This window comes from Akebia trifoliata, chromosome 14 (assembly GCF_017979445.1).
Source record: "Akebia trifoliata isolate Shusen 1 chromosome 14, ASM1797944v1, whole genome shotgun sequence".
Classification (NCBI taxonomy): Eukaryota; Viridiplantae; Streptophyta; class Magnoliopsida; order Ranunculales; family Lardizabalaceae; genus Akebia; species Akebia trifoliata.
Window position 1 is genome coordinate 22,333,602 of NC_141388.1, and position 72,089 is coordinate 22,405,690.

At 36.0% G+C, this 72,089-nt stretch overlaps 1 protein-coding gene and 1 long non-coding RNA gene across 2 annotated transcripts in view; one reads left to right on the plus strand and one right to left on the minus strand.

Annotated features, from left to right (window-relative positions):
• The first annotated feature begins 11,974 nt into the window (after positions 1-11,974).
• LOC147386560 (phospholipid-transporting ATPase 1-like) lies at positions 11,975-54,852 on the plus strand. Its single transcript, XM_086422657.1, is given in 11 exon segments — positions 11,975-12,275; positions 12,455-14,579; positions 24,443-24,788; positions 26,322-27,013; positions 27,016-27,131; positions 27,220-27,244; positions 27,247-27,342; positions 33,341-33,560; positions 39,477-39,935; positions 40,019-40,209; positions 54,357-54,852. Coding segments are annotated over 10 exon segments (3,942 nt in total). The 5' UTR covers positions 11,975-12,275; positions 12,455-12,832; the 3' UTR covers positions 54,407-54,852.
• A 17,216-nt stretch (positions 54,853-72,068) lies between these two features.
• LOC147386561 (uncharacterized) overlaps positions 72,069-72,089 on the minus strand; it is a 13,957-nt gene continuing 13,936 nt past the window's right edge. The window contains exon 2 of the long non-coding RNA XR_015171839.1: positions 72,069-72,089. This exon is cut by the window's right edge and continues 195 nt beyond it. This is a non-coding gene — a long non-coding RNA (uncharacterized LOC147386561).

A 72,089-nucleotide genomic window follows, 5' to 3' on the forward strand; every position in this document is an offset into this window, starting at 1 on the left:
TTTTAATTTGAGTTTTACTTTTAATTGTTTGAATTTGAATTGTTTGATTTTTCTAATTTGAGTTTTATTTTTAGTTAGATTGGATTTTAAAGTGGGTTTCGATTTTTATTACTTTTTCCTAAGGATCGGATTTCTAAGTCGAGTTTGAATGTTGAAGGGTATTTTCGTCATTTTATCAATTTTTGTCAATTTTGGTGAATTTTGGCGTGAAGTTTCTTTCGGTCCCAATGTAATTATTTTTAAGCCTCGAAGTCGCATTTTCCTAGTGTAACGAAGTCTTTAAGTTATCCAAATGTGTAGCGAACCTAAACGTACGTGCTTACTAAATTTGGGTGGAAAGTTTAGCGATCCTAAGCATGCGTAATTCTATGTCACGTGGCCAAAAGGAAAAAAACTAATGAAATTAGAAAACAGAGAGAATTGGAGGAGATTTTTCACAAGCTTTCGAATTATTTTGTGCTCATCATTAGGAATCTACAGTAACTGGGTGACGGATCGCCAAGTCAGGCGGATGCAAAAATGGGGTGTCTACAATATCATACATTTGCTCTCGTTATTACTGAGTACTGAGCTCATATTTGATCAACAGAATACACAACTGCAATAGACATATGGTCTGTGGGTTGTGTCCTTGCTAAGTTACTTCTTGGACTAATTGCATACTTTTTTACCTAGTAATGGGTAAGATAAGGAATGAATACTGATTTATTCTTTTTCCTTGTTTTTTTTTTCTTTTCTCGGCCTTGCCAAATTTTGACACTCTCTTTCCAGAAGAGAGTTGAGTAGTAAAGCCTCTCTTTCTCAACATCCTGTGAGGTAAAGGAAAAAAACTATTCCAACCAATTTAAAGCATCGATTGTGAATAGATAAAATGTCACAAAAGAAAAAAAAAATCTCTAATAATATTATTAGCACTGCAATTACTACAACATCAGTCACCGAAACTATGCTACCATCCTATAAGCTTTTAGGGACTATTAATGTCCACCTCTCTTCATGATGTTGTAAGAAGGGCATTTGTACTGCTTTATACCTTTGTAGGTGTTATCTTCACGCACTTTCCATTAAACCTCATGTCATAGATTTCACAGCCAATCCAAAACTTGTCGGCATTGTAATTACCACCACAACTTTTGAATTGTTCATCTTCATCTTCCCCATAACCCTCATCAGCCAATTTTGAATTTTTTTTTTACCAGATCATCACTAGATCTCAGCCAACACAAAGGAAAGTTAAGTTAAAAGTAGAAGCACAACGATGTGATATTACTTTTAACACCAATTCTTGAAATTCAAAGCACCATCCCAAGATTTGAAAACAGTAAGAAGAAAAATGATAAAGAATTAACGAGATTCAACGCATACTATTAAATTTCAACATATCTCAATGAAATAATACCATTTCCACAAGGCTTGAATCTAAATTTACATAATTTCTTTTTTTGGATATATTTTAGTGGAAATTACCATTCATTTTGTAAAATATTCTGGTGAGCAGTAAATTTTCAACTACATGGAAGTGAGTCCAAGTTAAAGTATACAAAATAGTCTAAAATGAGGGTACATTACTTGTATCAAATAGGTTGAATTAAAAGGATTCAGGTAATACACAATTTGAATATGACACATCACTGCAGCATCACATAGAAAAAATTCATATGAGTATCATACCAGACAAGACACGAACTATACACAACTTAGTAATCTAAGATCTTGTCTTGATAAAAGATAACAATACAAAATAAAACAAAAAAACAAAAAAAAAGGCTTAGACCTCAGTTGGTTTGACACATTGCAAAACAACTTTGAGGTCGTGGGTTCAAGTTCAGCTTACCTATCAAAAAAGAAGAAGATAACAATACAATGTGATAAACCACACAACTACCATATGGTACCACATCGATGCCAATAAATCCAGACCACCCAATTGTGAAACAATCCAAACTGCCCAACCTATTTATATCAGTAACAAATGGAATACGTGCATTTTTTGGATTGTAGCTCACCACGCCACATTATAATAATGAGCTGTGCTAGAGTGACCTCAAGATTGTTCCTCATATTGCACTTCCATGTCGTGGAAGTGTGTAGGAACCATTATATGGAGGAAAAAGAGAACCAGAAAAAATAATATGTTGCACCAATATGTCTAAATCAGACTAATAAAAAAAAGTCCAAATCAGAAAACAGGCATCATGGCTAAATCTGTGATATATACATGAAGACCATGATGCAATACTTATATCATATGTGAAAAAAAAATGCTAGTAAGGGAGAAGACAATAGAAAAAAGAAAAGTGTAAACATGAAATAAGAGAAGAAATGCTTATATACTAGAAAGTAAAATAAAACTGGACTACAAATGGGTATTGGTTCTTGGTGAATCCCACACTAACAAAGTGCAAAAAAAAAAAAAAAAAACACAATGAGGAGTAGATAGGAATCCAATTTCAGTTAGAAAATTTCAAAGAATTGAAGTAAAAGAGACCAAATAAGAAATCAAAAGCAGAACTTAATCTACAGTACTGTACATAGTGTTTACTACTTTACACTATGAGATGGTTGGCAGCACTTAGCAGCATAGAAGGCTCTTTCTCCAAAGAAATAAAATTAAAATCACTCAAATCTTGAATATCATCATTATCTTAAATACTTTAAGGGATGAAGTACCTGTCCAAGTGTCTAACTCACTGGAGAGGGAGGGAGTTTCAATGAGAGCGGGAGAGAATGAGTTTTAGTGATAACATAACTCTCAATTCTTGAGCAGGAGACGAGACTTGTCTGAAGAGAAAGAAAAATTATGAAGAGAGAAGAAAAGGAGCCATTCGAACAAAGAGGGAGGGAGGGTCCAACGAGGAGACGAGAGAGAGAGGGTCAAGAACATAACTCTCTGTTCTTTTGCCTTATTTTGTTTATCAGGGAGGTAACACTAAATCCTTAAAAATTTAAGGATAGCGCTGTAAATATCCGATAATTTGTAACTTAAACGCAAAATCAATCTGCATCGTCGATCTTCGTCTTATCCAATGACCTTAATTTGTTTGCTAAAGCGTCTGGTGAATAGTAGGGCGCCGAACGCCTCCCATATATATATATAAGGTTAAGGTGTTGTACACACAAGGGGCTCTCAAATTTTTAGCCAACCTCTTATTTATTTCATCTCCCTCACCACCATACTCTCCATTCTAGACACCATCAACATCTCATGTTCTCTCATTTTTTCTCTAATTTTCTTTTTCAAACAAAAAATAGAGAAGAAGAAGAAGAAAAAGAAAAAGAACCACTTTGCACGCTCTCCCTTCTTCTTTTTATTTTTTTTCCATTTTCAGGCCTCTCTTTCACGTCCTCTAACTCTCTCCATGGACCTCTTTTTCACGTTCTCTCCCTGCTTAAACTCCATCACAGACCTTTTTCTCATTTTCTCTCTCTGTCCAGACCCCATCTTAGACGTCTCTTTCACATCCTCAAACTCTATTACAAACCTTTCTCTCATGTTCTCTCTTTGTCCAGACCCAATCTTAGACCTCTCTTTCACATCTTCAAACTCCATCACAAACCTCTTTCTCATGTTTCCTCTCTTCCCATACCCTATCTTAGACATCTCTTTCACGTTCTCACCCCCTCACTCAATAGACCTCTCTAACCCGCTCTTCTCATACATCACTTTAATTTTTTTTTTATCTTCTTTCAATCCACATTATCCTCTCACCCATCTTCATCCCCAACAACACTCTTCTTTTTTTTAATCTTTTTTCAAACTTCTAAAATTATTGCCTAATTGAGTTTTGTTATTTGTCTTGTCCTTTTCGCACGGTACTTAGGAAGACTTCTTTAGGTGGGTTTAGGAATACTTTTAGAAAAGAAAGAAATTTGATACTCAAAAACCCAAATACCCCTTGTGTGGCATTTCCTTTGAATTTTTTCCTTTATTTTCTTTTTATTTGAATTTTATTCTCCATTATGATAGTTTGTCATTTTTTCCTATGTTTTTCCTTTTTTTCTCTTATTTTTTTTTCCATTTCTTTCATCAAGGAGAATATATATATTTCTTTTAACGTAGTCATGCTTAAAGTAACTTCTCAAGTTGCCTATGTACCTTGGTTTTTGGGATCAGACCAAAATGTTGTTCAAGTAATACATTCTCTTCCTTAGGTTGGGTGATCGGGCTAAGAAAGAAAAAAAGACAATTCTTTATTATATTATTATTTTTTTTAAAGGTTGCAAAGGGTTGAGAAATGAGATATCGAGCTGGGTAACAAGGAAATTGGTTCAACCGAATATAGCCTCCTTAAACATAGTACTACTTGATCTGGTCAAGGTTTGTTGTTTTGGTAATTTAATTCCATCATAGTCTTGAAGTCTGACAGTTTTTTTAGACAATATTTTTTTGATGATCTAGGATAGGTGCTCGATTCTTTTTGAATACCAAATCCACAACTTATAAGTTGTGAACTTTGACCTTCTTGTCAAGCGCACGAATGACTCTTTTATGATAAGCTTGCATGTGGTACAGAGTTATAAGTCATTTTTATTCGATCAAGTTCAGTTCTTCATACCTGTGATAGACCTAGTCTACTTCTAACAACTAACTTTCCATCAAACCTTGATAGAAAAAATTTCCATTTTAACTAGTAAGACAGTTTTCATACCATATACCAGAGAGTAAGGAGTGGCTCCTGTGAAAGACCATATTTGTAATGACCTGAAAATCCTAAAATGTATCTCGAGGAAAGAATTTTAGATCCGTGCATTGATTTAAAAGTTATCAAATCCTCGAGTTTCGCGTTAGATATTTTACAATAGGTAAATGACACCTTAGAGACGTAATTTGAGGAAACCGATCATATCATTAGATTCGTGTTGAAAAATCACCCGAAATAGAGTATAAGTTTGTCCAATTCGGCATTTGGGAAAAATAATTCCCAAAATGACAAGTATGTCCCAACTTAAGTGATATAAATATCTAAATTCTATTAGAAAAATCAGATTTTTCTTATTCTCCTCTCTAAACAAATCTCAACCATTTTCCTTCAATATTTGAAACTCAGATCTACGCCAAACGAGAACGATCCGATCTTAGGCGCAAGAAGGAAAGTTATTCCTCTCGCCGAGGGTTACGTGTGGACGCAAAGAAATCCGATTTTCGCCGGAAGAAAATTTTGGAGATTGGCCGGAGGCGATTTTAAAGTCCATTCAACCGTTGAAAATAGCTTGATGTAGGTTGCCTTCCCTTCTACCTTCTAGTTATGCAATAATTTCATAGAAAATCCATGTGATTGTTGATAAATCGATCGTTTCATTAAGTTTATACATATTTGAACGATTTGAATTATGTTTGCATGCTTATTTATGATTGATTTTAGTTCATTTGATGTAATATAATCATTTTATAGTTAATATGATATTTGGATCGATTTTGGTCGAATTTCGACGAAAAATCAGCAATTCGGAAAAGTATCCGAATGTTGAGTTTGGTTCTAATTTGTTTTGTGTTGCTTCCATATAGTATGTATACCCATTTCCTACATTTATTTCATTAAAAATAATTAAGTATTACTTTAAGTTCTTTAATAAATAAATAAATAGTTCGTTTTCAATTTCGACTTTGAAAAATTATTTTTCAACACTTAGTTAAATTTGCATAGATTTTCAGCTTTTATGTCTTATGGTTTTATCTTTATTTTCGAGTCTCTCGACTCAACCAAAACCATCGAATGAAATTGGTTGATGCTTTATACATTTCGAATTACTTTAAAAGTAAAATTACTTTAATAGATATGTAGGAAATTAGATGATAGATTGATCGATTTAATTGATGGATGGATAGAGAGAACGTATGTTCTCGACTGATTGATGGGACAGTGCCTCCAGTTCTACGTAGTGGCCATGCCACGTAAAACGTGATAGATAGATAGAGGGATGAGATGGTTGATGGATGAATATGACAGATAACTGTCACTGGAGGGCACTACCAGATTTTGTTTGTATTTTCGATTAAAAGAAATGATATATTATGTACAAAATAAATTATTTTGTTTACCAGTAAAGGTTTGTAGAAAACCCATAAAGAGTGACGCGTTGCTGTGTATCCAGAAGCGACGAGTCAATCTAGGATAACACTAGATGTCATATGCTCTTCGGTAGTATGGGATACCTTAGAGCATATTAGAGCTTATGAAATCCGGGAATTTCTCCTACTTATTTTCTGGGGAACGTTGTGTGTAAAGGCGGTCTCTGTATAGTGTAGAGCTAGGCGGGGTTCACATGCATTGCCTCTTGATAGGCTTCGACGCGAGGGGTCTCCTGGGCTAGTTAGTGATCATTATTAGTCTATAGTCATCAAACGGTCGACCTCACCGTTAGTTGAACTCAGTATTGGGTTCTTGGTCAACAACCAGTCTGAGCTGGATAAATGATCATCCAACCATGGTATGCTAGACCGGCCACAAAATCAGATTATAACGATGGGATTCCACATCGAAGGTTAAGTTTGGAATATCGTATTGCCATAGCCGAGGCGGTTATATCGTCGTGTTCCTCTGCTCTCTTATCGATTACACCGCCGTGTTCTTATTATGTATCTTTTCTTATTTTGTGATGTTTGATAGATGTTTTTATTTGAAAGATGCATAGGTTACTTTAAATGATAGAAATGATAGGTTGAAATTATTTAACTGTTTATTGAATATGCTTAGACATTTATCGTATGTTACATTATGAAAAACTTACATTATTTAACTGTTCAACTGATTACTCGTGCATGTATGACTCGTTGTTAGAACGGCGTTCATCCTGCTGAGTAACATTTCCCTATTACTCACCTTATCCTTCCCCTTTCAGATTATTCAACTTTTGAAGAACCGTTCTTTGAGGAGTCTTTTGAGGAGGTCCTTGAGGAGGATCAGATTGATGTCTTGCCGCCGCCATGTATTTGAGGACTAGTAGAGGATCCTAGCGGTTTTTGGTTGTAGATAAGAAACATGTTAGTTTAGAAATTTTTGTAACTTGATGAATTATGAGATTAAAGATCTTGACTTATATCAGTGTTTGTCGATTTCTTCTGCTTACTCTAGACTCTCGTATAGATGTTAGTTAAATGTTTATTCCGTTGCGTATATTTTCTTTTCATAAGTATTATTATTTATGAATGTTCTGTCAGATTGTGTGATTGATTACCTTACACCTCGAGATTCTAACTGATGAATCATAGGGATTCGTGTTGGGATTTCAGGGCGTGACAATATTGATATACGATATGCTCAGAGTGCAAACGATAATTTTTCTAACCAATCTTGGTATGATTGACACATTTTCCTAATGATTATCTTGAAATTCTTATTGGTTGCTTCAATTGTTCCATTAGTTTTAGGACGGTAAGAAGATGATTTATGATTCCTGATCTTGAACTTCGAACATAAAGTAATAACCTCAACTTTGAAGTGTGACCTATTATCAAAGATCAATTCAAAAGGTACCCCTTATCAATTGATAATATTTGTTTGGATGAACTTTACAACTTTGGATGTAGTGAAGACAACAGAAGAGGCGATTCGACCCATTTAGCGAAGTGGTCAATGTCCACTAGAATGTACTCATGCCTATTTGATGCCTTAGGTATAACTTTACCAATTACATCAATTCCCTAGACAGAAAATGACCAAGGTGAAGTCAGATCAACTAGCTAGGATGAGGGCATGCATATGAGATTGGCATGTATTTGACATTTATGGCAAGTCTTGACCATATGATGACAGTCTGTTTTCATCATTGGGCAGTAATACTCTTGTCTCATAATTCTTTTAGCTAACATCTCCTCACTAATATGAGGTTCATAGTCTCTTGAATGTAGTTCAACCATTATTTGTTCAATTTGATTTTTATGGACACATGATAAATGGATTTTATCATAAGATCTCTTGTATAAGTTTCTTGCGCACATGATGAACTTAGATGTGAATTTCTATAAGGTTTGTCGCTCTTTCCTCTATGCTTCCTCTCGAAACTCTTAGTTTTCCAAAACTTTTTAGATGTCTGTATACCATGACTTTTTGTTAGGGAGTCGGAAAGCGATGTTGACCTGATGGCAATACGTTGGTTTGTATTTGACTTCAATAGTAATAAGCCTTAATTTCATACCTGGATGTAGATGAATCATTGATGAGAGGGTGGCCAAGGCATCAACAAATCTATTATCTTCATTTGATAGATATTGGGATAGAATGACTCTGCATTTTCTTACTAAGTTTAGCAGATATTCATGATAAGAATTCAATTTCTTGTCCCTAGTTTTTCATTCTTCCAATTCAATGTTAGATTTTTGAATACCTCAATTTATATGATGTCCAGATTCAAAACGACTTCAAGTCTAGCGATGCATGCTTCATATTCAGATGTGTTATTCGTATTTGAGAAAGATAACTAAATAACAATTGGTATGTGACATCCTCCAAGTGAGAACATAACTGACCTTATTTCATACCCATTCTGATTTATGGTTCCATCAAAGTATAATTGTCATACTTGGTTTTGTGATTTTTTTCCAATATTCGAGATATTCTTATTTAGGAATTGATCAACATGCCTTATTCCCTTCTACTACTGGGTGATCAGTCAAGTATTCTGTCACAACTCTTTTCTTAATAGATTTCTATGTGACATGAGTGGTATCAAACTCAAATAATAACAATAGTCATTGTGTAGTTCTTCCTATCAGTGCCGGCTTCTCGAAGAGTTATTTAAGAGGATCTATCCGAGATAATCAGATAACTGAGTAAGAGAGCATGTAGTGTTGAAGCCTTTGAGTAACCTATACTAATGCTAAGCAGGTCTTCTCAAGTGAATAATACTTTTGTTCATACTCTAATATCTTTTTATTAATGTAGTAGACGACTCTTTCTTTATAACTTTTTTTATCGTATTGTGCTAACATGCATCCCATAGATACCTCTATGATTAATAGGTAAAGAAGAAGCGATTCACCTGGGGTAGGTGGAACCAAGATAGGTGGATTTGTGTGATACTCCTTAACTTGATTAAATTTTTTTTGGCACTACTCATTCCAAACCATTAGCTCATTCTTCTTGAGAAGCTTGAATATAAGCTCGTAGACATTGGTGAGTTAAGCGATGAATCTGCTGACATATTGAATTCTACCCAATAACCCTCGAATCTACTTTTTTATCTTAGGAGGTGCCATTTCTTGCATAGCTTTAATTTTTTCAGGATCTACTTCAATCCCTCTTTGACTTACCCCGAATCCTAATAGTTTTCTTGAAGTAACTCCGAACACGCATTTCTACGGGTTGAGACGTAATTGATACTTTTGAATCATTGTAAGAAATTTTTCTAGTGCAACTGCATGTCGCTCTTTGGATTTTACTATCATGTCGTCTACAAAGACCTCGACCTCTTTATGTATCATGTTATGTAATAAAGTTGTTGTTGATCTCTAATAAGTAGCTCGAATATTCTTCAAATCGAAAAGCATAACCTTGTAACATAATGTTTCCCATTACGCAATGAACAATGTTTTGTGCATATCGCGATGATCCATATTTATTTGATTATATCTCGAAAATCCATCCATAAACGAGAGCATAACATGTCCTGTTGTATTGTCAATTAAAACATCTATATGGGGTAAAGGAAAACTATCTTTTGGGCTTGCTTTGTTCAAATCCCCGAAGTCCATACACATTCTCACCTTTCCATCTTTCTTAGGAATTGAGACTACATTAACGACCTATTTAGGATACTCTACCACTTCCAAAAACTCGACATTAATCTGCTTCGTGAATTCTTCCTTAATTTTTAGTGTCTATTCTAATTTCATATGTTTGAGTTTCTACTTTATTGGTCGAGTATCGGGATAACGAAATTCGATGTTGAACAATATCCATGTTTACTCTTGGAATGTCCTCATAAGATTATACAAACACGTCTTTGAATTTTTTAAGTAAATTTACTGTCTCATCATGTTCTTTGGGAGATAAAGCGACACCAATCCGAATCTCTTGAGGATTTTTTTTGGTTTCGAGATTAACCATCTCTGTTTTTTCCATTACAGGTTGAGTCTGATGTTCATCTTCTTGCCCGATCAATTTGATTAATTTAGAGAGGGGTTCTTTGTCAGGAGACTTTCCTTCTGAAGTCATATTATTAGTTAAATCGTTATTGTACTATGGGTAAACAGAAATTTCTTCTATTTCATCAAAATAGATAAGGTGATAGGACTTATTGCAGACTTGACAGACTCAGCAGAACTAACAGGATTAGACTCGACGTAAAGTAAAGAACTCATGACATGGAAATTAGAGAGAGACCCAACATCAGACTTGATTACAGAATGTGGATTTGGAATACCACACCCGATTGACCAAACTAGCACACTGCTATCTTTAAGAAACATCTGGTCGACTTCTTCTTCTTCAGATGCTTGTTAATCGTCAACTTCTTCTTCTTCAGATGCTTCATCTTCTTCCCTTTCATGCCAATTCATCCTAAAGAAGATCTCAAATCCCAGTAGACGGGTACCTGTGGTATGATCGATGAAGGGCTCTGGGAAACCACAGTAAAAGAAACCTTCCCCTACATTCATGAAATACCCATTGAGAGTCTTTGTAGGGCTTCATACTGATTATATCTACGATGTGCCATTGTCTTCTTGCATTCTTCTTATCTTGCTTTGCCTTCCAATATTGAGCCTAGTCTTCCTTGGTAGATTTGTACCTTAGTCCAAATGTACAAACAATCTCTCGAACAATGGGTGCAATTTTAATCTCTTGTTGTCTGCGACCTAAGCTCATGCCCAAGAAAAGTCTCATATTCTTTAACATATTATTCATGCAATAAGTATTCTCCATAGAAAAAAAAATTCTTTTGTAGACTCGTCATACTGAATTGAGTAAATATTCTCAAATTCAAAATCGCTGAGCTGTACCCCCTGATGTTTTGGCTGAATTTCAAACAATGACTTTTTTTATTATTATTTCTGTATTATTTACAACCCTCACAATTTCACCATCCCCATGAAGGGTAATCACTAACCCATTCTTGATAAAATTTAACCTTCTAATGCAATGTAGAAGAATATCGTTGATTTTGTGTTACCATGGTCTTCCCAACAATAGATTGAAAGAAGACTGGATGTTTAGGATTTGAAATTCAATAAGGAAGTCTGCTATGCTTATGGATAGTCGAAGATGCAAGATTCCCAATATATTCCTCTTGGTATTGTCATAGGCCCTAACCACCCTAATTGATTGGTATGAAATCTTTTGTTTTGAACCCAAAACAAGTAGTGATCTTTGGAGGATAGATGTTCAGTGCGCTTGCTAGTAGTTTGTTGCTTACTAACTATGAAAAATAACCATTTTTTTATAACCTCTATTTTAACGTACTAGTTGCACTTCATACAGGTAATGTCAACATTTAGGGTATATTGACCTTCTCAGGACTGTCTTCTTTGCTTGTGTAAATTGTACAAATGCTTGTTATACGATCGATTATTTCTTACAAAAATTGTTAAATCAATAATAATTTATACGAGCATGGTTGAAGAAGAGGAAGAACGAAAAATAAAAAAAATAGAGGAATTCAACATTCTTATTTTAATTTTGAGTGCAAAGGGAAATTTTTAAGTGATGTAATGCAATTGGTAGTGGGTGGTGTGCAACTAGTCGGTCCCTAAATAAAAATAGTTTTCATCTAATTCTAATAACATTTTAGAAAAAAATTCCTTTCTAAACATATTACCAAATACTTTTTTACATTTTTTTTTCTTTTTCAGATTAAAAAAATAGGAGTACTGTTTTTTAAGCAGGCTAAGGGACTTGAACTATTACCGATAAAAACTATTATTTTTATAAAGGGTTCCATCACAGTTTCTTAGAATTGTAGGGATCTCATTTAGAAAACCTCGAAAATAGTGGTTTAATTCTATAAAAAGCTTGCGAGTCCGTCACACCGCCAAGATTCGTGCTCCACCACTCGTCCTCTCCTGTCTCTCTTTCTCTTCATTCTGTCAATTCGAGTCGTTCGACGATCGGATTAACTTATTGCACAAAAACAACCGTTCACGTGTTCTGTTTCATACCCTAGCTCCACCATATATGAACCTGCAAACACGTAAATCCCGATTCCAGACGAAGAACTCATGTAAAGAACCTGCACTAGAGATCAGATCTGTGCTACTGAGCGTCTAATTCAGCGCATTAAGGGATCTGTACAGGTTTACTTTCGCCAACTTCAAGAATATAGGCATTTGATGGCTAAAGGTGGGTGAATCCAGATCGCATTTCTTTATTTATTTATTTTTTCCTGTTTTTGGGTGGATCATTTACTTGATCTTTGATATTCTGTTGGATTCATATTGAGCTGTTGATCTCAGCGGAAATGTGAGATATTTCATGTAAATCAATGTGAAAACTGCTTGATAATTTCTGAATTTGCACAGATTTCGGTACGCGTGGGTTTTGGTTACAATATGCGATCAATCTGTGCTTCGATATCTATGAGATTTAGCAAAATTTCACTTTTTACGAGAATTCTCAGAAACAGCAATTTTGATTGAAGTAATTTTAAGGATCTATTAGATTTTCTCAAGGTTTTGTGCTTCATCCGCAACAAGAAAATAAATTGAAGAAGAGATGGAATATTAAAATTGGAATAACATGTTTCGCCCTTCAGCATAATGGGATAGGGCATCATTTTCCGCCAAATCAATCTCAAATTCGTCCAATAAATTTGTTTGTTCAAGAACTGAAGAGGAAGAACTTTGCACATAATCTTTAGAAATCTAATAATATCCAAATGTGTCGCCGGAGGATTATTTATGACTTCTGGGCAGCCCTTGCTATCTCCTCCTGCTTTGAATGTTGTAGGCTCCTTTAGCCATCTCTGTCCTACTGCTTTGTTCTCATCTTCAAATTTTGATGATCCTCAAAGGTGTTCCTTTTATGTGAAGGACGATAATAAAATTGCCTCTAAACCCCTTGGAAACTCTAATTCTCTATCTAAGAAGACGAAGCGGTTTCAGTCTGCCGAGTCCCAAGTCTTTCATCGGTTTCTAGTGGAATGCCCCACTCCGGAAGAAGGAAGACGACGGTTTGTATCCTGGGGTGGTGGTACAATGGATCAACAAAGTGATTATTCCACGACAACAACAACCACCTTCGAAGTGGTTTCTTCTTCTTCTTCTTTGGTACAAGAAAAGCCGAACAAATCTCAGCGGATTCGTCGCAAAAGTGTGCAATTTGAAGATGTTTTTTCTTCAGAAGAGAACCCTAGATTGATTTATGTTAATGATCCGAGAAGGACGAATGACAAGTATGAATTCACGGGGAATGAGATCCGTACAAGCAAGTATACTGTTATCAGTTTCTTGCCGAAGAATCTATTCATACAGTTTCATCGAGTTGCTTATTTGTATTTCCTTGCTATTGCTGTCCTCAACCAACTTCCCCCTCTTGCTGTTTTTGGTAGAACCGTATCCCTTTTTCCTCTCTTGTTTGTGCTTTGTGTCACTGCTATTAAAGATGGTTATGAAGATTGGCGAAGACACAGATCAGATCGTAAAGAGAATAACCGACAAGTCCCAGTGTTACAATCTGGTCAATTCCGAATGAAGAAATGGAAGAAGATTCGAGCTGGTGAAGTTTTGAGAATTTGTGCTAATGAGACAATTCCATGTGACATGGTTTTACTTGGGACAAGTGATCCAAGCGGTATAGCATACATTCAAACCATGAATCTAGATGGTGAGTCGAACTTGAAGACGAGGTATGCTCGGCAAGAAACAGCTTCATCAGTTTTTGATGGGAGTAACAACATTTCCGGGCTTATCAGATGTGAGCAGCCTAACAGAAATATTTATGAGTTTACAGCCAACATGGAATTTGATGGCCATAAATTTCCGCTCAGCCAATCAAACATCATTTTGCGTGGTTGCCAACTGAAGAATACAGAATGGGTAATTGGTGTTGTTGTGTATGCCGGGCAAGAGACAAAAGCAATGTTGAATAGTGCAGCTTCTCCATCCAAAAGGAGCAAACTAGAATGCTACATGAATAGGGAAACCCTTTGGCTGTCAGTTTTTCTTTTTGTCATGTGTGCTGTCGTGGCGCTTGGAATGGGTCTTTGGCTCAAACGCCACAAGGATCAGCTCGATACTCTGCCTTATTACAGAAAAAGATACTTCACATATGGGTGGAATAATGGGAAGATATACAAATATTATGGGTTTGTTATGGAAATATTTTTCTCATTTCTGAGTTCGATTATAGTGTTTCAGATAATGATACCAATATCTTTGTATATTACAATGGAGTTGGTCCGGTTGGGACAATCGTACTTCATGATCGAAGATAAACAGATGTATGACAGTAGTACTGACTCAAGGTTCCAATGCAGATCATTGAATATAAATGAGGACTTAGGTCAGATACGTTATGTTTTCTCTGATAAGACAGGGACACTAACTGAGAACAAAATGAAGTTTCAAAGAGCCACTGTGTACGGGAAGAATTATGGGAACTCCTCGCATATCATTGACCATCCATTGCAGGAGGCAAACATTGCAGGTACAGACCATCACTTATCATCATCTTTGTTTGGTTTTTTAATCAGCATGGTTTTGTCTGTTATGAACATTGTTTATGGTCTAATGTTAGGCCAAGTAATAAGAACAGTCCATCAATTTCAGAAGATGGACTGTTCTGGACCCATTTTATATTTTTGTAGGATACTTTTTCTTGTTTATGAAAATGTCGATCCATTGTATCTTATTTACTGTTGCTATTTTTTTTTCCCGTTTTTAAGCTTCTGTGGGTGGTCTCCTTGGCCTTCCTCTTCCTTTTTAACAAATTTTTTGCACTTTACCCTATCAAAAAAGTTTCTTATTTTCAACTATTGTCCTCTGTATTCTCTCCACATGGATTTTTCCTGCACCTGTAAGAACCTGCTAGAAACATCCATACATTTCCAAAATCACATCCTAACATACATCACAAACTTCTACTTATAAATATGAAGTTCATACAATCCCAACAAAAATAATATTTACATCAAGAAGACATGGATATTCCCATGGGTTGATTGCTTACCAAAATCAATCTTCTCGACTCTCCCCTTGAGGATCCACAGAACCAAAATCTTGGGTTCTTACCCAAGTCACTTCGCAAAATGTTTATGCCAGTATGAAGTTTACTATGAACTACATAGCCTAGTAAGTTCATTACTGCATTAAAGATTAAACCAAAGCAGTGGAAATGAGGCTAAACCATACAAAGTGATATGAAAACAAGATCATATCTCAGAAAATACTGGTTATAAAAATGTATATTTACTATTTAGCCCCACACTCTTACAATAGATAACTTGAATATTTTAAAAAATTTGCAGTAAATTCCAAGTAAATTCAAAACATGTTAGAATACTGAATTTGAGTTCGTAGTCAAATCATGATTATAATCTATCATGTTCCAATTGAAGTTCATATTAGAGTCCAAGTCATAGAGCCAAAATAATTAAACACACATGTAGATATCCCGACTAACATATAGCTAAGAGAGCGGCATTCAATACTGAGTGCCATCCTTACTGTCTGGATCCGATTGAAACAGTAATGGCACAACCAGCAGTGTCTGAAGTTTGTAACCATGTGGCCATATTTTATTTATTTTTGATAGATAATTGAAAGGAAAACAGGAAGGAAGAGGGGAGGTCGAGATGACTCGCCCCAAAAAGACAAAAAAAAAAAAAAAACCAAATAAACAAATAACAAGCTAAACGGAAAAGAGATTACAAACACAGTCTCACCGGACCTAAAAATCCTCAAAGAACACCCCTTTGAACTCCTTGAAGACTTTTCACCAATAAAAAAACAAACAAAGAATCGAAATAACCAACTCATGATTTAAGTGTCTCACATTCTTTCAAAAGTTTTCCCGTTTCTAGTTTTCCAAATGCCCACCACAAACAGCATTAAACTCCATAACAACCTCGTGGAATAGTGGAAGCCTGTCCCAACATGAAGTCATTCCCCAAGGAGATCTCTAATTGTGCCCGGAATACACCAATCCACTCCAAGCAAAGAAAGGAAATGAGTCCACATCTTAATGGCTACCTCGCAGTGAAGCAATGCATGGTTAGATATTTCTTCGTCATTCATGCACATACAACAGACATTTGGACCACAAAAACCACTTTTCCTCAACAGATCTAGCGTTTAGATTCTTTCCCACACAACGGACCAAACAAAAATGCTACCTTGGAAGGCACATTAGGACCCCAAACCACAATGTAAGGAAAAGACGGATCTCCACTTCTAGTGAGATCTTTGTAGAAGTCTATAATCGAGAACATGCCTTTACTATTTTGGACCCATAACCTCACGTCTTCCACCAAACGGCTTCTTGACACCATGTCTAGGTGACCCATCAACTCCATGATCTTCGGTACCTCCCAATCGTTCAACGACCTCTTAAATCCCAAATCCCAACCTATGGTCTCCTGATCTAACATTCGGAAGCTAGCAACCAAAAGGTATCTTTTCCTTCAAATTTCGTACAACCTTGGAAATCTATCCCTCAATGGGCCTCCCTCGCACCAAGCATCCTCTCAAAACCTAACCTTGCCCTCCTTCCCTACCTTGAAAGTAATTCTTCTTTTAAATTGGGGAAGAATCTTCAAAATACCCTTCCACACCCCACACCCAAAAGGATATTTAGCATCACTAGCATCACCACTCTCCCAATCCAAAGGGTCCTCACCAAACTTTGCTACAATCACTTTACGTCATAATCCTTTCCTTTCTACGCCAAACCTCCAAAGCCACTTCCCTAACAAAGCCTCATTAAGAGTTCCCAACTTCCTAAAATTGAGACCCCCACTGCTCTTTATCGTGCACACATTCTTCCAATTGACCAAGTGCAATTTGCTTTTACCTCCCTTATCATGCCACAAGAAATCTATAAATAATTTATCTAGCCTCAATTCCATACTTCTAGGGATCGAAAATAGGGACAAGTAGTACACTAGGAACTTCTATTTGGCTTACTAGGAGTTCAATCTTCTAGGAACTTCTAACACCGGCTCCCAAATGCTTTCTCTTGTAATGAGCCCCCAAGGGAAGACCCAAATAAGAGGAAGGGAGGACACCTACTTGACACCCTAGCGATGCTGCGAGAAAATTCACATTAACCACTTGTCCTACTGGATAACCTTACTCTTCCGGAGATTAACTAGCAAATTGGACACAGCTTCAAAGCAACACAATAACCCTCCAAGGAATCTCACCTGATTAATATCCACATCCAAAAAAATCAACGTATCATTTGCAAATTGTAACTGGGTAACCACAGGACCACTAGTACTCAGACAAAACCCTCTCAAATCTCCATTCTCTATTGCTTTCACAATCATTCTACCCAAGGCCTCTACCACCACTAGAAACAAAAAGGGAGACATCATATCTCTTGGCGTATACCTCGAGAACTCCCAAAAAAATCTTTCGGAGAACCATTGATGAGGATAGAAAATGAAGGGGTAGAAACACACCTCATTACCTAGTATATCCACTTATGACCAAGTCCCATCTGACTTAGCAAGTACCTCAAACAACTCCAGCTTACATGGTCGTAGGCTTTCTCCAAGTCTATCTTACAAACTAACCCTGAAATCCCGACATTTGGGATTTTAATCTCGAGTCCGGTCACTCGTTGGCTATCAGGAACCCATCCAAGATTTGTCTCCTGCTCACAAAGGCCCCTTGGCTTAACCCAATGATCCCGGATGTCACCTCTGTCATCCTAGTTGCAAGTAACTTAGAAATGATTTTGTAAGTGGCGCCCACCAAACTAATTGGTCTGAGAGTCAAGATATCTTCCACAGTCGCCTTCTTCGGAGTAAGATTGACAAAAGAACAATTCAGCCCAATATCTAGTACCCCATTACTGAAAAGGTCTAACAAAACTTCCATCAACCTTGCCTTGATTGTTGCCCAACACGTCTTGAAGAATCCCATAGTAAATCCTTCTGGTCCAAGCGCCTTATCTGAGCACAAGCTTGAAATAGAAACCAGAACCTCCTCTACCTCAAACGGTCTCTCTAGCCACATCTTTTGTTCACCAGAAATACTATCAAAAAGCAACCCATCAAGCTTAGGTCTCATTGAATGTGGTTCTGAGTACAAGCCAACATAAAAGTCAACCACCCCTTTCCTAACCTCCTCCTCCCCTTCTACCCACCTTCCTCTAATTCTAATCTTTGAGATGTAATTACCTCTCTTGTGAGCATTGGCCATGCGATGGAAAGATTTAGTATTTGCTATCCCCTTCCTTAAGCCAATGAATTTTCGATTTCTGCCTCCAACACACGTCTTCCATATTCACCTTGTTCTTCTACTCTTTCTGAATTCCCCTCCCCCCTTTGGTTTTAGCCCCTGAAGACAAGGGACCCAATTCCTTCCTCCTATCCAACTTTTCAATCTCCAACAAGAGTTCCTTCATTTTCACTTCCACCCTCCCAAAAACCTTCTTATTCCATGCCTTCAGATTTTCTCTAAGGGATTTTAACTTCAAACAAAACCTCATCCTTGGTTTCTCTTTGAAACTCAAGCATGCCCACGAATTCTTGATTAACTTCGGAAATTTCTCTTGCATCAATCACATATTTTCAAATCTGAACAGGGACGGATGCCTAACAATCGGCCCTACTTGCAAAATAATCGGGCAATGGTCTGAAGTTGGATTGGGCACCGAATCTTGAGATACCCCTGAAAAGTATTCATCCCAACGTGACGAAACTAAGAACCTATCAAGCTTGTTCAGGATCGAAGACTCTTGGTTATTGGGCCAAGTGAATTACTTACCATTCAAGGGAAAGTCAACCAACTCATTAGTTTGGACAAGCTCTCCAAACGTCCTCATTTTAACCAACACGCTAATCCCCCCGAACTTTTCAAAAAAAAAAAAATCAGATTACGTTGAAGAACCCCCTCGAGACACCAGGGTTACCCCAGTATGAATTCACATCATTCAACTCTTCCCAGAATTGAGTTCTATCTGCATCTTTAGAAGGACCATCAACTTGGGCTAGTGAGCATGGAACCCTATACTCTTCTCCTTTCGTCAAACTCGGACCCTCTGTGTTTGCCTTAGGTTTGACCCTCCTAAACCTTTTTACACATGTCTTATTTCTCTCAAGTTTATACTGAAAATTCTTGGTCACGCATGTCTCATAACTATTAGAGGCACCACTACACTCTAAACTGATCACTTTTTCTATTTCTTTGCGCTTTTTAGTCCCTTTGCCTAGGCCTAGAAAATTGCCATTTGTCCTCTTCTTCGAGATACAGCTTGCCGGCACTCTTACATTCGTAGCCTACGCAGGCTTTAATTTGAAATTAGGGAGAAAATCTAATTCTGCCAAACTACCTGGCAGAATCACATCCTTACAACCTTCTGAACTCCCTCCACTCCAAAGACGACCTCCAAACCACAATCAGTTACCGGACCATCTGAAGAATACTCATTAGAACCTGACCCAGACCATACCTTCTCTCCCAAAAAGACCCTTTTCAGCCTTGCATCTTCCACCCCAGCAACTACTTTAGCTTTCCTGTTGATGTCGGTCACCACACATAACTCTGAGGGGGATTCATCGATGACGATGCTTATCTTGTGCCGAAAGCCTCCTACCTCCACCGTTAGACCTCCTGGCATCCCCTATCAATAGTATCTGACTTTTAGCCTTGCGGAGGAAGCATCCACCATTTTCGAGGTCTCCTCATCAACCTCCACCAGGCCCCCCAATTGGTCCTCAATAAGACTAAAACCCTGTGAGCCCCAGATATTAAAAGGCAGTCCCCACACTCTGACCCAGGTTCCCTCGCTGGTCCAAGCATCCTCTAATTTATTTACATCCATGTACCACTTAGACAAGTTCACCTCAACCCCTTCTAACGACACTTTTTTGAGGCGAATGATCGAAGAAGCGATGGATCTATTCTCAGCTAGAAAAAGTCTACCAGAAGAACCCCAAGAATAAGGCTTTAGACGTACCTCTCTGCTCCATCTTCCTACAACAAGTTTCAACCTAATCTCCTCCTTCAGGAGAGACCAGTCTACTTCGTTCAAATCAACTTTGCATATCACCCCACACCTCCACACTCCAAAACAATTTTCCATTATAGATCCTCTAAGAGTCTTAGTCAAGGAACTACTCTTTTTCTCCCCTAAGACTTGTTCTTGCTGCTTTTTCATCGGCTTGACAATGGCTCTCTTCCCTTTTGCCAAGGTTTGAGCCCACAAGACACCTTTGTCTGGATCAACGGTTTTGACTATCGCCTCCATCGACTCTTTTGGTTCACAGAGAACATTCAACTTAAAGCTTAAAGCTTAAAACCAGCCAACCCTTGCCCAAGTAGCCCTTAGGAAAAATCAGGACCTAAGTCTTAACCTTCTCCCTGAACAACTGCAACTTCAAGAACATACCTTTGTTGTTTTGTTTCTCAGTTACAACCAGAGTTCTACCTTCCGAAGCATGTTTATCCACTAGATCCTTGGCAACACCTCCAATTGCAGACAACACCTTACTAAGCCACAAACCCTCCTTGAACAACAAGACCCTAGATTCCACAAATCTGCCTTTCTCCACGATCTCCATGCCTCTGTTCCTCTTCACCCAGCACTGACTAAAGGAAAACACCTCAGCCTCGACTTGCACCCGGTGAATCATTTTCACCGATTTTGCATTTGCCCCAGATGGGTAGTTTCACACCTAATGGACGTAGTACCCATTCTTATGATATCCTTTTCAAAGTTCATATCAAATTCCAAACTGTACATACATAACTCGTATCTAAGTCATCATTAGACGACAATTCCCAAAATCTAAGGTTTTGATAGAATTTCCTGAAAACTGAATTCAAAAGTTCTAATGTAATAAAAAATGTTCATAATTGATGCAGGATGATGAGGGGAGTTAAGAAAATAGAATTTGATTTAGGCAAAATAGGGGATTTAAGGAAATCCGGTTGGGGATTAGGTTAAGGATTTGGGTGAGAATAAGAGAGATAAGAAAATGAAATTTGATTTTGGAAAAATAGGGGATTTAGGAAACTCTGATTGGGGATTGAGTTAAGGATTTGGTTTAGGATAGGGTAAACCCAAAAGGTAAGATGAAAATTTTATTTCAAGAGAAAAGGGTTAAAGGTTTGTAGGTTTCAAGAATCAAGAATTAAGAAAGGGATTTCAAGAATCAAGAATCCAGAAAGGGGTTTCAAGATTCAAGAATCTAAGACTCAAGAAGTTAAGAATCAAGAATTCAAGAATTCTTGAAAAATTAAGAAAACAACAGTTTATGGGTGGGGTTCTAGAAAGGATTAGAGGGTTCTTGATGGTTTCTTAATTTCTCACAAATAAAAAGAGAAGATAGATGTAAGAAGATTAAAGAAAAGGAAAAAAAATGATATTTACTTTAGAATCACCCCAATGATTTTCATGGCATCAACCATGTTAAATGCACCAACATTCAAAGAAAACAGAAATTTCTTGTTTATTCCATTCATTCTCCATAAATAAATCCTAATACAATCCATAAATAAAGAAAATCAACTAAGAGTCCTAATAAAACTAAAATACCTAATTTTCGTAACTTTCTCTCTCCTAATTTTCAAACCCTAACAAACTTAAATAAAAGATAAAGTAAAGTTACTAAACTGCCTCTAAATTTTATATTAAGATCATGAGCAAATAAAATATGAAAATAAACCCAAAAAACATAAAATTAAATCCCAAAAAAAAAAATCTAAATAAAAATAAAAATTTACTCTTTAAGATTTGATGTCCCCATCGATTCTCCTCGATTGGGAAGATTTCACCATTGACGAAATAAAATTGTAGTAATTATCATCATCGGCTGCATTCTGCATTACTAATCATATAAAAAATGCTTAATTTACAAATCTTTTCGTGTAAAAGATCTAAAAGGACATCCATAGCCCAAAAATTCGAACATAGATCAAATTTGGGAAATCAAAACAGAGCCCACTCATGAAATCTTAAAATAAATTGCAAATAAAGCCATTCAAACTAAGCCATAGTGTAAACTGAGTTGAAATCTTTGCAACAATGTCATTTCATTCATACCATAGAAATAAAGGAGAAAGACCTTCAAAACTGATCCCATTTCAATTACAACTTTAGCATTTTACCATAGCTGAAATTTTAAACGAAAATCAAGCAATTCTCAAATTCTAAAATCCGTACTAAATCAACAACGGTTTGTTAGTTACGCTAAACTTGAACTAAACTACTCTCACTTCCTCATCAATGGTTTATAGGATTATTTTTTCTTCTTTGTTGGCTTTTTGATGTAGGATGAATTATACTAGTCTAATATGATAATGTGAGATCAAAAAAATTAATTGTTAAAATAATAAGTAAAGATATTATGATCTAAAACTACCACAAATTTAAAAACACTTAACAAATAATCAATAAATAGTTCTAGGTCCAGTGTAATCCTACAATGTTACTCCCCAGTATTTAATTAAGGGATCCTAAAGGAAGTTAGAACTTCCGACTATCCTAGAGTATTAATCTAGTACCAAGGGGAAGCTTATTGAACCTAATCAAGGGTTTCAAAGATGGTCAAGTACCGAAGATGTAATCAATATGTATAAATTTTGGTTTAAGGTCCATTTTGGTTTCTTTAAGAAGAAATTCCAACAGTATTTGCAATTTGAATAAGATGAATAAGGCATAGGATTGATGTTAGGGTAAGTTTTGAAAGGTTTAGTAGGGTTGGACAAGGGTTTTGGCAAGGTAAAAATCAAAATAAAGTAGGATGAGGATTGATCTAGGGTTAGAGTTTTGGTTTCTCAAAGTTCAGTTGGTTTCTTGGGACAAAAGTGAGGTTCGACTTAGGGTATCGGGGCAAACTTGATAGGTTTTAACTCAATGAAAACAGAAAAAAAGAAGAAAATAAAACACCCTTACTTGTGTAACAAGAGGTGGATAGAGAAACTAGATAATGCCTTGGTCTTACACCAAGAATGGTCTCACACCATGATCCAAATTTGGAGAAAATTGAGAAAATCTCTTTTATTTATTCATATGATTCATCATTAAAGAAAATTTACAACAAAGAGTTCTTTTATAATAACTCAATTCTAATCCTATAATAGCTCAAATCCTAATCTTATAATAAGTCAACCACTAATCTAATTAAAATAATATAAAAAGAACCAAAATATCTCTATTGGGCACAAATATGTTTTAATAATAAAAGAAGTGGTCCACTTAATTAAGTGATGACTCACCTACTAATAAAAGAAAAAAAGACATAAATAAAGTCCACTAAATGTAAAAAAGCCCAATACTAATAAAACACGAAAAAAACTCTACTAAACACCAAACTAACTAAACTAGACACTAATGCAACCAAAAGTCATCCATCCAAAGTGCTAATGATCTCCTCCTCTGGTAAGCTCTAGCCTTCTAACTTAAACTTTCCCTTCACGTGCCACAAATTACTAGATTACCATTTGGAAGATCTGTTGTGGCACAAGTTAATATTTGCACGGTAGTGCTCCCATATTGGAATTTCCGGATGTTGGCATGCCAAACACCTTTGGCCAACTTGACACAACACCCATGCCACTTGTCAAAGTAGTAGTGCATATTATATATATATGGGAAGCGTTCGGAGGCCCTAAAGACAGCCAAATATTTTTCAAAATAGGGGAAGTTTCGGAATGGGTGATTTTTGGTGAGGATGATCTCTGTGGTGAAGAAATCATCCTCACCAAAATCAGCACATTCCGAAACTTCTAATCCATACATTGAAAAAATGTTTGGCTCTCTTTAGGGCCTCCGATCACTGCCCTATCTATTTATCTATATATATATAGATATAGATAAATAGATAGATAGATATTTCTTTTTGCTAGGTCAGTTATGCTATTGGTACACATCAAAATAAGATGAAATGTAGATACCTAATCGTTTCTACTATCTTTATTATAAGCAATTTATAGTTTTTAAAAAAAATTTATCAATATTTTTAGGATCTTATTTTAAAATTAAAAGACAATTATTTCAATTAAGATTTTGTTGTTCACCAAATATTACCTGCAATTTCATTCTTTAGGTCAGAATTTACTGTTCACCAGAATATATTGCAAAATGAATAGTTTTCCATACAAAATATATGCAATAAGAAACTATCAGTTGAATTTCCTGTTGAGTTCCACGGGAGTAGAAATATTTCTTTATATTTCATGGAAAGAATTCAAAATTTAATACCACACTATGCTCGATAGGTCTCCTCAATATGTTAGGCTTGTAAAAGTTCTCCTTTATTGTAAGTGCATACATGTTCCTTAATCAACAGCGTCAAATTTTTATTCTGAGCCATTAATTTGTGTGACTGTTTGCAGCAGATGTCACTGGAAGAAAAAGGTGGAAGCTTAAATCTGAAACCACTGTTGATAATGAACTTGTGGCATTGTTGCATAAAGACTTAGTTGGAGATGAAAGGATTGCTGCGCACGAGTTTTTCCTTACATTGGCAGCTTGTAATACTGTGATCCCAATTCTTACCCGAAGTTCATCTTCTAGTTCAACAGTGAGTGAATTGCATGAAGATGTAGAAGAATCTATCGATTATCAGGGTGAATCTCCTGATGAGCAAGCTCTTGTTGCTGCCGCGTCTGCCTATGGATACACCCTTATTGAGCGCACATCTGGGCACATTGTGATTGATATCAATGGTGAGAAACTAAGGTAGAATGCTGTCTCAACTTCCAATTTTGTATACATTCAGTACATATCTGTTCCACTTTTTATGACATTTCATTTTCAACTGTAGAAGTTGATTGTTGGAACTTGGAACCATGCAACCCATGAGATGGATGTGTAGTTGGTGGAGCCAATGCAATGCTTTTCCATTTTTCTTGCTTGTAGATTCATTTTCCAATTAAAGTTCCCATCTGTTTTTTTTTTTTATTTTATTGGTAAAACTGCTTTATTGAGAGGGGGCGGTCGAGAAGACCTAAAACCCTAGAGGAGAAACAGCAAAAAGCAAACAAAGAGGAAAAAACAATCAAGAACTCCCCAAGTGATTACAAACCGAATCCCACCTCACCAAGAGGTCTTAAAAAAATCCCTTTTACTTCAATAAACACCGAACTCCAATGAAACAAAATGATGGGGACATCAACGTTCATGGGCCTAACCTATTTGGGTAATTTTAGGATTTTATTTTATTTTAATTATTGGGCTTTAGTTATAGGCTTATTTTAATTTTTTTAGCCTTATTTATTCTAGAAATTCATTACTAGGTCAGTTTAGGAATGTGATTTAAGTCTAAGTACTATTCACGTTACTTTTTATTTAGACTTATTTTGCGTGGTAAAAACTTATCGTATTAAGGTGAATTTGGCGTCGTTTGAAGAGTTATTTAGTTACTTATTTAACAAACCCAAGATTTTGCGATTCCGATGAGTTTTAGGAAAGTTATGGTCAAAATATTGGTAGGGTATCAGTTCTACACGGGATTTGCACTCAAGGTCAAAAGTGTCAAATTTTTTTTTTTATAATTTTAGAATTAGGGTATGAGTCTAGCCTATATATATGACTATTGTAATTGATGTCAAAGATAGTTGATGAATGAATAAAAAAACAGAATTGTTTTCTTGTTTTGAATATTGGTGCATTCAATGTGGTTGATGCCATGAAAATCATTAGGGTGATTCCAAGGTAAATATATCATTTTCTTTAATCTTTTTATTATCTTTTTCCTCAATCCATCTTTTCTACAATTTTATTTATTTATTTGTGAGAGATCAAGAAATCATCAAGAATCCATGAAGAACCCTTTAATCCTTTCAAGAAATCAATCCATAAACTATGTTTTCTTAATTTTTCAAGATATCTTGAATTCTTTATCTTTGATTCTTGAATTTTGATTTCTTGGAAATCATTTTCCTCTCCTTTCCCCATTCTCTTAACCTTTAATCCCTACCTCATAAACCCTTATCCAACCCCAATCAAAATACCATAATTTACAAAACTTTGCATTTTGCATCTCAATGGTCAATTGGGATTTTGGAAACTTTGTTCCTATTGTTGCCCAAATCCTTAACCCAATTCCAAATCCCAAATCAGATCCCCTAACCCCCTTATTTTTATCTTCTTCCCTCGTCATCCTGCATAAGAGAAGGCCCAAAATGTCGATAATAATCTCATGCAATTCTTGTTCGTTGTCCTCGGAGTTCCTTTCTATTTATGCCTAACTTTATTTTATACTCAATTCAGGTTGGATGTATTGGGTTTGCACGAGTTTGATAGTGTGCGTAAAAGAATGTCGGTTGTTATTCGATTTCCTAACAATGCTGTAAAGGTTCTGGTGAAAGGTGCTGATAGTTCAATGTTCAATATTTTGGCAAAGGACACTGAAATATCTGATAACAGAGAGCAGCCTATGACTGTTGATATAAGACATCCAACACAGACTCATTTAATTGAATATTCATCCCAAGGTTTACGCACACTCGTTGTTGCCTCAAGGGACCTTACAGATACAGAACTTGAGGAGTGGCAGTGTAGTTATGAAGAGGCTAGCACTTCATTAATTGACAGATCAACAAAGTTGCGCCATACTGCATCTCTCATTGAATGTAACTTAAATCTCCTTGGGGCTACTGGAATTGAAGACAAACTGCAGGATGGTGTGCCAGAAACCATTGAGTCCCTTCGGCAAGCAGGAATCAATGTCTGGGTTCTTACTGGAGATAAACAGGAGACTGCAATTTCAATTGGTCTTTCATGCAAACTCCTGACCATGGATATGCAGCAGATTGTTATTAATGGCAATACTGAATATGAATGCAGGAATCTTTTGGCTGATGCTAAGGCCAAATATGGTGTGAAATCATCAGATTCCCGGAATAAGAATTTGAAACGGAAAAAGAATGTTGAGAATGATTATCTTAAGATTCCTGTTGACACTCCAATGTGTCTCAATGGTCTGCAGGGAAAGTTCCAAGTGTTACAAATGCTCCATTGGCACTTATAATTGACGGAAACAGTCTCGTTTACATCTTGGAGAAAGATCTGGAGCCAGAGGCATGATTTATTCCCTTAAATTTTACAATTTGATATGTTTGATACTTAATTACACCACCTGACATGGTAACTATTTTGTTTTCTACAGCTTTTTGACCTGGCAACTTCCTGTAGGTTGTGCTTTGCTGTCGTGTTGCTCCTCTTCAAAAAGCTGGGATTGTTGATCTAATTAAGAGCCGAACAAATGACATGACACTAGCAATAGGTGATGGTGAGTTGATTATTCTGATAGTTTCTTTGCTCTATATACTTTTATGCGACTGCTTTTATGGATTCCATTTTATTACTTGCTTTTATGTACTTGTTTGTGTTGCCATATCTATATGGGATTAGGTGTTGGCTAGCCTGACATTAGTTTCTGCACATTGTGGTTGCAACCATATTTTGCTGAAATAGTTAATTGTCACACCTCGATTTTTATACTAAGATGTTCTTCGGTAATTCGTAAGTAAACTCAAATTGTTCTTCTTATACAATGCGGAAGCAAATAAAATTTTATTCATCATTATGAAAATTTTTACATCGAAACACAACAATAAAGTCAATACAGCCATCTACTTCAATTACATGTAGGTTCTAAGAAAATAATAGTGAAACATAAACACCGAACAACATAGCCTGGTTCTTGATGGTAATCCTCATTTTTCCTTATTGTCTGTTGACATGAAAAGTTAGTGGGCGGTGAAGCCCAACAAGGAAACATATATTCCAACATCTCTAACAATAATTCTAATCAAGGAAGAATTTATCGTAGCCAAGTCATGCAACTGTGAATTATTATTGTTTCCTATAGTCAATTTGATTGGCTTGCGGTTCCATTATCTTGGTTTTCATCTTTTAAAAATGGGCCAGGGCCATTATGTCCTTCCTTCTGTCCTCGGACTTCAAGACCACAAATGTTGAGCATACGACAATGCCACCCGTTTTCATTTCATGGAAAGGTGATGGTGCGTTCTGCTCCTTATCTAGAGAGGGACACAGGAATCGTTCCTATTGGGTCGTGATTGGCAGCTGGTATTGATGAGAAAAGGCAGGTCACTTGAACAAAATGGGGCCTATCACTTATCCTCTTTGTAGGATTGGCGACAAATCTGAATGGGAAGAGTGACACATGACTAACTCGACCTATCTTGAGTATTACCTACCCTCAAAGTATTTTTCAGACAGTGTTGTGACTCGACCATAACTCTCTTGGGTCTCGGAATACCCTCATGGGATTTTGCTGACTAGAGACTCAACCTATATTTCAACTAATTGGCCTCAAGGTATTTTGCTTGTCCTGATGCTCACACTCTTGTGTTTCGGAATACTCTCAAGGGATTTTGCTGATCTTAGAGACTCAACTATCTTGGAACTCATTACCCTCAAAGTATGTTGGCAGTCTTAATTACTCAACCTCTCTTGGGTCCTGAACCCTCAAGAGATATTCTACAAATAATTCAATGGTTTTCTTGCGACTTCTTTTAACTTGGTCCAACACCATTTGACCTTCCTGTTTATAAATTAATTCTTACCTCCCGTTGTCTCATTTCTCATACATTGAGACAGAGTTTGAGATTACATAAGCTATATAGTGAATGAATGAATAAACTGTCTACCAAGTATAAGCATGTATAGCCAATTAATCCACACACAACATCTGTTAGTCAAGAAAACAATTTCCAATATGTCAAGAATTACACAACTGACATTTATAAGGGCAGATCCTTAGGCCATTTCTATTCTGTTCCAAAGTAATGGGAATCGGGTCTCAATCCCTTCTGGAGAGTGATAGTTTTTGAAGACTAGATGACTGAAGTCTGAGTTTACTCGAATTTGACACTGGCGGCTCAAGATATTGTTGCCGCAAGTTTGGGTTATGAATCTGGATTTTATTGAAGTAGTTCTCGGGTTGCAACCTTTGGGTCAAATTCTGTACCAAGCCATAGAAAATTGAGTCTCAATTCCTTTTAGAAAGTTGTAGATCTTGAAAAGATCTTCAATTTGGATATATGGCACAGAAAGTTTCATGATCATATGAATGAGATATTGTCCTCACAAATTGGGGGTTCTTGTCTGGAATTTATGGAAGTAGTTTTCACGTCAGCAACCTTTGGGTCAAGTTTTGTACCTAACTACTGGGAATTGGGTATCAATTTCTTCTGGAAAGTTTGAGTCTCTTGAAGAGGTCTTCAATTTGGATATACAGCTTAGGTAGTTTCATGATCATGTGAATGAATTATTATCCTCACAAATTGGGGGTTTGAATCTGGAAGTTATGGAGGTAGTTTCCAGGTCAGCAACCTTTGGATCAGATTTTGTACCAAACTGCAGGGAATTGGGTATTGATTCCTTCTGGAAAGTTAAGGTTCTTGAGGAGATCTTCAATTTAAATTTATGGCTCAGGTAGTTTCATGTTCAGATGAATGAGTTATTGTCCTTGCAAGTTGCAGGTTTGAATCTGGAATGTATGGAAATGGTTTTCGGGTCAGCAACCTTTGGGTCAAATTCTGTATCAAAGGGAATTGGGTTTTGCTTAATCACTTGTGGAAATTTGTAGATCTCAAAGAGATCTTCAATTTAGACATATGGCTTAGGCAGTTTCATGATTGGATGAATGAGTTATTGTCCTCGGAAGTTGGGGGTTCGAGTCTGGAAATTTTCTGGGCATAAGATGGTATTTCGGGCAGTCATCTTGTAGGACGTTTTTGGACATGAAATATCCAATTCTGGATTCTGTGTTCTTCTGGAAAATTGTAGATCTCAAAGAGACCTTCAATTGAGAATTGAGGTTCATGCAATTTCATGATCGGATGAATGAGTTATTAGGCTCACAAGTTGGTGGCTCGAATCTGAAAATTTCTGGTGATAAGGTGACAGTTTGGTAGTCATCTTCTAGGAAGTTTTTGAACATGAAATATTCAATTTTAACTACAATTCAATTATAAAGTTCTTTTAGATAAACTATGTTTAGGGGTTAGGATATACTTGCTTTTTTTCTTCGTTTCTTCTTTCTTCACTTCAAACAAGATGGTTTGAGTTGGAGAGAGGCAGCACTACCACCAAGTTGGAAAGAGAGGGGAGAGATGGGTGTTAAAATCGAAGAGAAGAGATTGAGAGAGGGATGGCCAAAATGATGGAGGATGGGGGTGGGGTATTTATAGATTTTTAGGACTTGGATTCATGGATCTACATTGGTTACTTTGGTTTACTAATTTTTCTTCTAACCTAGATTCATTAGGCAAATGCATTCACCTAGGGTAAACGCACATTAATCACCACTAAATGCATTGTTTGGGACATCCCTCCCCCTTGGTGACTTAATTTTTGTGGGTCCCACATGGCCCACCCATACATGGTTCGGCCTCCCTCTTCATAGTTTGGTTTGGTTCAACCACTCTAAATGGGTTTGGGTTGGATTGGTCATCCTAAATGGTTTTTGGATTGGGTCTGCCACCCTAAATAGTGTTGGATTTTTTTCTTCCAATTGGGCCCATGATATACTTCTTTAAATAAAAAGGCCTAATCACATTATTACTAATTTATATTAATATTTAATCAAATAATTTACTAGAATAACAAATCTTTGCTCTCTCTCTCTCTCTATATATATATATACACACATAACAAAACATATATTAGGATCACATTATTACAAATTTATATTAATATTTAATCAAATAATTTAACAGAATTACAAATCTTTGCTCTCTCTCTCTATATATACACACACATAACAAAACATATATTAGGTAACACCCACAAAAGTATTCTTAACTAAAATCATATACATACATACATCTATATAATAAAACACAACTGGGTTGCTACAGTTTGTATTTTTGGAGTTGGGGATAAATGTCTCCTTAGCTACAGTTTTGTAGTTGGACAAATGTCCCATCAGCCTACATTGCACTTTTTTCTTTCCTCTTCACTATCTCTAATTTTATTATATCTTTTCTTTATCCCATTTTATTATTATTTTTAACCTCTTAACCTCAATTTTTTTTTAATAACAACAGTAGGGCCCATTTTATTTCATTTACTCTTCATCTCCTCTCTATATTTTCTCTTACTCCTTTAATCCACTTAATTGTTTTTCATCTTTTAACTTTTTAATCTAATTTTTTTTTAAATACCCTTTCCTACTTTATTTTTTCCATTTTTACCCCCCTTAACCAGACTTTAGGGCCCACAATGCTACATTTATAGTTTTATGGGGTCTACTTTATTTCTTTTACTCTTCACTCCTTCTAACTTTACTATATTTCCTCTTTATCCCTTTTAACCTACTTTATTGTTTTTCATCTTTTACTCTTTTAATCTCAAAATTCTTTCATACTACCCTACAATTCTAATTTTTTCAATTTTACCCCCTTAACCCTTCCATCAAACTATAGTTTTGTGGGATCCACTTTACTTCTTTTACACTTCACCCCCTATAACCTTCCTATATTTTCTCTTTTACCCTTTTAACCCACCTTAATTTTTTGATTTTTTACCTCCTTTAACCTTAAATTTTTTTAACAATGCCCCTTCAACTTTATTTTTTTACATTTTTGCCCCCTTCGCCCGAGAGAGGATGTTCGTGCCATAGGCACAGGCAAATTCTAGTGTATACATATAGGGTCCCGTTCAAGTGCCAACGTTTTAGCCAACCCATTTTGTCCTATAGGGGTTAGAAGTTTCACCAAAAATCAGCCCATTCCAAAACTTCTAACCCCATGTTTATGAGGTGAAGAATCATGGATCGTTGATTTTTTGTAAACCACTTTTGATGGGGTTAAAAGTTTTGGAATGGGCTGATTTTTGGTGAGGATGATCTCGCCATCATAGAGATCATCTTCACCAAAAATCAGCCCATTCCGAAACTTCTAACCCATGTAGGACAAAACGTGTTGGCCAATTAGTTGGCACCCGAACAGCTTCCATATATATATGTATGTATGTATGGGGCAGGATCAACAGACCACTAAAAACCCCATGCTTTTTGTTCTTATATGGGTTAGAAGTTTCGGAATGGGCTGATTTTTGATGAGGAAGATCTCTATGGTGTAAACCACTTTTGATGGGGTTACAAACTGGGACTTTGGCTTTAGAAGAACTTTTAATGATTGGGAGGTGGATATCTTAGGGAGATTAGTTTGCTTGGTGGAGAATAGTTATATAAGAGATTCTTCGGAGGATCAGAGATTGTGGAGCGGCATGAGGGATGGGAAATCCTCGGTGAAATCTCTATATACTAGTATTGTTCCTAGGTTTGTTTCGTTGTTTCCCCATTCCTTAGTGTGGGGTGGCAAAATTCCACCTAAGATTTCGGTCTTTCTTTGGTTGGTAGCTTTGGGAAGACTCTCAACTATGGACCAGCTAATCATAAGAGGGTTTATTTCTCCGAATCAATGTGGGATGTGTAGATTTCAGGCAGAAACGGTGGACCATTTATTCATTCATTGTAGAGTGGCCCACCACATTTGGTCGCATTTTTTATCCCTTTTCGGTTTAGTGGGTTGCCTTCCTTGCTCGGTTAAGTTGATTTTGGAGTTTTGGCTAGCTTGGGGAAATTCTTTTGTGGCTTCAAAACGGATTCTGTGGTTTTTGATTCCCTTTGCGATTTGTTGGGGCATTTGGTTAGATCGTAATGGCCGCATTTTTGAAGGGAAAGTTTCTTCTTTGGATCTTTTGGTTTTATCGATCTTGGAGTTTCTTTTCACTTGGAGTTAATTGTATGAGGAATTTAAAGGGGTCTTCTTTGAGGATTTTGTGGCGAGATGGGATAGAGTTTGTTCCTTGCCGTGATAGTTATTTGTTCTCTTTTTGTTCTTGGGTTTTTACTTGTTTGTATTGGGTGGGTTTCCTCGACCCCCTTTGTTTTCTTTTGCTTTTCAATAAATTTATCTTTAACGATAAAAAAAAAATGGTGTTAGAAGTTTCAGAATGGGCTGATTTTGGTGAGGATGATCTCTATGGTGAAGAGATCATCTTCACCAAGAATTAGTCCATTCCGAAACGTCTGACCCATATAGGACAAAAAGCATGGTTTGTTTTTTTGTTGGCCGGCGATCCTTTCCTATATTTACATATATATATATATATATATATTATAATTATATTGGGTTATGACATGAAGCTTTTACTTTAATCACTAAGTTGCTTTGTTTTGACCAGTGGGTTTTCCATAGCAAATAGCATGTCCATTCTTGCTTTTGGCTTACTAAAGCCATTTTATACAGGGGCTAATGATGTTTCAATGATCCAAATGGCGGATGTTGGTGTTGGAATTTGTGGTCAAGAAGGACGTCAAGCAGTGATGGCATCGGATTTTGCAATGGGACAGTTCCGATTTTTGAAAAGATTACTCCTTGTGCATGGACACTGGAATTATCAGCGTATTGGTTACTTGATTTTGTACAACTTCTACCGTAACGCCGTGTTTGTTTTGATGCTGTTCTGGTATGTTATTTTCCTGTGGTATTTGTAACGTTTCATTCCTTTTCCTTGCTCATGTTAACTTAGTCATAGGAGTAGGTTGGCATTTAATTATGTTTTAGTCTCTTTTGCCTCTGAGATCATTGAACTTAGAGAAGGTGCCACCTTGGGGTGGAGGTAAAGTTTGTGTGTGGTAATACCAAAGACAGGGATCAAAACCTTGCTATCATGTTTATCTACCAAAAAGAAGATTTATTGAACTTAGAAACCATGAGAAATGCACAGACAAATCCTTTCTGTGGTAGTATGTTATGATATAACACAGTAGGGAAGGACAATGGAATTGAGTTCTGAATACAAAATTATATAATAAAATCAACATATTCTGATACACACTTGTGTTAAATGAATAATAACCATAGTAATGCAGAACCACCATGCCGGATTTCAGGGCATGTAAATATGATGAATCTTATCTTTAGATGGGATAGCTTGATCGGCATTTGGTCTTTTTTTTTTAATTGAGTTGGCTCTACTTTTTTTAATAAGTATAATTTTATTGCAACCAGAAAGAAGGTTCAACAGGCAGTTGCAATGACCTACCTAAGAGAAAAAACAGAAAAAGAGGACCTAATACACACATCGAATCCCATCTAAATACAAAGTCCTCAAAAAATACACCATTGAACTTTGGACATAGTTTGCACCAAAAAATAGCAACCCAAAAACATTTAGCCTTAGCTCCTGGCTTGAAGATTCTGCATCTTGGAAAACTCTCCTATTCCTTTCTAGCCACCACCCCCAGCACACTGTAAATGGAAAAAGTCTCCAATTTTCTTCCTCCCGGAGAACAAGGAAGGATCCCAACTCTGGAAGAGAGACAAAACCGAACTTTGGACCACCCAAAAGACCTTAAAAAGAACGGAAATGAGATCATAAGGATAAGAAAAGATCGCAATGAAGCATAATGTGGTCCACGGACTTCCCATTTAATTTGCAAAGGAAGCAAAAATTTGGAGACATGAAAACCTGACTGATTGGGTGATCAATGGTAGGTAAACTGTCAAGAGCAGCTAACCAAATAAAGAAGTGCACTTTTGGGGGAGCCTTTGATCCCCAAATGAATGCAGATGGAAAATGGTCAAGGGCACTAGGAAAGACAGACAAAACTGAGGCGAAAGAACTAACAAAGAAAATAATAGACAACAAAATTGAGTGCATTGAGGGCCTTGGTCTAAAGCTGGCTAGGAGGATGGGTTAAAATCTATAAAAAAACTGGCCCTATGGCTTAGTGTTCTCCAATAGACAAATTATGAATAAAAATATCCAAAAAAATATATGGCAAAGTTATAATAAGGTATATGGTTGATGTATAAATTGTAGGAGATGGATTGGAAATGTGGTGTCCGCTTTCAAAGGTGGCTGTCTAAAAGTCTAATCATCCAACTTTTCTTCAAAAGGTTGGCATCACACCAGTCAGTGAGAACAAAGAGATCACACCTGTTTTGCTGTAACAAGCTTGGTCACTAATTTTATTTCACAGATCTCAAGTTGTTCGTCACATGGCTCATGCTGTAATACAAAACTCAAATAGAAACTTTCCAAATAAGATAACTTCCTAAAGAGGATGCCTACTTTGTGTACTGGAAAATTCGTTGCTACCACCCGTATAGGATTTAGCTAGTCCATGGGTCTGACATTGTGCTGATTGTGGACTTCTGTCATTGCTGGCTTTGGGAAGAACTTGACTTGGTTGAGTTGAATATTTGGGAGAAGATTTTTTTGTAAACCCCTTTGTCGCATGTTTGGCCTTGTACTTCTCAATAGAACCATCAGCCTTATGCTTTATAATAGAAATCCACTTACATCTTAGTGATTTCTTCCCTCTAGGCACGTTTATTAGTTTCCAAGTGCCATTCTTGTTAGAGCTTTCATCTCATCGTTCATAACCACCTTACAATTGGAATCTATAACAGATTCTAAGAAACTTGAAGGTAAAGACACGAGACAGAGCAAATACAAAAAGCAAAATAGGATGGGGACAAACAAGAATAATATATATATATCGAGAAATGGGATCTCGTAGATTGGTGATTGCCCTTTCTAATAGCAACAGGAAGGTCCAAGTAGGAATACTATCTTGGGATTCAACCTAAGGAATAACACTAGATAGATTAAGAGGACCAACATGTACCTTGAATTGAGGAGTTATAGGTTAGTAAGTCCTCCCTTCTTTCTAGATCAGTTCATAGAGCATTAATTGCATCAGTAATAGCAATTGCTTTGCTTGGAGTAAGAAGGATTGAAACCGTTGAGGTTGGAACTGGAGATACCAACATCGACTTTGACTGAGAACCAAGAGAAGGTAAAAAGTAAGAATCATGTTTAAAGGAATAATTTGAGAGCTGGGAGAATTCTATTCCACTTTACTAGTTTCCCCTTGTGGAAAATGCTGGTAAGGCCCAAAATAGGACTTAGACTAGAAGAAGGTAACATCTTTGACACCCTCCTTGTGCGAGGATTGAGACACTTTTATCTCTTTTGTGTAAGAGCATAATCCAAAAATGGCCCTTGTATCGACTTGGGATCCAACTTAGTACGATTAGGACCTACATGAATGAACCATGAACATCTAAGGACATGACGAGGTAAAGAAAAAAAATATGATGATTAGGAGTCAAGATAGAGATAGGAGTTTTCTTTTGTAGTACTCTGGATAACATTCAATTGATAACATATGATGCTGTCAACTCTGCATTAGGCCAATATAGCTTGGGAAGATTGTACTAGAACAACAAAGCTTGAGCAACCTCCAATAGATTCCTATACTTCCTTTCAGCTACACCATGTTGTTGAGGAGTAACAGGGCAGGAAGAATAATGGAAGAGTACCTTGATCCTCTAGGAAATGTTTAACGACTTTCCGAAATACTCCTTTGCATTATCTAATTGGAAGATCTTAACTTCCATCCCAAACTACGTCTCAACCATCTTATGGAATATGTGCACAATTTGTAGTACTTCATCCCGAGTCTGATAAGATAAATGTATATACAATGAGAATAATCATGTCTGAAGCTAACAAATTATCGAAAACCATCCATAGCAATCACAGGGGAAGGGCCCATACATCAGCATACACAATTTCAAAAGGAGTGCTTTTATTCATTGAATAAGGAAATGTAGTTCTATAATGCTTCGATGTACACTGGAGAAACTCCAAAGACATTGAATGAAATAAATCTGGGAACAAAAATCTTAAGGATTTAAAAGAAGATGACCGACTTGAGCATGCCACAAAAATATATTGGCAAGTATATCATTATTGACATTCTTACTACTACTAATAAATTGAAATGTGAAAAAGAAGTCCAGCCTCCGAAAGATAGCCTCTAGCTTCATGACTACTTCTAATCATTTGCCTCATCCTTAAATTCTGAAGCACAAAATATGAAGCAAAGAAAGTCACTGAACAATTTAGGAATTTTGTAAGACTACTAATTGATAATAGATTAGTGGATAGTTTGGAACATAAAGTACAAATGATAAATATAAGTGATCATTGACTTTTGATAGTTCCCTTTGCTACTATAGGGGAAATGGAACCATTTGCAATTCTCACCTTATCCTTATGAGAATATAAATTATATGCAAAAAATAAGGCGGCAGTACCAGTCATGTGGTCATATACATCAGAAGCAATAACCCAAGGAGTACTTAGAGATAAAACTAAAAGAAAATGCTGAGGCTAAAGAACATGACTGTGCAAACAACTTAAGTAGAGGTAAATGCATCATAGTGAACTAGAATGTTAAGCATCTGGTCAAGTTCACTAACCGAAAAACAAGGACTAACATTTGGAACTATCATAGACAGATCCCTGGAAGAACCTATGGTATGAGCAAAAGATGGTTGTGAAAACTATGAAGGCTAATTTTCAACAACAACATTCTATTTGGCTAATTGAGTCTTCCTCCTTGGCTTCCAATTAGTTGGCCTAAGATGAAGACATTTATCCCAACAACTACTCTCAACATGCCCATTTTGATTACGAAAATTACAATGCAGTCCCTCCTTATCACCAATATCTTTGTTTTGCATATATCCCCACTTTCCTCCATTAGAGAAGGAAGAGACAAGGACTAAATGCTCTTTGATAACAATTGAAGAAGATATATTAGGTGTTGAATTCATAGCCTTCTTTGGAATTACCTCACTTTGGATCAAGTATGATACCTAATCAATGCTAGGGAGTTCATCCCTAACCAAGATCTACCCTTGAATCATGGCAAATCAAGATTTAGGCCAGTTAGGTCGAATGTCCTATCATCTTCCACTTGATTCAGGTATCACTGATTGTCTCTCGTATCTTCCCATTTCAAAAGCAAAGAGTGATAGCCTTGAAAAGTGGCACAATATGCAGCAACTCATAGTTCTCCCTAATAGAGATTATCAATCTCCTATTGAAGCTGGTAGAACCTAGCAATATTTCTCTTATGGCCTCATGTACTGGAGATCCTATTTCATACCTCCTTTGTTGTCTCATTACAATACACCGTTTGACGAATCTTCACTCATTCATAACCATAAGGTTGTCCTGCTCCCACTTGCCATTTCTTTTATTAGAGGGATCTGGTGCTATAATCTTTCCATTGTTGTAGCCTAGCTTTCCTTTCCCACTGGGCTGATCTATACCACTTTATAAAGTTAGTCTCATCCAATTTTACTGTAGCAATTTGGACATTAGGATTATCACCAGAAGTTGCATTTTCAGTCATAGCTTTGATTACAAAATCAACTTCTGGATTGCTGAGTGTTGACATTATTGATGTGAACTGAATAATTAACAAACAAAAACAACTTCCAACTAGGAAATTACCTCACACAAGATCCAAGACAAAAGCAAAGTCACCTAATACTAAGGAAACCTCACAAAACTGCAAAGAAGAGATTTAAGACAGAATAAACATCGTAACAAGATTGATTAAAATCAAATAGATGCATAGTGTGTTGGGGGAGAGAAACAACTCGGATTGCATAGAAATAGGGCAACAAACCACCAAAACACTCAAGGTGAGGTCAAAAAACACATATTTCAGCCATTGGATCCACAGATAGAGGTTATAGATAGTCTCTAAGGGAAAACACAACCAGCCCTATTTTGGGGATTCTCAATTAGAAAATTGGAGCAGCTTCAAATTTGAAAAATGTGTGTTTCAAGTTCTACAACCTTTTAACTAAACAAAAAACATCAAAAGTTATATGAAAAAGCCTATGAGACTCAGAAGATTGAGACATCTAAAAAGATTGGTTTGCAGACTGTTTTGGTTGATCTAGGGTTGACATCATCATGATGTCATGCGAATGTTATCACCACAGTGATAGGGGAGAGGAGAAGAGGAGATAGGGGCATTTACTTTGAAGACTTCTTTGTTTGGTGGGAGAGGGTTTGTAATATAGATTTGGGGTAATCTTTTTTTGGTTTTTCGACAGGTGTGCTTGCCTTTTTTATATGTTTATATTTCTTTTCTTTTGGCTGGTCTCCTTGACCTCCGTTTCGATTAATGAAATTATCTTTACCTAGCAAAAATGAAAAAAAATGTTATCACTAGTGTAAGTATTTTGGTCTCCAAGTAAAGTTCTTGCTTCTCCAATTAAAATTCTAGATGACTTTTTTAATGCTTTGATGCCATGATGTCCTGTAGAATTCAGAAATAAGAGGAGAAAGGGGAGAGGAGAAGAGGTAGAGAAGAGAAGAAGAGATTGGAGCAACCAAGTTAGGGCCAGCTGACCCTTTCTCTAACTTATAAAATAAAAATGAAGAAAACATAAGTACTCCCACATGATAAAAATGTTATGGTTTCCTACAGTTAGTATAAACAATTTCTGCTACAGTTGGTGATTGTCAAATGCTGGCTTAATAGAGGTTTTGTATCTGCAGGTACATATTATGCACAGCCTTTTCTACCTCTTCTGCTTTAACAGATTGGAGTAGCATGTTCTATTCGGTGATCTATACCTCTATCCCTACAATTGTTGTGGGTATTCTGGACAAGGACTTGAGTCACAAGACATTACTCAAGTTTCCAAAGCTTTATGGTGCAGGACACAGACTGGAGAGTTACAATATGCAACTATTCTGGATGACAATGATTGACACTCTGTGGCAAAGTCTTGTTCTCTTCTATATACCTCTTTTTATCTACAAGGACAGTTCGATTGACATCTGGAGTCTTGGTAGTTTGTGGACAATTGCAGTTGTTGTGCTTGTTAATATTCACTTAGCAATGGACATTCAGCGTTGGGTATTGATTACTCATATTGCAACATGGGGATCTATAATCATTACATGTATTTGTATGGTGATAGTGGATTCCATTCCCATCTTTCCCAATTACTGGTTAGTCTGGTCATCTACATATTTAATTGATCCATACTTAAACTTTGATTTGCAGTGCTTAAAGAATTCTGTATCTTTCGCAGGACAATTTATCATCTGGCAAAGTCAGCTACCTATTGGCTCAATATTTTACTTATAACGATCTTAGCATTACTCCCTCGGTTTCTTTTCAAAGTTATACATCAGATTTTTTGGCCTTCCGATATTCAGATAGCTAGGGAAGCTGAAATATTGAGGATCACACCCAACCATTTGCAAACAAAACAATGTGAAGGTTCAAGTTAACTTGTATATTATTTGGTTGTAGGCAACTCCCATTTTTATAAATATAATTTGAGTTCATCCATCGTATGGCTTCCTAATGGAGTTCATTATAAAAAAAATCCACAGTAAGTTCATGCTTCCTTTTTTTCTCCCCTTCGTTCTTTGTATGATGTATTTGATGTTTAATTAGTTTTATAGCCAAGATCAGTAAAGATAAGTCTGCATTCTGTTGTTTATGATTTAAACTTGATCTTATGGGTAATGCGATTTTCTCTGTTTTGGAGTGGTTTCATTTTCATATGTTCTGTTCTGAAGCTCTTAACTTGTTGGTGTTTACTGTGGCTTGTTTTATGACTTCTGTTTTGCTCCATCCGCCTTGGTATGAAGTACTTTTTTGCTTGATCTCCGTTGATTCTATCCTGCTATGGAATCCAGAATGAGCAGGTTGATTTATTTGGTTGAGAATCTGATGTACAATGGAAAGTTGTTTGGTTTATTTTTATAAACTATCAAATGACGATTGTGTAGGAGACTTAGGACTGGGAGAAGATGCATGGGACATCAGAGAGAAAGTGTAATAAAATTTATGATACCAAAAATGAAAGAAGATAAAGGCAGGACTTTAGGACTAGATGTTAATTCTTTTTTTTAAGGGTGCTTGAGGGAACCAACCCACATACAAAAGAACTTTACAACAAGGCTAAGTTACAAACTTGATATTGAGAAGAAAAGATGATGAAGCGAAACGCACCCTTTGGCGATTATTACCTTGTGCGGTAAGTTAGAGCATTTGGAAGGAGAGGAACCGTCGTGTGTTCGAGGATAAAGAAAAGGATTTACAAGATGTGGTCATGGAGATCCGAGCTTTGTTATTTTTTTGGTGTAAAAGGTTTAAAGAATTTAGGGGTATTTTCTTTGAAGATTTCCTTGTGAGGTTGGAAAGGGTCTGTAATCTAAATTTGGGGTAGTCTTCTTAGGGCTGTCAACGGATGCTTATCAGTTTAGATAAGTAATATCTGAATCCGAATCCGAAAGTTTTATCTGATATCTGAATTCGAATTCGAATCCGAATCCGACGTATGTTTTACTCTATCTGAATTCGAATTCGATTATCCTATCGGATATCGGATAATATCCGAATAGAATTCGAATAATTTGTATATTAAAAAAACACAAATTTTCCTTATCCAATTAATTTTTCATTATTAAAAAAAACCTATTATATATTATACTATGTATATAATAAATAAATCAAATAAAATAATATATATTATATTATTTATATAAAAAATAAATAAAATAAAATAATATATATTATATATTATTTCAAATAAGATATTATCGGATTTGAAATGTTAATATCCAAATCCGTATCCGATAAGGGTTCGAATATATAAAACTATTGAAATTCGAATCCGCTATTCAAAATTTTCAAATAATATCCGATTTTTTAAATTCAAATTCGAATTTTCGATTATTCATTGACACCCTTAAGTCTTCTTGGTGTTGTTCATGCTTTTATCTGCTTTTTGGTAGGTTTGTTTTCCTTGTTTCTTTCAGTTGGTCTCCTCGACCTCCGTTGTTTTATTGAAATCAAAATCATCTTAATCTATCAAAAAGAGAACTAGAATCTTTACCTTGGATTCACACCAAGTTTAGCTTCACACCATCCATTCTTTGGAGAACTAAGAAATTTTTTGTAAATCATCTTCATTAATTGGAATAGAATATCTATAATAAGTACTTGTAAAGAGAAATAATTGCGCAATGATTTTAACCCTACATGTGTCCAAGCCGGCTAAATGGTACCTGACATAGATCAGCTTATGAGGCTAGATCAGCCTATGAGGCGCTACCCAGCAAGCAGGGCAGGTCAGAGCAGAGATCTCCATAGTCTGGCTAGCAGGGCAGCGTAGCGATAAGCAAAGCCAGTCCTGCCAGGCAGGGTAGGCCTTGCCTCGAGAAAATCGCAATAATGTTGCGTGCACGTAAATCCTGAAAATCCCAGAGGGGATCTTTGCAGATAAGTTCGATCGATCCAGAATATCCCGATTAGGTAAACAACCCCGCAGGACCAACAGAAATCCCATGATTGCAGTCTATAGAGGGGGAAATCCTAAGGTAAGGTAGGGGGGTTAAATAACACAATAAGCACTATTGAGAGGGGGGGCTGGAGAGATCGAGAGCTAACCAATACTGATTACTATTCCTCTGCTTATCTAACTTGAGCGTTGGAGTGTCTGTGGCAGGTACCAGGCTACTGCGAGGAGGGAGGTGGTAGGAACGACTTCAGATCAGTGCGAGTTGGGACCATTAGAGCCGTCCATCGGATTCTGACCGCACACAACTGGCGTCGTTTGTGGGACGTACGGGAACGTTCCCATTTGCCATGGCTTACGGAATGGAAGCTGTGATCCCCACAGAGAATAACTTTCCCACTGCGAGGACCAGGGTAGTGCAGTCTGAGGGAAATAGCCAACAGTTGGTTACAGAATTGGACCTGTTGGAAGAAAAGGGAGACACAACATTAGTCAGATTAGAACATTACCACAAGAAACTACAGAGTTACTTCAATAAAAAAGTTCATCCTCGGCAGTTTCAGGAAGGCGATTTAGTGCTACGGCGAGTATTTCAGAACACGAAAGAGTTGAATAGTGGCAAGCTAGGAGCAAATTGGGAAGGATCCTATAGAGTGGCAAGAGTGGGCTAGAAGGGAGTTTATTACTTAGTCACAATGACCGGTCAAGAGCTGCCTAGACCGTGGGATGCGTGTAATTTAAAAAGATATTATCAATAAATGCTTTGCCGTGTTTGTCTTTTAGATGTGTTTGCAGGGTTAAGCTGAAGAGGAGGATCTAGCCGGGATCCGGGCCTACGTGGGTCTTCTCTATCTTCATTGGTAGAGTAAAAAGCTGGTCGGGGCCCAACTTTGACATGAGTAACAATAGCCGTGTGGATCCATCCAGGATCCGGACTGTCACGCCCCGAAATCCCAACACGAATCCCTATGATTCATCGGTTAGAATCTCGAGGTGTGAGGTAATCAATCACACAATCTGACAGAACATTCATAAATAATAATACTTATGAAAAGAAAATATAGCAGCGGAATAAACATTTAACTAACATCTATACGAGAGTCTAGAGTAAACAGAAGAAATCGACAAACATTGATATAAGTCAAGATCTTTAATCTCATAATTCATTAGGTTACAAAAATTTCTAAACTACCATGTTTCTTATCTACAACCAAAAACCGCTAAGATCCTCTACTAGTCCTCAAAGACATGGCGGCGGCAAGACATCAATCTGATCCTCCTCAAGGACCTCCTCAAAAGACTCCTCAAAGAATGGTTCTTCAAAAGTTGAATAATCTGAAAGGGGAAGGATAGGGTGAGTAACAGGGGAATGTTACTCAGCAGGATGAACGCCGTTCTAACAACGAGTCATACATGCACGAGTAATCAGTTGAATAGTTAAATAATGTAAGTTTTTCATAATGTAACATACGATAAATGTCTAAGCATATTCAATAAACAGTTAAATAATTTCAACCTATCATTTAAAGTAACATATGTATCTTTTAAATGAAAACATCTATCAATCATTACAAAATAAGAAAAAGATACATAATAAGAACACGGCGGTGTAATCGATAAGAGAGCAGAGGAACACGCCGATATAACCGCCTCGGCTATGGCAATACGATATTCCAAACTTAACCTCCGATGTGGAATCCCATCGTTATAATCTGATTTTGTGGCCGGTCTAGCATACCACGGTTGGATGACCATTTATCCGGCTCAGACTGGCCGTTGACCAAGAACCCAATACTGAGTTCAACTAACGGTGAGGTCGACCGTTTGACGACTACAGACTAAAAGTGATCACTAACTAGCCCAGGAGATCCCTCGCGTCGAAGCCTATCAAGAGGCAATGCATGTGAACCCCGCCTATCTCTACACTATACAGAGACCGCCTTTACACACAACGTTCCCCAGAAAATAAGTAGGAGAAATTCCCGGATTTCATAAGCTGTAATATGCTCTAAGGTATCCCATACTACCGAAGAGCATATGACATCTAGTGTTATCCTAGATTGACTCGCCGCTTCCGGATACACAGCAACGCGTCACTCTTTATGGGTTTTCTACAAACCTTTACTGGTAAACAAAATAATTTATTTTGTATATAATATATCATTTCTTTTTAATCGAAAATACAAACAAATTCTGGTAGTGCCTTCCAGTGACAGTTATCTGTCATTTCCATCCATCAACCATCTCATCCCTCTATCTATCTATCACGTTTTACGTGGCATGGCCACTACGTAGAACTGGAGGCACTGTCCCATCAATCAGTCGAGAACATACGTTCTCTCTATCCATCCATCAATTAAATCGATCAATCTATCATCTAATTTCTTACATATCTATTAAAGTAATTTTACTTTTAAAGTAATTCGAAATCCATAAAACATCAACCAATTCCATTCGATGGTTTTGGTTGAGTCTAGAGACTCGAAAACAAAGATAAAACCCTAAGACATAAAAGCTGAAAATCTATGAAAATTTAACTAAGTGTAAAAAAAATGATTTTTCAAAGTCGAAATTGAAAACGAACTATTTAGTTATATATTTAAGAACTTAAAGTAATACTTAATTGTTTTTAATGAAATAAATGTAGGAAATAGGTACACATACTATATAGAAGCAACACAAAACAAATTAGAACCAAACTCAACATTCGGATACTTTTCCGAATTGCTGATTTTTCGTTATTTTTCGTTGAAACTCAACCAAAATCGATTCAAATATTATACTAACTATAAAATGATTATATTACATCAAATGAACTAAAACCAATCATAAATAAACATGCAAACATGATTCAAATTGTTCAAATATGTATAAACTTAATGAAATAATCGATTTATCAACAATCATATGGATTTTCTATGAAATTATCGTATAACTAGAAGGTAGAAGGGAAGGCAACCTACATCAAGCTATTTTCAACAGTTGAACGGAGTTTAAAATCGCCTCCGGCCAATCTTCAAAATTTTCTTCCGGCGAAAATCAGATTTCTTTGCGTCCACGCGTAACCCTCAACGAGAGGAACAACTTTCCTTCTTGCGCCTAAGCTCGGATCGTTCTCGTTTAGTGTAGATCTGAGTTTCAAATATTGAAGGAAAAGAGTTGAGATTTGTTTGGAGAGAAGAATAAGAAAAATCTGATTTTTCTAATAGAATTTAGATATTTATATCACTTAAGTTGGGACATACTTGGCATTTTGAGAATTGTTTTTCCCGAATGCCGAATTGGACAAACTTATACTCTATTTTGGGTGATTTTTCGACACGAATCTAATAGTATGATCGGTTTCCTCAAATTACGTCTCTAAGGTGTCGTTTACCTATTGGGAAAATATCAAATGCGAAACTCGAGGATTTGATAACTTTTAAATCAATGTACGGATCTAAAATTCTTTCCTCGAGATACATTTTAGGATTTCAGGTCATTACACGGACCTACGTGGGTCTTCTTTGCCCTCGTTGGCAGAGTAAGAAGCTGGTCGGGGTCCTACTCTGTCATGAGTTTCAAGGATGTTTCAGTGGAATCCAACAGGGATTCAAGCCTACATGGGTCTTCTCTGCCTTCATTGGCAGAGCAAGAAGCTGGTCGAGGCTCAACTCTGGTTTGAGTAACAATAGCCTTGTGGATCCAGTCGAGATCTAGACCTACGTGGGTCTTCTCTACCCTAGTTGGCAGAGTAAGAAGTTGGTCGGGGTCCTACTCTACCATGAATTCACTAGCTGAAAAGTTAGCCGAATGATTGTAGCAGAGAATGTAAGCACAGTCAGAGCCTTTTTCAAGGACAGTGACTCAAATAGCCGTTTGCAGGGTTAGCTCAGTACGGACTGTTTTATGGTTGAGAATGTAAGCAGAGTCAGAGCCTTCTTCAAGGACAGTGACACAAATACCCGTTTGCAGGGCTAACTCAGTGTAGACTGTTTTATGGCTGAGAATGTAAGTGAAGTCAGAGCCTTCTTCAAGGATAGTGACACAAATACCCGTTTGCAGGGTTAGCTCAGTGTAGACTGTTTTATGGTTGAGAATGTAAGTAGAGTCAGAGCCTTCTTCAAGGACAGTGACACAAATACCTGTTTGCAGGGTTAGTACAATGCAGATTGTTTTATGGCTGAGAATGTAAGCAGAGTCAGAGCTTTCTTCAAGGACGGTGACTCAAATACCCGTTTGTAGGGTTAGCTTAGTGCATATTATTTTACAACTGAGAATGCAAGTAGAGTCAGAGCCTTCTTCAAGGACAGTGACTCAAATAGTCATTTGCAGGGTTAGCTCGATGCAGATTGTTTTATTGCTGAAAATATAAGGAGAGTTAGAGCCTTCTTCAAGGACAGTGGCTCAAAGAACCGTTTGCAATGTTAGCCTGGTAAAGGTACCACCAAAAGTAAAATTTACTTTAGGTAGAACTTGGGGGGAAGTAAAGTAGAAGAAAGTATGCTTGAGCAGTTTGCAGCTGAAGGGGCTGTTCGTTGAGTAAAGTATGCTTGAGCAGTTTTTAGCAGAATGTGTATGAGCAATTTACAGTAGCATGTGCTTAGTAGAGTATTGAGCAAAGTATGCTTGAGCAGTTTACAGTGTGCAGTTAGAGCAGGCTTAAGCAGTTTGCAACGTGCTTGGACTGAGTATTGAGCAAAGTATGCTTTAGTAGTTTGCAGTGTGCAATCAGAGCAGACTTGAGCAGTTTGCAGTGTGCTTGGACTGAGTGTTGAGCAAAGTATGCTTGAGTAATTTGTAGCAGAGTGAGTTGAGCAAAGTATGATTAATGCATGTTTAAACAGTTTTGCAATTGAATGGGCTAATTGTTAAGGCAAAACAGTAGTGAGTCCCTTAACAACTTAGTATATGTATGAATCGTTTCAACCAGCATTCATGTAAGCAGTATAGTCAGTAGAACAGAAGTGATAGGAGAGAAGACAAAGAGGAAATTGCAAATGTGATAGTAAGTCTAAATTTTTTTTCATTAATAGTTAAGAGAAAATGTAAAAAAGAGATCTCGAAAGACGGGATAGTACAGAGAGCACAAGTATAACAGTAGAGAACAAGTTATCACTCAGGGGAGGGACGTTGAATAGCCGAGGAAGAAGGCTGGGTAGTGGAAGCAGGAGTGTCAGCCTTGGAAGCAGGAACAGTAGAAGGGTCTATCTCAACAGTAGTACTCGAGGGATCAGCGGCTCCATCTTGGTCCACGTCAATGACCGGAATGGACAGGGGGTGGTTCGATTGGCTAAGCTGAAGAATCCATTGTTTGGGCAGGATTCAATTCTAAGGTAGCACTAGTTTCCATAAGATCCTAGGGATTCGATTGAGGAGGGCAATGGGATTCCCCTCCTCATCCAGCTAGAAAGGGTGAGCGTGCCTATAGTGTCCAGTCCAAGGAGCAACGTCTAGGTCCTCTTCGTCATCCCTATCCTCTTGTTAGACGTCTCCAAAGGTAGATTGGCCTTGGAGAATTGGGCCAGGTTAGCCTCCATCTCCTCTCTAGCCTCCTGGGAAAATTGGATAAAAGAGGCCAGCTCAGCCTGGAGCATGGTTATTTTCTCATCCTGCTCTCTAGCCAGGGCAGCTGCCCAATTGTTAGCCTCACTCTACTTCAGGAAGGCCACAGTTCCATAAAAGTGAGCCTACAAAGTAAGAAACAGTATGTTAGAGCACATATATCAGAAAGCAGTTGAGCAGGGCAGTTAGAGCAGTAGTTACCTCATGAAGGCCGTGGACAAAGCGACCGAAGCCCAAGTCAGCGTTAGCTTGGTCAGCAACGTCCCAGACCATAGGAGAAATGGACTGGGAGAGTAGGGAAGCAGCAGTTACAGGGTCCTAAATCCCGCAACCTTTACTGTGGATGTGGCAAGGGGATCGGAAGAGGTTGCCTTCGTTCCCATCCCGGAGATAGGCTCCGCGGCCCATCCAAGCAAAGACAGCCTCCTCCAAAGTGGTCTTGCGCAGCAGGGGGCCCTCATCCTCAGACCCCTCAGAAGGGGAAGGGTTCCTTAGACTCTTCTTGACCATCATGCGCCTTTTCTGCGGCCAAAGAGGAAAAACATGGTTGTCTTCCCTGGTGGTGGCAAAATTCTGCCCTGCTTCCGCCTGAATCTCCTCAGGAAGCTTTGCAGAAATAACAACGGAACTAGTAGTAGCACCAGTGGTAACCGTAGTAGAAGCAGAAGCAGAGACGGGAGCAAGGGCAGTAGGCTTCGCAGACGGCACAGCTAGTTGCTCAGCCTCTCTAGAAAGGCTGGTACTACGGGAGGCATGGCTTCTCTTTTTCCTCCGTCTCTTGGTTCGGACAGTGGGAGGTGCAGCTCTGGTGGTAGTGGAAAGAGGGAACTCCGAGAGGTCGATGTTTATGGCGTCGAAAGACCGGCAGAACCCTAGAAGAAAAATCGTGCCACTCCGAATTGATCAAACAATCTGAGCCTAGCATGCTGGAGGGAGGAGCTGGATGACTCGGATCCCTTCGTCGTGTAGCTGACGAAAGTGGATCAAGACCCTCCACGGTACGACCAGAAAGAGCTCGTCGTATAGGTAGCCAAGGGACGTCACTTAGAAGATCGTCCACCACCGTTCTCTCCTCAGCCTTGGTTCGGAGGTCCACTACCTCTGGTCTATGATCTTCGGATGCTCTACATAGTATCTTCTTAGCCTCCATAGCCACCAAAGCGGAAGATTCTGCACAAGAAGAAAAACAATTAAGAAACTAGTACAGAGCATGAAAAAGTAAAAGAACGGGCTTCATATAGTAGCCTAAAGGCAGCATTACCCTGAAAAGAGTGGGGGACTCTGAATCCCTAACGGGGAGTGCCAGGGGTAAATTCCCAATCCCCAGAAATATAGAGGGGGTCTCTATGCAACCCTTTATCAAAACTTGGGAGGGAAGGGGCTAGAGCCATTGTTATACTCTTAAAGGACATCGAGTAGAATCCCGGCCGATGGGGGATCACCTTCAGGTTGTATCGGGAAAGGAAGTCATTGGGGGTGACGATCATCTTCTCACAGCCTCCACCAGACGGTAGAAGTTCCCGGACATTTGACCAGGGACCCAGTTTATCTTACTCAGTACCTCTTTAAGAAAAGTAGAGAGAGGGAAACTAAGGCTGGCCTTGATTTGGCCGGCATAGACAAAGATTTCTCCCTGGCGGCAGTCGCCAGGGGCATCAGATTCACTGCCACCTTGAATATGCACCGAAGTAGGAATGTACAGGCTCCGTCGGAGTTGGGACGTAGTGATTACCATTGAACGGCCTAGTGCGAAAAAGAAAGGGAACAGAGAAAGAGAGGAAGAAATTACCTCAAAGCAAAGAGGCAACTGTAGCAGCAAAATAGAAAGAGAGAATGAGTCTTCGCAGGAAAGTACAGAGACGAATTTACTGAGTTTCAGCACGATAACAGACGAAGAATGCACTAAGTTCCCTATTTATAAGAAGAGGCAGAGGAGTACGTACGCTTGAGAGGATAGTTTGAGTCCAAGCCTAAGCGTCGCAAATTGGGGGTAGTACAAAAAGGCCGAAGGACACGTGGATGGATACAGATGAAGAGGAATCCATCTGAGCCGTTGGCAGAGATTCGAATCGATGTCGCATTGAATGCGTCGATTCGAAAGCAGCAGGTGCAATTATGAAAGGCCTAAGTAGCCAGTAGGAAAGCAGAATTGCGCCTTTAGGGTACTTATATGTTTTTCTAAAATCCTAGGACCAATCTCAGCTCTTTATACTAATCTATGGTCAAGATCAAAACATAACTTGACCAACAAATAAAGTATTTAATTAAAACTCTCTACAACCAAGAAAAATTAGTCATAGGCCTTAAAACTCTCATAATAATGAATAAACCCATATATAGAAAATAAATCACAAAATATGCCCTGTTGAAAATAATAAAATAAACAAGACCAATCCTAAAAATAAGGCCCAATGGACCTGCATGCTCCATAAAAACAACCCATTGTATCTTCCAATGTGGAATCTTAAATTTTTTGCAAATGGCGTCTTCTAACTCTAATGCCTCGGAAATTCTCAAACTATGTCATATATAGATCATCCATCCACAATGATCATAAAGGGACTCTCCTACTTTGATATACCCTATATGAGTAGTGTACTGATTTCCTCATCAACACTACAATCAATGGAAATATGGATTTAGGTCAAATTGAATGGAGAAACTCACTTCATCGGAGATCCTCGATTGGTTGATTGATTCACTGTTGTCGATGATTATCAAGGCTTCTCGATTTGATGTAAAGTCTTGGCCAGGAGAAAACATTCGGAGACAATCCTAAATGTTTCAAAAACATTCAATGTTTCATTTTGGTCTTGGCTATAACTGAGATGTTCCACTGAACCATATTCCTAAACGGAATGGAACTTTAAACCATAATTAAGATTGTTTTGTACCTAATGTAACCTAGGGCATGGTTGTGAAATAGCATGTGTTAGGCATGTTTGGATATGGAGTTACTAACGTTGATTGAAAATATGACTCAAGATAGTGGAATAAAACTTGTAACATAGAGAATGTGCAGGAGCCCAAAAGGAGATACTGGAAGACAACCACGACCTCTTAGATCCACCAAAAGGAGGATTTGAGGAAGATGAAGTGGATTTTGAAGAGGAAAGCCCGTTTCATGGTCATGTGCTTTGGAATGCAGTGGACAAGAAGGGTGGTTGGTGAAGGTACTTGATTTAAATGGTGGTGGCTGATTTTGATGGAAGGATGCATGAGAGAAGCCACTCTAGGATTTACTTGAGTGGAAACTCATGCTAGAAGATTGGAAGGTGTTATTCACAAATATGAAATTGAAAGGTTCTGCTTTACAATGGTGGAAACATTATAAAGAACAACGTAGTAGGCAAGGAAAGCAGAAAATCAGCAATTGGGAGCGCATGAAGATGAAATACTGCAATATCTTTCGGCTTATACCATGACACTACACGATACATTCCATGGGCTGTGACGACATGATGGATGTGCGAGAGTGCACAACTGAGTTTTATAATTTGTCTTTTTGTGTTGGGTTGAGTGAAACTGATGGGAAGTTGACTGAAATATCTATCTGCTTTGAGGATTTCAATTAGAGATGAGATGGGAATTGCTATAGTTGCCAACCTGGATGATGCTTACTAGTATGCTCTTCGAATGGAGGAACGTGTAGCTCGTCTTGGTCCATGATGAAATAGCATTGTCTGCATCATTGTAACAATAAACACTAGGAGTTCAGGTGTTGCTAGTGGTTTACAGTGTAATCAAACAGCTAACAAGAATAACTCTGTGCTGCATCTTCAATTAGACAAGGTTCTAGACAAGATGGAGGAATCAATAGGGCTGGAGGTGGAAGGAACCAGCAATGTCTGGGTTGAATATTCTGGCTGGTGGCAGTTCCTCATATGGGAACAATTGAAGTTGCCAGTGCAAGGTGAGAATCTGATGGCCCGAAGAGTGATGACTAGTGACTACACCTAAGGTTGAGGAAGTTGAAGATTGGAAGTGACATAATATTTTGCGCACAAGTGTCTCATGTGTAATGTTTTTTTTATATGGTGGCAGAGTGAATATATTGTCTAAGCATCCAACGAGGTAATGAAGTTTTCTTACATAATTTAGTTCACTACAGGTGATCAATATGTGGATGAGGTATGGTGTGGAGTCAGCACTAATGTATGCATGTCATATGCTTCTAGGAAGGCCTTGATTATACGATCATGACATGGCCCGTCTTACCAAAGACAATACATATATATTCCAGAAATATGGTAATAAGTTAACCTTGCATCCTATGAATGAAGAACTACCCAATTATTCTCAAGGATAACAATGTTACTAGTTTACTTATAGCTCGTCAATTTGATAATGCAAGTAAAGACACCATAATTGGAGATAACCATTATCCATTGAGATACACAGTTTTTTGAAAGAATTTGTTCATTTGGAAGTTACTTTTTAGTATTTTAGAAGGTTTCGAAGTTGTTATGAAGGAGTTATCTATATAAGGAGCTCCAATGAAAAAATTCAGTGAGTTTTTTTTTAGAAGATTGATTAATAAAAGAAAAAGAATAGACTTTTCTTCCCTTTGTTTGTTTGTTTGTTTGTTTTTTATTTATTTATTTATTTTTATCTTTTTGAGCATAAGAATCTGATATTGGTTCTTAATTTTAGTGTTTGCGATTGATTTCCATCAATCTCAAATCTAAATTGAAGTAATCTGTTTTGCTCGACATAGAGATACTCACAGTTTTTGGGATTTCACCATAGAACTTAATTTTTAACATAAACTCCGGGTTTGTGTGTTCTACCCTACATCACCCTATGTCTCCACTGTGAATTGTATCATGATGCCCAATTCATTGTGAATTGGCTTAAATCTGTCAATTTGTGAGTGAAATGGAACCTATAAGATTTGGAAGAAAATGAAATTACGATGTAGTAAAGAGTGTAATTAATCAGAAAACTTACCCTTTTGATGACAATTCAACAATTGGAAATCAAAATGGAGAATATTCCTTCAAATCCTCAAGCTTCACAATACACAATTCCAACAAAATTGCTAACTCCCCTCTGAGAGTTCTCAGAAATAAAAAAGTTACAGAAAAAAAAAGATTATGTTCTATGCTTACACCCCACCCCTATTTCTGGATTTCATAGGGGCGGGATACGGGGGGGACACTTATGATAGATATGTTTGGATCGGCTAAATCTTTAATAGAGCTACTTGAGGCGTGTCTACTAATCTCCTCATTCCAATACGACTGCCCAAGATGGTTGAATCAGACTTTTTCTCCACTGCACAACTGCTTGAGGTGACTGAGTTAAAATTTTCATTAAGTCATAACCGTTTCAAATGATTAAGTGAATTTACTTTTAATGTGCAATAACCCTAGGCGGTTTTGAGTAAACTTATATCTAAGTCTTAGCTGTTTGAAACGATTAACTAGTCATTTTCATGTACAAAAACTCGGAGCGGTCTCGAGTAAATTTTTCTCGAAGTATGATTGCCTGTGATGGTTGGTAACTAGCTTCTAGAACAACTTTAAAATTGTCTTTCAGAGAGCTTTTCTGCAAACCATTTCTCCCACGTAATAGCAGCGGCTATTACCAGATCAAGCTATGAGGTGAGGACGAGTGGAAAACGGCATTCAAGACACTAGATGGCTTATATGTGTGGCTAATGATGCCTTCTGACTTGTCCAATATCCCTAGTATATTTATGCGGGTCATGACTGGGCTGCTTTCCCTTTGCTTCAGTCTTGACTTCATTGGTGGTGTAGGTTTTTCTTTGGAGGTTTTTGCAGTTTGCAATTGGTTGGGGGGTATGGAAGTTGAAAAATAGAACGATTTTTTTATGAAAAAGATTCGGGTGTGAATGATGTGGTATTTTTTTTTTTTGGTGTAAAGCATTTAAAGAGTTTGGGGAATTATTTTTGTTCCCATTTCATGCATTGAAGTAAAGGGTTGAATTTATTTGGCCATCACATGGGAGTGCAGATGATAATGTGAATCGTGGTTGCTATTTTTCTTGTTTGATTTTATGTTCTTTTTGGGTATGGGCTAGATCTTGCTATTCTTTTTGTAATATTTGTTACAACCTGGGAAGATCTGCTATTTTGTCCGTACTTACTAATGTAGTAGGTTGGGTTGTTTGTTGGGAGGGATCTCTCCTGGTTGGTTCTTGCTATTGGGGTGTTCTTGGATAATTGCACATGCATTTTGAGATGGATTGCTAGGTATTTCACATTCAATGATCTGACCCAGTGGGACTCCCTGGATTTAAAATCAACTCACTTGCCAAACAAATTAACATGATGGAATGAATAGTGGGTTTGGATCAAAGGTGCCAACTTGCAAAGTTGGTAAAGTAAAATAAAATAAAAATGATGGCTTATTATGCTCCCTCCCTGGATGCGGAATGCAAATAATAGTGATGTCTTTTGCTCTTGTATTGTATTGTATCTACTAATGTGTTTGTGTGACATGTATAAACCCTGTAAGTTAGTCTTTTAATTGGCCACTGAGCTGATCTCTTATTGGTTTTCTCATTCATCAGATGAGTGACACAAGCTTACTGCAATGTATTGCATAGGGTCATTTGAGCATTTAGCAGAGACAGAGAGACAGAGAACAGCCAAGTAAAAGAGAAGCAAGTGGGGACTCAAATCAGACAATTTGGCTTTGGAAATGGGAGGGAGATAACTGAGATGATCTTGAGCTCTGCTTGGGTGTGATTGATAGAGGGTGTTACAGCTTCAATTTGGAGGTGGTGTCAGGTTGCCAAGTCTGGGTGGTAATATCAATTACCTGGGTTCAGCATCATTGATAAGAAAGAAAAGAAACCCAGATGGGGTCGGAGAAAATGGCTGACAAGTATACACAGTTTGTGAAATGAGCACCTGTGGAAAGTATCTTTTGCAAATCAAGAATGTTGACTTTGAATCACCATTTGATGTTCAGTTCCACAAATTTTTTATTTTTTTAATCTGGAATTGTTGTACTTTTAGATGAAATGATTCTGTTGGCTCCAGCACTTGACCGGATTGATTTGTGGTGGATCTATTATTACTGGGTGATTATGTGTACTAGTGTTTGCTTGTGCCCCTATCCTCTTTAGGGGTTAAGAAGGGTAAAAGAGAAAAAATAATTAATTTGAAAGGGTATTATTAAAAAATCATTGAGGTTAAAAGGGTAAAAAGGAAAAATAATTAATTTGAAAGGGTATTATTAAAAAGAGGGAGGGGGGAGGAAAGGAAAGATGATAAAAGTTGGAAGAGGTGAACAGAGAAGGCAATATACAGGGATCCACAAAGAAATGGATGAGAAATTTATCCCTATAAATATATAACAAATAAATGTCCTGCAACCTGCCCACCTATATTCGGGTCATTGGCGGCCGAGCTAGGAATCCATTTGTATCTTGGTCTTTTATATTTATCCCTTTTGACTTTATTCTTTTTCATCTTTTCTCCTCTCAACCTCAAAAAAAAAAAATAATAATAATAATAATAATAATAACAATACCTCTCCAACGCTATTTTTTGGCTTTTGCCCCTTTAATCGCCCAAAGAGGATGTATATGTCTTCGGCACAAATTAACTCTAGTCAATTAATGTTGAAGTAACCTTGGTGGGGGACACACAAGGGGCATCTTGACGTGGTAGCGTGCACATGCTCGTAGATGTATCTATAGACATGCGCATGCCATCATGTCAAGGTGTTCCTGCTGTGGTCACTCAAGTACAATTTATCATATAATAAAATACAATGGTGGGTTTTATCATTATTATAGTCATAGGGGATAATTGTTCCATCCAATTACAATGATCTATTTTATTGATTTTCTCTTCTCTTTCAATTTTATTATTTTTCCTCTCTTCCTCACTCTACCCTTTCCATTTTTTAATAATACCTTTCTAGCTGTACTATCAATCCTTTTTTAAATATGGGTCAGTATCTCTAAGATTTGTGTTATCAAGGTACTCATAAATCTCAATTATTGGATTTTGTGTTTAAAGGGTTGGGATTGTGATTTTTTCATGAGTCATTTTTAAGAGTCAATAGATCTCAATTTTTTTTTTTTTCCGGGTAAAACCTTTAAATATTTGATCCCATTTAATTGGGTAAAAAAGAAAATATAATAAAGTTAGAGGGCATTAAGTACCAAAGGCCATAAAGTGGGTTTCACAAATTATTGTTTGATGGGATGTTTATCCCCATGTCACTATAGCAAATATGAGATATTTGTCTCTCATAAAACTTTAACAATTGTTGACTTTAACAATTGTGTTTTATTATATAGATATACAAGTGAGCCTTACCATTGTATTTTATTATACAAATGGGTGAAGGGGATATATTAGAAATTGAAAATATAGGAGGGCATCTCAAATATTTTCCAATGGAGTTGTACGTGGGTTGAGACTCGAGAGTACTGCATGAGAAAAACGTGGAGATGTGATGGTCATACCGGTGTTGTTTTCTATATTTCTTAGGAAAATGACTGCAAAGATCTATTTTTCCAAAATATGTAACAAAAAGTCTCTTAAAAAAAAACATGGACTCTTTATATCAAATATTAGTCTAAAAAGGATTTTTGAAGTGAAAATATTGTAATTTCCCTGTCAACAATTTTTGAAGTTTAAAGAAATATGTTTATTTGAGAATATTTGAGGTATTGTTTTAAAATTAATGACAGGTTCCTTGACTATGGTCATCTTTTATAGAACAATGAAAAAAAAGATATAGATGAAAAAAATAAACTAGATTTTCTCTATCCAAAACCAATAATATTTAACTCAATAGATGATGATTACAACAAAGTTGATGATGGAGATGAGTATGGTCATCATCATCACCAAAATGATTTGATCTATATATGTTAGATTTATTAAAATATATAAATAATTTTTCAATAATTAAAATGTAATTTTAAAACTTGGCTTAAATGAGTCAAATAAATTATATTGAATTTGTGAATAGTTTTTAGTAAATAAATTGTTTTTTTTTTTTTCACATAAATATATTACCAAATAATTTGTCAAGTTTTTTATTTGACTCGGTATACTTTTAGATCAAACCACTTTTTAAATTTGTTAAAAGGGTATTTCAAGCATTTTCTGTTACATATTTTTTCTCTAAAGCCCCTAACAATTCTCCAGATTTCTCATATACACAGTAAATGTCATACAATGTGTTTACAAGGAAAGATAAAATGCAATTCCTACAAATCTAACTACTTTGTTCTATTTTTGCAAATTGAGATTTTTTTCTGTCGATTTTTCTCCTTTGAGAACAAACAGTAGATGAGAGAAGAAGAGAGAGATTGAAAAGTTTTTTCTATTTTTTTCGAACACTAGGGCATGATTTGTTTTATAAATAGTAGACCCAATGGTCCCCTATAGTCATTATAGATATGTTTGAGCCTTAATTGACCTGTTTTTGAATGTTGGAGGATCCAAACGGTCAATACATTAACTCTAACGATTAGTCAGATTAACAATTGAGATGGAAAGAAGTAATAGATCTTAGAGTAAAATGGACCGAACAAATTTTAAAAACCATGGGACTTTCACGCGTACCCACGTTAGACTTAAATTCGATATTTGCACCTCTTAATGGATGTGCATCGCATGCATACACACGCACTAAGGTTTTTCAATCGGTTGGCCCCAAACACAATAGGTTGCAGTCCCATGATACCTTGGGTCCCCGTGTGCGCAAGAGGCACACTCTCTTTTTCATTCACATCCAAACATGAGAGAGAGAGAGATCTTTCATTAGTTGAACACTAATCTTATATATATTCGATGTGGGACTAAAGATTTGAAAAGGTGTCTCTATGACTGTCATAAACAAGAAAGTTAAGACAATCTTTGACTTTTAACTTATACAAAAAAAGGAAAAACTCATTTAGCGTAGGTTTCACATATTAAGAAAATATCTACACTTTACAAATAACATTCAAGAGGTCTTAAATTTAAAACTTGCTCTCAACAAAATACATGAATAAAATTATGAATTTTACAACAATCCCTCATAGATTCATAGTTAGAAGAAAAGAAAACACTGCTCGTACAAGATGAAATATCGGATATCTAATGCCAATGTCTTTTGGACTTAATAGATTTTTAGTACAGATAGACACGACTTATAGGGAATTAGTGTAACTAGGTTACGTACCTCTTTCCCTTTTAGTGTAAGTTAGCTATTATATCAAATATATTTTTCTTTTTAAGATTGGTCGAGTTCTTATGATTTGACACTTTTCGATCATGTGATGAATATTTGTTCTATCATGAATACTCTACAATACTCGCCCGTAGTACTCTTATGGGAAGTGGTCCCACTCTCACATTCACATAGGCAAGTCCATCAAGTGTATTTTATGACTTTTACACACCATTCAACAAGGCTATGGACTTTATTAAGAATTTTTCTTTCATCCTTGGCTCATCATAGATAAGCATTAGTTAACAATATAGGAAATGGATAAAAAGTTAGTTAACTTTTTTTCACCAGTACTTCACCAATTAGTTCAATGACTTGTTAGTACCCATTGATTCTATTTCTTGAGATCTTCATTCATGTAGATTGGGTTTCCATGACAGACTAATTATTTAAATAGGCTTTAGTTCCATTCCTTCGATGATTTACTCACTCACTCTCTAGTTAGTGATCTTGTTAACGGATTTGCTAAGTTACTTTTCAACCTCACAAAGTCAATAGCAATCATTCTATCATCAAAAGTTGCTTGATCACATTATGTTTAAGACTAATGTGTCTACTCTTACCATTATATATATGGTTTTAACTTCGGCTATAGCAGCTTAACTATTATAGTGAATAAATATTGATGGCATTGGTTTCTCTTACAAGGGGATACCTATCAATAGGTTTCTCAGCCATTCAACCTTAGTTCAACTAACATTAATGCAATGAACTCTAATTCCATTGTAGATTTAGTCATATATATATATCTGTTTATATGATTTCCAAAAGATTCATCCACCTAGTATAAAAATATAACCACTAGTAGACTTGGATTCATAAAATTTTGAGATCCAATTTACATCATTGTATCCTTGTAACACATTTGGGCTTTCAGTAAAATGTAAGCCCAAGTTCATAGTTCTTCTAAAATGTCTAAAAACTCTCATTTATGTTGTTAAGTGGTCATTACTAGGATTACTAGTGGACCTACTTAACATCCCATAACAAAAGCTATATTTGGATGAATACAGTTCATTAGATACATCAAATTCTTATGATCTTAGCATATTCCTTTAGTGACGTACTATCGCTTCTATTATTTTTTAACTTCATATTCAAATATAAATGAGTCAAAACAGGAATACTCTCAAAATGCCCAAATTTTTTTAAAACTTTCTCTACATAGCGGCTTTGTTGCAATACAAATCCCTTTTCTATTTTAATCCCTAACATGACATCAACTTATCCTAAATCCTTCATCTAAAATTTAGATTTTAGAAAAGATTTAGGCCCCATTTGATTCAACTGCTTGAATCTGTTGTCAGCTTCTATTGTCAGAATCTGTTGTCAGAAGGTGAAATACTGAAAAGCTTGTTTGATAGAGCTTTGTTGTACTGTTTACCAAAATCTGGTAGTTATTGTTTGATACAGCTTCTAGAATCTACTGTATTAGGATAAAATGACAAGAATACCCTTAAGTTTGATAATGCACCCAAAATGCATAAAAAATTATCAGAATACCCTTATAAATATAAAATTACATTAAATATATATAAATATAATAATTTTATATTAAAATTTTATAAAAAAAATTATTTTAATTTTAAAATTTTTATAATTCTTTAAAAAATTATAAAACATTTATAATTCTATAGAAATTTCGATAGCTTCTCCTCTTAAAAATGGACATATGAAAATTTTCTGATAAACAAAATACCTACCTAATACATAATCCAGCATAATGCACTCAAAATGCATGAAATATTATCAGAATACCCTTATAAATATATAATTACATTAAATATATATATAAATAAAATAATTTCATATTAAAAAATTATAAAAATAATTATTTAAAAAAATTATAAATATATAATTACACTAAATATATGTAAATATAATAAAATTATATAAAAAAGTAAAAAAATAATTGTTTTAATTTTCAAAAGTTTATAATTTTATAAAAAATTATAAAAAATTTATAATTTTATAGAAATTTCGGTAGCAACTCCTCTTAAAAGTGGACATATGAAATTTTCCTGATAAACAAAATACATTTATAATACACAATCCAACATAATGTAGTCAGAATACATAAAAAATTATCATAATATCCCTATAAATATATAATTACACTAAATACATATAAATATAATAAAATTATTTAAAAAATTAAAAAAATATTTTTAATTTTAAAAATTTTATAATTCTATAAAAATTTCGATAGCATCTTCTCTTAAAAATGGACATATGAAATTTTCCTAATAAACAAAATTCCTGCATAGTATGCAATCCAACATTCACATTACATCGTATATACATAACATATCCACATTACATCGTATATATTCTGATATCATTTAAACATAATAATCATAGTTAATATAATAAGTAAAACTGAAATAAATAAAAATATGAAAAATATACATTCAATAAATGCATACAAGATATATTTTTCATTCATCTTATTTGACTCCGTTTTATCTTGAAAAACATTATCATTGATAATGTCAACTTTATTTGCCCACACAAAAAATCATGCATGTCTCTATAAAGTAAAATAACACATGAATTAATATCAATCTCACCAAATATAGATACGCACTTAACATTAATATCAATGACATATTACCTGTCAAGATGGACACCTATAAAACATCCACCTATAATTTTCTTTTGTTTTAGTTGTGACTAATGTCATCACTCGACCACATGAACAACATGGTGGATACGTATAGTTTGTCATCAATGCTATTCATCATACACAAAGAACATAAATAAATAAACATAGAATCTTCGAAATATAATTAAAAATAGTATAATCTTTATTCCAACATCGAATAACAATATTTATAATTATAATACAAAGTAAAAACATAATATGAAAATATATCAATGATTACTAGTAAAAATGACATTAGCTATTGATTCCCTATGGTTTCACAAATTAGTCTCCAAATTCCCAATATGTCATATCAGAATAAGAAGTTCAACAATATAATGCAGTAATCGTCACAAAACCTATAATCTATCATAGTAAATTATAGGGGAAAAAAATATCAATGTGGAATTTTCATTGAAGGAAGGATAATATGTATACCTAAAATTGTTAAATAAAAAACATATTGAGTATTTACAAACAAAAAATTTCCAAGTTAATTTTTACAAAGATATGAAATCATATCTGTGTGAATAACATCCACACAAATTCAAACAAAAATTAAACAAAACAAGTAACAATTAATCGATAAATTAGATCGAACAACAAAATAAACAACAATTAATCGAACAACAAAACAAGTTATATCTAATTAGATTAACAACACTAATCCCTTATCTCTCTAAAATCTTTTTGTTTGAAACTAACCCGATTAATGGTGAATATTTATTTTTTTTAATAAAAATCTACCAAGAAATTAGAAATAACCCTAACTGAAAAATTTATGTTAATCCAACCTTCAATATGTAATTTCGTCAAGAATCAATCACAAAAATTTAAATCGATGAGAAAGAGAGAGAGAGAGAGCTCACAAAGATAGTGTTACAAGCTGCTGTGGAAAGGAATCTAAAGGTGTCGATCGAAAAAAAGGTCAAACGGAGATATTGAGTTCAATCGGACTTCGAATTGTCGTCGTCATTGGCATCGATCAATGTCACTATCTTGATTAGGGTTAGGTTCAGTGATAAATGGGGTCAATTGACAATGGACTTTTCAAACCTTTGTTTATCGTCGTCGTCGATGGGTTTCAATTGAACGAAGACAACATCGTCGTCGTCAATGGGTTCGATCGGTGCTATGGTGGTGGTCATTATCAATGAGATAGGTCGCCGCTGCTGTCGAAATCGAAGGTTGAAGACACATTAACGATGAACGATAGGTTTTAATCATGGATAGACATTGAAAATTCTAAAAATGACGAAGGGTATAAATGTCATTTCACATCGTCGCTTTTAAAGGCGGTTGCGCGAAGCCTTTTCCATCCGCTTTTCAAAATTGCAGTTAAAAACCACTATTTACATTAAAAACTTTGAAACACGGATTTTAAAAGCGTTATCAAACGCGCATAGCTTTTCCAAGCAAATGATTACACCAATCTTGCCACTAAATTTGTTATAACGCATCTATCACAATCATTAAAGATATATCAATTAGATTTTAGGACAAAATCGAACTCTTCATGCCATTGTTTAGGTGCTTATTTTAGCCCATATAATACTAACCTACACACTTTATTTTCTTCATCAGGAACCAACACCCTTCAGGTTGTTCCATATAAATTTTTTCTTCTAAATCACTATTTAAGAATGTCGTTTTGACATCCTTTTGGTGAACATATAATTTGTAAATTGAAGGTAAGGATATTAATACTTTAACAATAGTAATCCTAGTAACCGGAGAGTACATGTCAAAGTAATCTATGCTTTTTTTCTATCTAAAACTTTGGCAACCAACCTAATTTAAAATTTATCTATTGATTCATCTGATCTTAACTTCTTTTTAAATACTTATTTTCATCCAATAGATTTGGTGCATTTGGATAACTCTACTAATTCCGAAGTATGATTTAATATAATTGACTCTAATTCACTGTTAATGATTTCTTTCCAAAAAACAGTATCAGGAGATGTCATCGCCTCTTGGTAAGATAACGAAATTTATTCAAGAACTGGTATTCCACTTTTAACCATCTTTCATTCATCATTGAACTTAAATAAGCTTTAACTTTCACTAGGAAAATGTTCTCAAAAAATTCAACATCTCTAGTTTCAATAATGACACTACTTTCAATTTCACTTTCATAAAACCTTAAGGTTAACAATCTAAAGGAATTACTATTTTCATAATAGCCTAAAAGTGCACAATCAATTATTTTAGGTCATATCTTCTTTTTGGTTTATGGAGTCCTACCTTACATAGGCACACAAACATTTTGAGGTAACCTAAGTTAGGTGCATACCTTTCGATAATCATAAGGAGTTTCTTCTAATTTCTTACGAGGAATTCAATTAGTTAAGAAATATGATGTCAAAATAGCCCCTTCCCACATGTTTTTAAGTATTTCAAAGTTTATCAATAATGCATTTAACATTTCCTTAAGAGATCTAGTCTTCTTTTTTGTTATTCTATTTGATTTAGGTGAGCATGGAGTCGTGACTTCATGTAAAATGCCATTTTGTTTACAAAACTTATTAAGGAGATTTAAATCATATTCTCCTTCTCTATCTGATCTTAATCTCTTAATCTTCATATCTAATTGATTCTCTACTCTCTTTTTGTTTTTTTTTTTTTTTTTAATATTTTAAAAGCATATTTCTTGCTTTATTTTTACATTTAAGAAGATAGACCCTTATAAATCTAGAGTAATCACATATAAATTTAATATAATACCTTTTACTTCCTCTAGATTCGATATTTTTAAAATCTCTAAGATCACTATGAACAAGACAAAGAAATTATAAAGAAGTTCTTCATACATTATGATGTGACTTATGTGTAAATTTTGATTCTACACAAATCTCACATTTACCTAATTCCTTAATTTCTCAATTGGGTAAAATACTTCAGTTTTTAATTTTTTTTATTTTTCTACACTGATGTGACTTAGTGTAGTATGCCATAAAGAAATTGACTTAACAAGGTAAGTAAGAGATGATGTATTTTCATTCATAACATTGAGTACAAACAATCCACGATTACAATAACCTTTTCCTAGAAATACCTCAGTCTTTGTCAATACAAGTTTGTTTGACTCAAAAACAAGTTTTATTCCAACTTTGTTTAATAGAGACCTAGAAACAAGTTTTATTCCAAGTTTGTTTAATAGAGACCTAGAAATAAGTTTCCTTCTAATGATATGGGAACATGGAGGACATCTGTGAGTGCTAGCATCTTTCTAAAAGTCAGCTTGATGATCACTTTCCTTTTTTCCAGCAATTTGAGATGTCCTCGAATCTCCTAAGTAGACCATTTTGTCCCTTATAGGATTGTAGCAGGTATACGTCTCCATGTTTCCACACACGTGCCTCGTAGCACTAGTGTCAATAACCCGTTCCTTAGAGTTTTCCACAAGACTGGTCCCTGAGATAATTGCAACTAGGGTGTCATCATTTGTCTCTGTCAGATTCACATGGCCCCCTTTTGATTTTTTTTTCCATGGTCTTCTTGAATTTGCATTCAGATGTATGATTACCACACACGAAACAACTGCCTTTTGACTTTTTGAAGTCAATAGTGTTCTTTGACAAATTGTTTTACTTTACCATTATTTTTTATTATTTTACTCGTGTCATCTATGTTAATGTGAACAATAAAGTCTTCGAGTAAATTGTCTTTATTTTTCTGTCGAAAGTTGATCTTGTATTCATTCCAACTCTTAAGGAGTTTCTTGATATGGGACGATACTACAAACTGTTCAAGCAATTTAATGCCTTTGTAGGTTAATTTGTGAACAGTATTCTGAAATTCATTCACTTGGTCCATAATTGATTTTTCATTTACAATCAGAAATTCTAAGAAAGACTTCACTATATATTTTTTGACTCAAATATTTTCTATTACATATTTTTTCTTTAAAACCTCCCACAATTCTCTAGATGAGTCATATACATAGTAAATATCATACAAGGTATTTAAAAGGCAAGATAAAATGTAATTCCTACAAATCTGATCTGTTTTATTCCAATTTTGCAGATTGAGATCAATCTATTTCTGCCAAATTTTCTCCCTTGAGAACAATTAGTAGATAAAAGAAGAAGAGTGAGATCAGAAAGGTTTTTTTGTGTTTCTCAAATACTAGGGCACGATTTCTTTTATAGACAGTAGATCCAATGGTCCACTATAATAATGATAGATACGTTTGAGCCTTAATTAACCTATTTCTAAACGTTGGAGGATCCAAATGGTTAACACATTAACTTTAACAGTTAGATAAATCAATGGTGGAGATGTAAAGAAGCAATCGGATCTTAGAGTAAAATGGACCAAATAAATTTTAGCAAAAGTGAGATTTTCATACGTACCTACGTGAGGTCTAAATCCGAGATTTGCATTGTGTGCACATCGCATAAGGTTTTCCAATAAGTTGACTCCAAATATAATGGATTGCAGTCCCACGGTGCCTTTGACCCCTATATGCGCGCGAGATCCACTCTTTTTCTCATTAACATCCATGCAAGAGAGAGTGGGATCCTTTACTAGTTGAACACTATTCTTATATTTCTTCGATATGGGACTAAAGATTTCAAGAGTTGTTTCTACAACTCTTACAAACAAGAAAGTTAAGAGAATCTTTGACTTGCAACTTATACAAAAAAGGGAAAAGCTCATTTAGCATAAGTTTCACTAATTAAGAAAATCTTTACACTCTACAAATAACATTGAAAAGGTCTTGAGTTCAAAATTTTCTCTCAACAAAATATATGAATAAATTCAAACTTAGATAAAATATTTAAAGGTTTGACCCCAAGGTCATTCCAATTGATGTGCTCTTTCACACTAAGTGGTTCGGCCAACGTGCCCCTTTACACTAAGTGGTTTAACCAACATGTCCCAAGGTGGTTCGGCCAACAAGGTCAACTTATGTCCTAAACAAGCTCACTCATGCCAAGTGCTCGTCCAACGAGTTCCCTCACACTAGGTGGTTCAGCCACCAAGGCCGACCCATCCCCTTGACTAGTTCCTTAAAGACCAGAAGGTTTAGTCATCAAGGCCAACTCATCTTCTCAAAGTGTTACTCTACACTAGGGTTTCAAAAGAATTCCCACAAGGAAAAGGCCCAGGGTAGATAGTTATTGATTTTTTTTATCCTACTCTTAGATAGAAGTTGAATTAAAGAACCCTCAACACGCCACATAGACACTATTCATATCTATGGGAACAAGACATTGTACTGGATCGCGACTAAGGAACGGAACGTTTTGAAGACATCAAATAGTAACTAACAACTACTTGAATGGGAAAATGTTGAACTGACCACGCTCAACATTGAGTTGATGTGGCAATGTACAGGGAATCATAGATTTTTTCCTTATATCTATAGGAAATAAATCAATAGTTCCCTGTAAATTGCCACATCAGTGAGAATCCGACTTTGAAGAACTTTCCTCGTTTTGCTAAAATTTGGAATACTTCCTTGAAATGCCACATTTAATATAATGGAGAGGATTTCTTCAAATTTTGAAGTGGCTGCCTGCTTCAAAGTTTTTTCCCATTAACGTGTTGTTGATAGCAGCGTCCAAGGAAGTCAAATGTGGAACGACTCTGAGAAAGTGTTTCTTTCTAAATCGTGATAATCTGATTGCCTCATATGGCATACTCAATCGACTCCCCTCACGCGATAAGTTCGGGGAATCACAGATTTGTATGCCTCGAGATACACAATTATACTTTTCCATAAAAAAATGTATCTGAGGGAATTGTGTATTCTTGAGGTTGATAGATCTACGGTTCTCAAACTTGTCACGTCAGGAGAGTCGATTGAATATGCCACATAGGCCAGTTGGATTATCAAAACTCCTTTTTTGGTTTTGAAAACCATAATAGAGAGTTTTTATTGGCAACCCAATTTTTACTTATTACACATACTTATTAAAAATAAAGAAAATAACTGGATGGTTTAGAATAAGTAAAAGTTGGAGTGCCAATAAAAGTTCTATCATTTGTTTTCTTCTGGATTTTTATTTTTTCATTTTAGGATTTTATATGAGCCTAATCATAATTGTAAATAACTATTGAAATTATTGGAATAAGTGTTATAATGTAGAGATCGTAATATGAGCCAAACCTCTGTAATGTTTGAAGAGTGTGTTTTAATTTTTAATTGGGGTGTGATAAATAATTGAAGAAATTTGAGTGTAATAACTAAAAGTTGGAGTGCTAATAACAACTCTCTTTGAAAAATGTGGAACAAACTTATCCTTAAATATTAACATGTTTGGAAATCACTTACCCACTCAACTAAGTTCTATAGTAGTAGTTCTATTTGAACACTTTTCATGTTCAATATCCCTAAGCCACAACAAAACTTAAAATGTTTATTCCAATTGTTTTTATTTTAAATTATAATTTTTATGAAAAGAAAAGTGATCTATCTTGAGTTTGCTCGTGTCGAGGACATGATCATCCTCTTTCGATTTAAGGGGGTAGAAGAGAAAAGACAATAAAATTGTAAGAGGTATTTTTTGAAAAAAGGATAAAAGAGTAAAAATAATTAAATTAAAGGGGTATTATTGAAAAATGTGGAGAAGAGAAAAGAGAATAAAGTTTGAGAGGTACTATTGAAAAGGGTTAGAAAAAAAAAAAGACAATAAAGTTGAAGGAATAATCTTGAAAAGGGTAGAGAGAAAGAACAAAAAGTTGAAATTGTTCCTTGAGATGCCTTTGAGATTAGAAAAAAGGTTGCATGGACTGAGCCTCTAATTTGGGCCATGTGGACCACCATATAGATCCAAATGACACATCTGCCCTATATATATATATATATAGTGTCCCGTTCACCACCCTACGCTTTATCAAACGTGTTTTGTCCTACATGGGTTAGAAGTTTTGGAATATGCTGATTTTTGGTGATAATGATCTCTATGGTGAGAAGATCATCCTCACTAAAAGTCAGCCCATTTCAAAACTTCTAACCCCATAAAAAATGGTTTACAAAAAATGGACGGTCCACAATTTTTCAACTTGTAAACATGGGGTTAGAAATTTCGGAATGGGCTGATTTTTGGTGAGGAGGATCTTCTAATCATAGAGATCATCCTCACCAAAACTTAGCCCATTCCAAAACTTCTAACCCATGTAGGACAAAACACGTTTGGTAAAGCGTAGGGTAAGTGTAAGCCCCATGTTTACAAGTTGAAAAATCGTGGACCGTCCTTTTTTGTAAACCATTTTTTATGGGGTTAGAAATTTTGTAATGAGCTGATTTTTGGTGAGGATGATCTTCTAACTGTAGAGATCATCCTCACCAAAAATCAGCCTATTCCAAAACTTCTAACCCATGTAGGACAAAACACATTTGGTAAAACGTAGGGTGGTGAACGGCACCCATATATATATATGGGAAATGTTCAGCACCCTAAGTTTTACCACACACTTTAACAAACATTTTTTGTCCTACATGGGTTAGAAGTTTGGAATGAGCTGATTTTTGGTGAGGATGATCTCTATGATTAGAAGATCATCCTCCCCAAAAATCAGCCCATTTCGAAATGTTTAGCCCCATGTTTACACGTTGAAAAATCGTGGACCGTCCATTTTTTGTAAATCAATTTTTATGGGGTTAGAAGTTTTGGAATGAGCTGATTTTTGGTGAGGATGATCTCCTCATCATAGAGATCATCCTCACCAAAAAATCAGCTCATTCCGAAACTTCTAACCCATGTAAGACAAAACGCGTTTGTTAAAGTGTGTGGTAAAACTTAGGGTGCCGAACGGGACCCTATATATATATATATATATATATATATATATATATATATATATATATATAAAAGATAGTTTTCTGTTTTCAATCTAAGACTTTGAAAATAGACACTTATTGAACTCCAAATTTAAAATTAAAATCCAATAGCTAAAACAAGTCGTTTTTAAAATTTACTTTTTGTTTTTAAGTTGTTAAAATTTAATTCTTCGTAAACATGTGACACCCCATGGTGTTTTTGGGTACCATATAGACGTAAAGTCCATGTAGATAGGTGGTCGTTGATAGCAGCTTGTGTTTGAATTAGTTGGTCATGTGGGTTGCACTCTTTAATGATTCTTCTCTTACTCTTTTTAATGAAGAGGAACGTAACAAAAATCTATGACCATTAAGTTTTTCATTCATGATCTGTTGTATGAAAAAAGAGGGTTTTAGTTTAGACCTCATTACTTATGAATTGACCAGAGTGGGTCAAAATGATTTTCTTTTTTTGGAACTTGTCTTGATTCCTTGGGAACTTGATAAAAAAAATAATAATAATGACAAGTCTTGTTTGCAAAAATTTATGAACCAACCATAATTGTTGTAGGTATGGTTGATGAAGAAGAAAAGGAGAAGCCTAATCTTTATTTTTTTAGATTTTAAGTGGAGTGTAATTGGTAACTGGTGGTGTGCAACTAGTCAGTCACATATATATATATATATAACTGGTGGTGTGCAACTAGTCAGTCACATATATATATATATATATATATATATATATGGGTTGCGTTATTACGACCCCCTTTGCGACACACCTTTTTGTCTTATATGGGCAAAAATGTTTGGAATGGGCTGATTTTTTGTGAGGATGATCTCTATGGTGAGGGGATCATCCTGGCAAAAAATCATCTCATTCCAAAACTTCTAACCCCATCAAAAGTTTTGGGGTTGAAAAATTATAGACCGTCCAATTTTTGTAAATCAATTTTGATGGGGGTTAGAAGTTTTGGAATGGGATGATTTTTTGCCAGGATGATCCCCTCACCATAGAGATCATCCTCACAAAAAATCAACCCATTCCAAACATTTTTGCCCATATAAGACAAAAAGGTGTGTCGCAAAGGGGGTCGTAATAACGTGACCCATATATATATATATATATATATATATATATATATATATATATATAATGGGGGATGCTAATGTCTAATGTTTGATGGGGGACTTAGCCTCCACAACTTTCATCGAGATACGAGTGAAAAACATCTATGGTTCCTGCACACTTTCCCGTTAGGGATGTGCTATTGATATGGGGTACAATCTTCGGGTCATTCCATCACGACTCTTTTAAAAAAGAATCATGCTAAGTGACCTCAAGATGGAATCTCATAGTGCACTTCTTGACGTGAAAGTGGATATGAACCATAGATGCTTTTTCACTCGTATCTCGATGAAATACATATATGGTTCACATACAGTTTCACACAAGAAGTGTGATATGAGATTCCAGCCTGAAGTCACTTCAGCAGTATTCTTTAAAAAATGATCTGGAAATGCATTTATTATTTTGTATTATAGAGTCGTGTTGGAGTGACCTCAAGCTGGAATCTCATATTGCATTTCTTGATGTGAAAGTGGAAAGGATTCATAAAACTTTTTCAGTTGTATCTCGATGAAAAGCATCTATGGTTCTCATTCATTTTCAGGTCAAGAAGTGCGATATGAAATTCCAACCTGAAGTGACGTCAGCATTTTTCTGTATTTTATTACCCAACAAATAGTAAAGGTATTTTAATTTGAGAGCTTCTATTGCCATACCAAATATTTCTAACAGCACCCCAAGATGTGCTATTTCTTTCGTGATTTACATATGAATTAGGTGGTTTTAGCAAAAGTTAGTTTTGCAATAGAATCTCTCAAATTTTAAGAACTCTAAAATAGAACAACAGTTTCTGTTGGACTTGGATTTTAAATTTGGAAGTTAGCCATCCAACTTTTACAGTTATTTTTTTTTTCTTTTTCGGATGGGTAAGCTGGACTTCGAACTCACGACCTCAAAGTTACTTTGCAATGTGTCAAACCAACTGAATTTTGGATCTAAGCTCCACCTTTTACAGTCTTTATATAAGGTTTAAAAAAAATGTTTTTCTTTTTTATTTATGTATTTTTAAACCTAACAAAGGCCATGAACACTAAAGGCCTGAGGTATCATTTGGGCTAACATAGCAGTCTACTTTTCACAAATGACGAGGTCAATCCATCCTTCTATATATATAGGTTGATAATGTGTCCTGTACAAGGGCACCATGTCCAGAAGAAGGACAAAGTGAGGCCACAGACAACAAAATTACTTCTTTACAATTGGAAAGACCAATGGCTGTAATATGTGTTTTTTGACCTCACCTTGAGTGTTTTGATGAGACTTAACTTTATAAGGTGGGAAAGGAAAGCTAGGCTACAACAATGGAAAACTCTAATAAAAGAAATGGCAAGTGGGAGGGAGCAGGAAAACCTTCTGGTTATGAATAAGTGAAGAAGATTCGTGGAATGGACAACAAAGGAGGTATGAAATAGGATCTCCAGTACATGCATGAGGCCGGCCATAAGAGAAATATTGCTTTATTCTACCAGCTTCAATAGGAGATTGATAATCTCTATTTAGGGAGGAGAAGTATTGAGTTGCTACATATTATGCCACTTTTCAAGGCCTTATCACTCTTTGCTTTCGAAATGAGAAGATACAAGAGAGACAATCAGCGATATACCCAAATCAAGTGGAAGACGAGATAGGTTTCTGACATGATTCAGGGGATGAACTCCCTACCTAGTTTTGATCCAAACACTCAATATATCTTCTTCAATTGTTAATGGAGGAAAGTGGGTATAGGTATTGGTTATAAGGAGGGACTGCATTGTAATTTTTGTAATCAAAATGGGCATGTTGAGATAATTGGAAGCCAAGGAGGAAGACTCAATTAGCCAAAGAGAATGTTGTTGTTTCAGCAAATCAGCCTTCATAGTTTTTACAACCATCTTTTGCTCATACCATAGCTTCTTCCAGGGATCTCTCTGTCTATGATAGTTCCAAATTTATTTCATTCATTGTCTTTGGAGTTTCTCCACTGTACATCGACGCATTATAGAACTACATTTCCTTGTTCAATGAATAAAAGTTTAACTCCTTTTGAAACTGTGTATTCTGATGCATGGGACCCCCCTTCCCCTGAGATTGCTATGGATGGGTTTTGATACTTCGTTAGCTTCATACATGATCACTCCCGTCGCATATACATTTATCTTATCAAAACTCGTGTTGAAGTATTACAAATTGTGCACATATTCCATAAGATGGTTGAGACATGTTTGGGATGAAAGTTAAGATCTTCCAATTAGGTAAATGCAAAGGCATATTTCGGAAAGTCATTAAACATTTCCTAGAGGACCAGGGCATCATTTCCACACCGAATTTTTACCAAAGTGTGCTAATTCTTTGGTGATTTACATATCAATTTCAGTGGTATTAGTAAAAGTTGGTGTGGCACTAGAATCTCTCCTAAATAAAATGATGCCCTGTAAAACTATAAGAGTAATTTTGGACAATCAATCTAGAATACCATTTTTCTATAAAGATCATTGACGAGAGCAAATATGAGCATATTCACAATTTTTAAGAAAGGCCATAAGAAAAGAAATGCACCCATGAAGTCAGATTT